Source organism: Branchiostoma belcheri, unplaced genomic scaffold, assembly GCF_001625305.1.
Source record: "Branchiostoma belcheri isolate BF01 breed outbred unplaced genomic scaffold, Haploidv18h27 scaffold1, whole genome shotgun sequence".
In the NCBI taxonomy this organism is placed as follows: Eukaryota; Metazoa; Chordata; class Leptocardii; order Amphioxiformes; family Branchiostomatidae; genus Branchiostoma; species Branchiostoma belcheri.
Genome location: NW_017802379.1, coordinates 6232991 through 6304918, shown reverse-complemented (window position 1 = coordinate 6304918; position 71928 = coordinate 6232991). Strand labels below are relative to the sequence as shown.

General features: G+C 40.9%; 4 protein-coding genes across 6 annotated transcripts; 3 read left to right on the top strand and 1 right to left on the bottom strand.

Moving 5' to 3' along the window:
• Positions 1–838: 838 nt before the first annotated feature.
• LOC109464496 lies at positions 839–14754 on the top strand. 3 transcript variants are annotated; one of them, XM_019761512.1, is made up of 6 exons: positions 839–866; positions 1146–1207; positions 8125–8263; positions 10816–11036; positions 11681–11729; positions 14239–14754. In XM_019761512.1, the coding sequence occupies exons 4-6, from the start codon at positions 10877–10879 to the stop codon at positions 14330–14332; spliced, it is 303 nt and encodes a 100-aa protein (XP_019617071.1). In that variant the 5' UTR covers positions 839–866; positions 1146–1207; positions 8125–8263; positions 10816–10876; the 3' UTR covers positions 14333–14754. The 3 variants fall into 3 exon arrangements, with proteins under 3 accessions (XP_019617071.1, XP_019617065.1, XP_019617077.1); XM_019761506.1 differs by lacking the exon at positions 839–866 and having other exon boundaries at positions 1104–1207; XM_019761518.1 differs by lacking the exons at positions 839–866; positions 1146–1207 and adding an exon at positions 5922–6002.
• A 1819-nt stretch (positions 14755–16573) lies between these two features.
• Positions 16574–41320, top strand: LOC109464519. Its single transcript, XM_019761529.1, has 30 exons — positions 16574–17604; positions 19024–19195; positions 20226–20311; positions 21740–21857; positions 22385–22458; positions 23973–24090; positions 25547–25597; positions 25732–25833; positions 26401–26554; positions 27516–27622; positions 28100–28243; positions 28699–28814; positions 29425–29584; positions 29727–29835; positions 29966–30026; positions 30165–30236; positions 30427–30606; positions 31078–31204; positions 33293–33422; positions 35420–35561; positions 35988–36169; positions 36633–36771; positions 37192–37295; positions 37575–37650; positions 37892–38020; positions 38503–38586; positions 38914–39031; positions 39176–39234; positions 39495–39631; positions 39974–41320. Exons 1-30 carry the CDS (start codon positions 16648–16650, stop codon positions 40002–40004), a joined length of 4239 nt encoding a protein of 1412 aa, XP_019617088.1. The 5' UTR covers positions 16574–16647; the 3' UTR covers positions 40005–41320.
• A 10913-nt stretch (positions 41321–52233) lies between these two features.
• LOC109468043 lies at positions 52234–53918 on the bottom strand. The gene is made up of 3 exons (XM_019766303.1): positions 53555–53918; positions 52878–53143; positions 52234–52274 (listed from the first exon to the last, which is right to left on the bottom strand). Exons 1-3 carry the CDS (start codon positions 53680–53682, stop codon positions 52234–52236), a joined length of 435 nt encoding a protein of 144 aa, XP_019621862.1. The 5' UTR covers positions 53683–53918.
• A 14781-nt stretch (positions 53919–68699) lies between these two features.
• LOC109464473 (pyroglutamylated RFamide peptide receptor-like) lies at positions 68700–70140 on the top strand. The gene is made up of 2 exons (XM_019761472.1): positions 68700–69303; positions 70091–70140. Exons 1-2 carry the CDS (start codon positions 68828–68830, stop codon positions 70107–70109), a joined length of 495 nt encoding a protein of 164 aa, XP_019617031.1. The 5' UTR covers positions 68700–68827; the 3' UTR covers positions 70110–70140.
• Positions 70141–71928: the final 1788 nt, after the last annotated feature.

Genomic DNA, 71928 nt, shown 5'->3' with positions numbered 1-71928 from the left:
GCGAACTTTAATCGGGATGCGTACTATATTCGGGAAATTACGGGTAATACCTGTAGGGGGAGGGCCATGGAAAAATTTTTGAGATGAGGGGGGAGGGCCAAGGAAAAAATTTTGAGATTGGGGGGGGGGGGGGAGGGCCATGGAAAAAATGTTTGACCGGACTTCCAACGCACCAGCCCTCCCCCCCGGTAAATATCGTACAGTCCCTAATGACATTTAATCAGGAAAATCGTCTGATTCAAATCCACAAACTGCAGGCCAACACCCTCTCATCCAAGGCCAGGCCCCCTAACACTATATCAAACAAGTGGGCTTCATGTATGCATTCCATGCCTCACAACAGGGGTTATCAACTCATGACTGACACCTCAGATGTAACCAGTGACATCCGTTACATAACATGTCTGACCTTCGGTTTGGAGCAGACAGTTTTTTAAACCCGATGTCAATAATAGAACACGTTTTATTGATCTTTATTGAAAAGGCATGAAGACTTCTGAAAGCCTTCCTGGCTATTTTCGAATTCCCCGCAAGGTATAACGTTAGTTCACACGATCCGTATAATGCAACACAGAACAACGTCTCATCGAAAAACCGTCTGCCTTTTTGCTAATCCTCGAGAAAGGATCGTGACAGAAAGCGACCTTGGGTTCCCGAACTGTCACCGTTCCCTTTTATAAATGATATAGTCAGGCGAGGTCCTACGGTTCCCGCCACCCCCTGACCCACTCTGGCGGGAACTCGCCGTGCATCTCTGGCATGTAAGGGCCTGGCGGGAAACATGCCCAGGCCGTACCATTTACAGTCGAGTAGGGGGTAAATTTTGCTTCATTTTCCTGTTGGCTACTTGCAGTGCCTCCTTGTCGGTGAGTTTGAAGCCTTTTTGTAATAAACAGTCTAAGTATATTTTACGTCAAATGCCACAGGCAATCTCTTAAGCTTGATTTTAGTCTAATTTCAAACAACGATGTAATTCATAAAGACTTATTGAAATCAATTTCAAAAGACCGTTTCCTTTAAGCTTGATTTGAAACCTCTCTCTAGTTGAGTTAAACTTCGACTAGTACCCTTCAGGCTGTTACTTCCTATGGAGATTTGCCCTCCCCTGCACCTGTAGAATGGACTGTTCCTCCGTGTGCCATCAGTTTCAGGTTGGTCGTTCAGCCCGAGGCCCTCCCGAATTCGCGGCCACGTAGGTTCATCTTTGGTGAGTCATATTCATCATGTATACGTACAATTTTGAGTCGTAGTTTTCAGTCAGAAATTACGGTTGGTCTCCTTGAATTTGATGCAATATTACTTGGTAAGCAGAGATAACTGCTTTGATATTGAACAAATGTTTAGTTTCAAGTTATCATGTGTATGACCCATATGTTGCGTCATTCTCTCGGATATATCTGTCTATTGTAACGTTTTGTGCAGTGTAGGATAGCATGGTTGCACGCTACAAAAAAAGTTAATCACTACGGTAATTTTTAGGGCATTCCAATGAACTAAAACTTTATGAACGTCAGGGCATGGGTGTTGGTGTTAAACCATTTATTAAAACATTTATTTGTGAATGGTATTATGCATGACAAAGTGCCTCAGAACAACCATCCGATGTCCCCATAGCTACATCGTACAACCAGTACGGGTATGCTAGCAAGTCCCCGTCATACCACCTTATACCATACCGTCGGTCCCGCCACCTTGTACCATAGTAGACGGTCATTGTAATGTTAGCCTCTACCAGGCTTCGGAAGCGGCTGGAAAGAGTAGAAATTGGCCAAATAGGCAGATAACATGCCAGGAGAGTTGGCCAGCAAAGCTGCCTTCCGAGGAGGCATGTATCTGTCCATTTGGGTATAATTTCTACTCTTTCCAGCCGCTTCTGAGGTCTGGCAGAGCCTAGGTAAGGGCCTGATTACAGTCCAATAGAATACAGTAAAACAGGGATATCTCTGGATGGTCATGATCACAGTCAAACTCGGTTGCTTTCACCGTGTCATGTAACAAACACAATGTTACAAGTTCAAAGACAGCACCAGGCGTCCCTTTGTATCAAATATAAAGTTACAAGAGTTCTTGGCATTGCCGTAAAATAAGAACATATCGGAATCATGTTTTCGGGGCAAAGGTATGCATGATGTACAGTGCCAAATATTTGCGGCGAAGTCCAGATATTGTTTTTCGGTCCCGTACATGTATATACCGTTTTTAATACCGCTTGGAACGATAACAGTTGACGTGGAAGCGGACCTCCAAGTCTCGGCAGACAGGTGCCCGGGCGCGCTGCCAGAGTCACGGGCATGAAAATTGTCTAATCCTTGTAAGACTTATGGATCCCATGTGTGGCGAACACGTGTGAACATCCGGTGGGAACACGTTAACGCTTTCGCTGCGCTCACCACATGTGGTGGCAATGATGAGGTTCAAGAGCACAGAAATTCCCATGTCTGACGGTGGTCTGCTGGCTGAGGGAGAGTCGGTTGTGTAAACCTTGTGACTGCGGTAGAATCACAAAACGTGCGAGTTCGTCGGCGTTGGCACAGTGGTAGGTGACATAGTATTATCCTACACGGAGGACCATTCAAATTCGAGCGTCCTGACTGACTGACCGTTTGCGCGAAACGTTACGTTGTAATATACTCTACTGGTGGCAGTGATAGCCTCTACCAGGCTTCGGGGAAGCGGCTAGTATAAAAGACTAGAAATTGGCCAAACAGACAGATAACATGCCAGGTACGTCTTCGAGAGAGTACAGTTCAGAAGCGCAAACTGACCAAACGGACCAACTCCCTTGGCATGTCATATATGCATCTGTTTAGCCAATTTCTATTCTTTTTTCTGGCCGCGTTTCTGAAGCCTGGTAGAGGCTATACTGTGAATCAAGAGACTTTTTAAACTGGTTAAAATGGATATGAGCATAAACTGACTAGAGCCGATCGACTGTCCGCAAAGGCAACAGATAGTCTGCTGGACATTGTGACTGATCATGATCACCATTCTTGCTGCTGAGTGCGTCAGACTGAGCGTTTTGCGTCAGCAACACTCATATATACCACTGTCGTTACTTCTCTGGCATATACAGGTCGTCCTTAATTAAATGATCTCGGTGAAATATTATCAGCTTGTCTGTTAGTAATGACATGAGGTCGTCTTCTCGTAGCCCAAAAGGATTTTAATATGGCACGGTTTCAAAACGCACCTGACTTCAGGTTAAAGTGGAATTTATATGAGACATATTGGCATAACTAGGTTGTAAGCCGTAGAGATCTTGTAGCAGGTTGTCTGATACATTGGGGATAATTGGGTGAAAATGGCGGTGGGGGGCTCCTGTACTAATGTGAAGGAGATGGGCCTATACACCGTTACCTCGGAAAACGTGTGATGTCGTTTGAAATGATACTGTTCAACTTTACCGAACAAGATCAGAAGTAATCCGACGCCCTAGCTAGATGTAAAAATTATGTGGCGAATTATTTGGTGATCTCCAATCAGATCTTTCGGTGGCTGCAAGCACAGTATCAAATTGGCCAGGCAGTTACCAAGTTGGCCCAGGACTCTCTCTAGATGGCCAGTTCTAACCGTAACGCTTTTGCCTTCAGACATCTGCTTGGAGATTAGAATATGAGACCCTTTCCGTTACATGCATGTTTTACCACATTAGATTACGTTTTAGTCATGAAAATGAAAGATTTGTATGAATGTGCTTGTGTGATTGAATACAAATATACCCATCTTTGTATGGGCAGCTGTAAAATGCTGTAAACCATATGCTGACCAAACTATTATCAATATAGCCACGTGATACCTGCTTGATATTACAACTTTTTACAAGGACAGGAGATGCTACAATTTTAGACATTGACCCACTGCTGTCCACCTTTTCCTGTCGTTCGTTCTTCATTGCTGACCCACTTTTCCTGCTCCCCGACAAATATTTATGTCTCCTCTTGACCCACTTCTCTCACCCTGACATGTTTACGAGCGGGAAGTGTTCTTTCTAATCAAAGGTCAAGTTGACAGGTCGTCTAAAATATGGCGCCCGTTGCCAGGGTAACCAAACGTTCCGACCAACCACGTCACCTGGGCAGTCCACAGTCGGAGGTCCGTCTGGGAAGGGAGACTTTCCAACAAAAGCGGAGGGTAGCCTCCTTCGCAGACTTCTTATGCGGCGGCCTTAATTTTTTTTTCGGGGAGCGACGCGAGTTATGCCGCGGAGAGAAGGTTTTGCTGCCGAGGGACTTTGCCGGGGAGAGACGGTTGCCGTGCAGCAAAACCTTCCATCCGCGGCATAACTCGCGTCGCTCCCCGAAAAAAATTAACGCCGCCGCATCTTGAATGAGGCTAAGCTGCGGGTATCCAACTAGCAGAAAATCAGAAATTTGCCAAGTCAGTCTGAGACGTATAGATAGACGTAACGTTATTTTTAGAACGAAAATCTTTCACGAAATATAGATAGAAAGTTCATTGCAAGTTCTTGCCTGGAGGCTGATTGCATGTACAATTTATATAAACATAAAAATAGAAAAAGACGAACAATGGATACCAATATAGCATCTACTATTGTGTAGATTTTGATTCTGAAGACTAAATTATTTGGTTCGACTTCTTTTTTCGAGACAGTGGAAAACGAATGATATATTAAGACCTTAGAAAAGGGTATGTGAATTGCCCAGGAAATTCGAATTATTATCTCACTTCTGTTCCTACTTTCTTACGATGTCCCCGGTCGATATCAAAGACAAGTGAAAATCAAGTTCAGGGTTCCCAGAAAATGTAGATCAGAGCCATCTGTGACTAATCTGAAGCACAGACTCGCCTTTCTTCCTTACATACAGATTTGTCGGCACGTCGTCTGAGTGGTTTACGGTTTCTCTGAGTTATTTTTGTACTCCGTGACTGACAATGTCCTGCCCGTGACATTGAGACCTGTGATGTCATGACAGACACCGTGCCAAGTACTCACACCGCGGGGCATCACGGGAAGGGTGCGGGGGGTTCTACCTACATGAGATGGCATCAGAAGCAATCTATTCATAACTTTATCATACTTATCAAATTGAAAGTTTATTGCAAATCCATGCCCGAGGGCTAATTGAAAAATTAAGAGCATTAAGAAAATAATAAAGAGCTAGTAAAATGATAATAAACGATGTTTTTTATTGAAGAAAAGAAAATAACAAGAGGTGAACCATCCAACTTGACAACATAAACGATGTTACCAATGCTACTTTTGATATGTTATTCTTGGGTTTGATTTCTTTTCTGTGACTTGAAAAGTGACTTAAATATTTTGTTTTTGAACCAATGACGTCGACGTTTAATTTTTTGTTTTCCTTGTGTAGCAAGTCCCAGGCCAACTAGGACATAGCGCTTGAAAAGCGAATGATTATCATTCGGAGGAAGACATTGCTCTCGTGAGACGATCCCCTATTTCTGCAGGATGTCCATTTTAGGCCGGTCGTTAATTGGTATATCCTCTACCTGCGTCGTTGTAAATGTCAGAGGAGTAACAAGTGCTGTAGAGGTCAGATCTTCACAAGTCTCCCAATGGGCAAAACTGCGTCATGGGACAACATGGGGGGTAGTCGTCGCCATGACAACCGTAACATTACCGTCTGCGCATTCTCCCGCCGCCTTCACCTGTGTCGTACATTGCATTTGTAGCTGGTTGTTGCCAAAACTTGCCGCGGGACAGAACAGAGGGCCGGGCCGCGGGGACACAGGCGCAGCGAGCGGTCAGCGTTTCGTGCCTCCGTTAGAGAGGCTGGCACCGGGTGCGTGCCGGTCTTGTGGAAAACCGCGAGGTCCTGACAGAAGCATTCTGTTATGCCACATTAGAAGAAGACCTCGGGAGCTTTCTTTAAAAAAGGACTCAGCGACGCGTTTGAGTAGCAGAAGACACAGAAGTACTAAATGGTACCAGTACCAGTGGTACCAGTGCGTCGTAAAGGGAGGATATTCTTCTGTCCCGACTGACTTGGCAAGACGTTCGCTTTCCTTGTTCAGAAAGGGTATGTATGTATAGCGACCATCGACTACGTACTTTGTCTTGTTGCATGTCTAACTTTCAGAAGTCTAAAGATCGTAGTTGTGTTGGCAATGTGAGCTACAGGCGCGTCAGTGTTGGCATGGGAAAGATGGCTGGAGAGGCCTTTTTTATGCCTTGTTTATAGTTATGGAGACGGCAACGTTTTGGAGACACAACAGAGTCACGTAAGCGGTTTTGGCAAAAGTACAGTGGGGTTGCGGGAAGGTCGCCTCTTTACTGTTTAAACTAATCTTTAAAAGTCTCCCTTGAGACAGCAGTTCGTCGTTTTGTAGATCTAGAATCGTGGAAAAGATTCTTTCTTTTAGTGTGGATAGATAGAATATGTTTCATACTCGACACATATATATAGCTATAGCACTGTACAGATTATGTTGCGCTCTGTGTTTGTGCTACCACACCATAGTTACACATACTCCCCAAGCAGCGCCAGGTTTGGGTCTTGGGTTGTTTTTTGCGTGTTTTAGGCTTTTTTATCGGGGTTTCTTTTTTGCACTGGATTTTATTTTCGCCCAAACCTCTGCTTGAAGAGTAATACACGGGATATGAGTTGTATGTGTGCGCTGGAATTTTCCATACTCTAGGCCATATCCAAGAATAGATTCGCTCTTCAAGTCATCACCTTCAACTTGCAACTCCCTCGGTTGGCACTTCCTGGTCCATCGTGAGAATCAGTCCGTATTTCGCGGAAGGCCCTTGGTTTGATTGACATCTCTGGCAGACGGCACGTTCACCACTCCCGTCCTTGTGGGCGGGCGCGACTCGGGCTTGTTCCGCCGGGAATTGTAGAGGGGCATGTGTCCTTGGTCTAATCGCCGTCGCGCCAACATGCAAGACGATATCTACGTACTCAAGGAATAATTTTGTCAGTGCCATAAATTTTCAACCACAAGATGTGCGGAACAATACTATCATTATATATGTATCACGAAAGTATTTTTTGTGTCTTTAGACAGGGTTTGCCAGTTCTATCTAGCTCCCGGTTACAGTCTAGAAGTATTTAGTCTTCAGGCTTTAAAAATATGGGAAGGCGTAATTATTCCCATTTTCTCTAGGTTTTCTCAAAACAGCAGTACCACCAATTTCCTCGAAAGTAGATCTACCCTGTTTCTTGAAAATGATTTTTTAAATTCGGAATATGGATTGACCACTGGATACGGAGGGGTGGATCAGATATGTGCCGAATGTAGCGTGACGAATGTCGCGCTAGATTTGACCTACAAGAAACCTGTCCAGAACAATCGGTGCGGCAGTGTGCCATCGGACTGCGTCACTCGTAACCTTTCTCATCACGAAAGTATTCAGTTCAAGGCTTTTGATCACTTCAAATGTCAAGATGTTCAATAGACCTCTCTCAAATTACACGTGTGACTAGTGGTTAACAATCCCGCTTCTGGATCAGAAGGTCCTGGTTTTGAATCTCGGTAAAGATTATGTCCGTCTGAATCGTTCTGAACCCCTAGTTCAACACTGCTGCGTACCTGATGAAAGAATCACGTTTAGAGAACGCGGTAAGAACCTTTGAGACCGGCCCTGAAGAAGTGGGTCATCTCTCATGTCCGTCACTCGTCGCACGACAAAGGGCGCGCGCCGTCGGCTGTCGTACTTCAAACCCAACATGTGTCAATCTTAATTAGCAGTACCCCTATTCTTTGGGTAAATGTAAATTGACTACACGAATAACGGTAGGACATTACATTTGTTAGGGGTGCTCTATATAGGGCAAAGGAAAAATATACAACACAGTTAAACATAGGCGTCACTAACAACTACAATTTCACATACCTAGCCAACCTCGCCCTGTGTTTCTTTGGTCTGCTTGTGTTTGTTTTGATCTACGTGAGGTACCGGCGCTAGCACGGATCAGTAATAGGCCGCCTGGAGACCGCTGGTATGGGGTCTTCAATGTCATGTATTTCCTTGTAGGATATTCTAGCCGTGTGGCCTCGAACGGCTTGTAAGTGTAGCGTTATCCTCCCACGAAATGACAAGACTTTGCCAATGGTATATACAATGGTACGTTTGTTCTTGAGTGTGGCTGGTGTTGGCGCTATCTTTAACCACGACGTCTACTGTTTTTACTCCAGATTGAAGACATTCCGGTGGTCGTGAGTTTGAAGTAAGACAGGTGTGCCCGCGCCTAAGGTAAACACAGGTGCGCCGGACCGACAGAGAACCCGCAGACCACAGACCAGGGCCAAGTGTGCGTGGCACGGAGAGACACAGGTGAGAGCCCTAGTACTTCGGTTGGTGTGATCTTCTTAAAGTTAGGCTAATTTTGTACTTATTGTCTTGATCATGACGCCTTCTACTGGTACTTTCCAAGTAGAGGTTGTGGGGGAATGATCCTTACCTTTTTATATATGGCCGTTTTTTTTCTTGTCGCTACTCCCACCACCGTCGGTGGCTGCCGACCTTCTCTGGCTAATGGATACTGCCTGGCCAATTTGATACTGTCTTTTTACCAACGAAAGGGATCTGCTTGGAGATTAATCTACTGAGAGGTTCAGCACTTGAAACCGTCTCTGTATTAAAGCTAGCCATGGTCTATTACCACAGAGCGTCTTTATATTGTCCAGACCCCGAGTCTTGAATAGTAGAACGGTGTGGCCAGTTTTATGCCAAAAGTGTTTCTCTTTTGGTACAATGTCTAAGTTTGACAGCCCAGTTTTTAGAAAGAATTTGGAGGAACGTAATCTTTCCAAGGGTCCGTCGTTTGTTGAGTTTGAGTTTATCCTGTCTACGCGCTTAAAACTAAATCAAACAACATTTATATCGTCTATTTAAGGAGTCATTGTACTTGACGTTCCAAAGTGCCGGATGTGGCATTCCTACCACCCTGGCAACGCTACCCAGGCATACAAATGCTGCCGTTACACCTACAATGGTCTGCGTACAATAAATACCTGCAGCGACCAAACAGAAACTACAAGATTGTAACAACAACGTTTTACGCGTGCGCATTTCTGCTCCTATGTATGTTTCGAATCATGTGTTATTTTGGTTATGAAACTATGTTCTTTTTACCACCTTGGTATGAAAAATTCAGCTTCTACCATGAAATTGTCACGTATTTTTTCTACTCGGTTGCTGAAGTGCTTCCTCTTAGCCCTTTCTGTTCAAGGTAGCACAGAACATCTGGGTCACCAACACAGATCTCAAAAAATCAACAAACACTACATGTTTTTGTACGTCACCGAAGGAGTGTCCAATATCGCCCTACTATCAGCCCCACTGCTCCGCGCCTTGTCTTCTACTTTCACTGAACCGCACTTACGTGACTTGACGACAGCAAGAAAGATTTAAGACATAGGTACTGTTGAAAGGCCGATGTTTTGACTGAGAGAAATAGGTCGACTGCACACACCTGACCTTTGCAAATTATATACGGCATTTTGTGGTCACAACGTACAACGTACGTTCAAGTTTTTCGGGACATCGGTTCAGCTGACCGGTTATCCTTGAGTCAAGTGTTCGTCTTTCTCCAAGCCTCTTACTGTTATCTATTTTCTCACGGTTCGGTTGTAAGGTAATCCTCAGACCCCGACATTTATCACAAATATAACAGTAGACCTCTGAGGGGTTTAGAGACAACCCAATTATTCGGCACGATGATAAAGCTGAGACCTAAAAAATCACAGTCAAGAGCAATATTTAACAGCAGTATTTTCCTTTAGCTACTCGTTTATCCAATGGTTCTATGACTGCATGCACGAAATCCTATCTTTAAGCGTAACATAAATTTGCGTAAAGGTACACACAGGTGAAAAAACGGAATCTTTACACGTGTTTTAAAGTAAGGTGTGTGTAAAGGATGGGGTACAGTGTATTCACAGTAGCGCGTCCTGCAAGCATGCACATGCAGACAACAAAATGTTCTCCCAGCCCATACGAGGTGTTCCAGGTTTAGATCTACATCCTCTACACATGTGTGGAAGAAGAAAAACAAATAAACATGGCAGCAGTGAAAGGATTCGTTTTTTACGGTGCTTGTTTTCCTTGGCCAGTCCGGGGCCTTTTCCTACCGACGCGTAACGAAGGCACACCATGGTCAGGAAAGCTTTTAGTAGCTGTGGTCGATTTCTACATCCAGTTCTTTTAACTCTATTTTGCTTTTCTTTTTTTTTTACAAGATTACACAGAATACTTAGGTAAAGAAACTGTCTTTTTGATATATGCGGTGATACAGAGCAAAACGTGGGTGACTACGTCTTTTACGGCCAGTGTGTTCCATCTCTACTTGACAAGGAACTGAAACAAATCGGCTTTTAATAGACCCCGAATGTTATGACTGGTCGTGCACTACTTTGAAGATCACGCACAGTTGACAGCTAATATAGGGAAAGAGGTCTCAATGTGGGTCAACTTGTGACCCTTGTCTCTCTATCATTGGCACGGAATATGCAGGTGCGAAGGATTGGCGCGTGTTTTATTTTCTGGGATGCAACAGATGCCAGCGTAATCCAGTGCAATTTCGGGGCGGCAAAAGTCGATTTTCTAATTCAATTTTCTGGCCATTCTTTTAATGTAAAGTTGAATCCCGCATAGCACACTGATATCTGTGAGGCAAAAATGCAATACTGAAATACGAAAATGTGCTACGAAATAGCAGTAAAGGGCAATATCAGACAGATTTCCTCATCCAGAATACCTTTTGTGTTGCCACCTTGAGATCACTTTGGATGCCTTTAAATTTCATTTCTCAAAATGTCAGAATTGTACATTGTGTATGTGTCGACCTAAGTTGTTTTCCATGTCTTTTTTATTGCTGAGGGCAGAACCGACGGCTTGACAACACACACACAAGACGAAGAAGCCAAGAATCTTTCAGAGACAAAGATGGCGTCCTTCGGGCTAGTTCTCGCCCTCCTCCTGGTGGTCGTGACGTCATCATTCTCCGCACCTGTTCCCGCCAAATCTGAGGACAAGAAAGGGACCGGCATCTCTGCAGAGGTGGAAAAGATGAGAGAGATCCAGTACGCGCCTACAGTGAACGAAGGTGGGTTCATCATAATTCATGGAGATGCACTCAGTTGTAAAGTGCTATATCACTACTTTGAAACTTTGAAACTTTATTAGAATAACCATTAGCGGTGGACCCTAGGGTCCACCGCTAGTCTTCCTGGTATTCATACATGTACATACAGACGATACATTATACAAACATAGTGGACAACTGGTCAAGTCACAAACATATCTAAAACAATAACATATTTACATTATACATAATTTAAAAAAACTGACAATCCTGTCGAACAGTGCTCGTGTCAAACCCTCCTTAAAGACTCTCTGGGATTGTGTGGATTGCATAACAATTGGAAGGTTATTCCACACACTAACAGCCCTGTACATGAAACACTTCTTCCGTGCGTTAGTTCTACTCACCGCAAGCAGAGGCCTACTAACTTTTAGCGTGTTTTAGGCGTTTTTATAGGGCTTTCTTTTTTGCACTGGTATCTTTTTGTTACGCCAGCCCATGAGCCCAGTCTTCGAGCGGCAAGTGGATACTGCCTGGCCAATTCTTGCAGTCACCGAAATATTTACTTGAAGATTACTATACCACTGGAATTGATGAGTTTTGTACCTCACGATCATTTCCGCATTACTAGTATCCAGTCTAATGTAGTGTTGTTCTTTTTTCAGATGAGTGCTACGAGGATCCAAAAGGAAATATACACTTCCAAGGCATAAAGTAGGTATAATTAGGCCCTCTATCTAGATCTAGCTAATTTGTTTTTATTTCCGATTTGAAATAAAGTTATATGTGATTCCATCAAACTACGCCAAGCCGATATCTTTCAGTCCACTTTATCCGATACATAAATCCATGTCAGATAACGACAAACGTCAGAGACAACCTCGGTTTAAGGACAACAGCCTCCCACCTCGGCTCAAGAGCCTAGGGCGATGCCATATCTTTCAAAACTTGATAAAGGGGTGTTGTTTTTCTGTCGGGCGGTGTGCGATATTTGCGTTAGTAGTAGTAGTAGACTGGTTTGATAGTTCTAAGCAAAGGATATACATGGCTCCTGGCAGCCGTGGAGGGCTGAATTGCGAGCCTATTTACAGAGGTATCAGTCTATAAAATGATTACACATTAACAGTTGTCATCATTAAGCATGCAATGTTAGAATTCGCTTATTTAACATTAAAAATTATAGAATAACTATTGCAATCGAAGGTAATATACAAAACAATACTACATATGTAACAAGGACTGTCTGGCATCAATTAAAAATTGCTAAACGTTTGAGTTAGGGATTCGATTATAAATTTGACTAATTTACTAGTTAAGTAGTTACTTGTAGAAGTCAGTGGTGCCTGCGGTAGGTCCTTTTAGTTTCTGCCCCTGTGTAATTTGTAGGCTCCTTTTTTTCCTCACAATATATCGTTCGCACCCGAGATGTATTTCAGACGTTTAGACTGTTGTTGACTCTGGCTTCCCGCCACTATACCGTGTAGACTGCCATCTATCATGTCCATAATAACGTTAATGCTCCAAGCGAGACGACCTCTCAGAACCGTCGGGGGAGAGTAGGGGGAGACGCGGGCCAGGAAATTCCTGCCTTCGGCGAGATTCCCACCATTTAAGTTGTCAATCAAGCGTTATATATACACCCATACACCCCCGCGTGTTATGTGTTAGTCCCGCCGTTCAAGTTTACACCGTGTGAACGTGGCCTTGAGTCGTTACAGTTACGGTTCTCAATGCGCGGGCATCATGGCATAGGTAGAAAAAAATTGTTCTGATTTTTGTAGTACAAAAGTAAGTAAAACAATTAACCTTTTTATCATGTCCTCTCCATATGTAGTAAATGTAGTTATAGTACATTTACTAGAAATCAAGAAAAGGTTTATCAATTCGTGTATCCAAATGTCAATGTTTGTTCGAAGCATCATCGAATCACCTATTTTCATGAAGTCAGTCCTTAGTTGTTCATAAACTGTTGATCTGGAGCTGGAAGTAGCCGCAAACACTATAACTATAAGAAAAGTGCACAGTTCTTGTTGGTTCAAAGCCCATGAGCTTTCACAATCACCTTCACGTCAACCTAATTCTAAAACGCTTTACGTCCAAACTATTCATCTAACACTGCTTCCTAAGCCGCATTCTATGTTGTCTCAGAACAAGCTACATGAAAACTGCACATGGAAAGAGTTAGCCATAATTCCCCTGCAGTGATTTGGCTTCAGTGTCGGCAGATCAAGCCTGGGGGTTGTCAGCGCTCCAAGTCCGTCAGGTAGCCTGGTATCCAGTCTTATCGTGGTTGGGGCATAGTAGTTAGGGCAGGCTGTGTCTTCCCTCGCCTAGTACAACAGGCCGTCCGGTAGGATTGTTAAAGCCTCTACCAGGCTCTCGGGAGCGGCAAACTGTTCTCTCCACTAGACCAACTCCCTTGGCATGCTCTTCTCTCGATTTGGCCGATTTCTACTCTTTTCAGCCGCTCCCGAAGCCTGATAGAGGCTAGGAGTGTTACGCTAATAGAGATGGCAGTTGATTTGCCCCACCAGTCTTAAAGTTTAATATCGTGGTGGGGCTAATCAATCTCCCATTGTAAAATACCTACGGGAAACCTAGCTAAGGAAGCCGGGAAAGACGTCCCGCAACCCCGAGGAAAACCCGCCCCAACCACGATAAGACTGGATACGAGGCTATCGCCAGGAGTTGGGCGGTGTTTGTTCAGTATGTTCGCCAGACGGAGGAAGGTCGTCCGTGGGGTGATGTTCTCACAAGACAGACAAACAAGCTCCACACTTTGCGGAGAACCGCCGCGTGAAATTATCAAGTTTCACTCGGTCGTCAGTCGGATTGTTGGCGAATATTTTGGCGCATCTTGTACATGTCACGCATGTGGGGCAGAGGCAGCCCAAAGGTGTCACTGATTTTGACCTCGCGTATATTTCGTGGTACGGTGCTTGTTTGGGAAGAAATAAACCGAAGCCGCAACGAATGGATTCTCATGATTTTTTGGGTGGGTCCTGGCCACTGTATCTTGGTGTAAAAAGTTTTTTCTCGTCCCCAGGCGACTTCCTTAGGAATTGCAGTTGTCTCTAACTTAATTTTGTCATGAGTCATGATATTTGTGTTTGCTGACACTTCAATTATAAATCTGACATGTCTTATGTATGGTGACTTCAATTATAGACTATTCTTCAATCAGGAGATAATGAAATATATGACCATCTCGTCTCGTTCCCAGGTGCTGGGACCCCAGCTGGGCCATGCTGAGTGACCCGCTCTGTGTGCGGACCTGGGAGGACGACAGGTGTTGTCCCACAGTGCTTTGCGCCTGAGAAAACTTCACGAACTTTGAGCAAGAAAATGGGCTAACATTTAGCAACGTGTCGTGAACGCAGGACTAACTTCAAGAACGCGAGACTGGCGTGAGAAGGCGTTGTTTCTCCCGTGGTCTTCAGAATGTTGTAGCAAAATAAAAGAAAGAGAAATGAAACGAAGCTTACTATACTTCGAACAGAAGGTCATATCTAGGGAAGAAGACGTTAATGTACAACAGTCGTAAAACTGAACTCTACTTTTGGCGTCGATACCCGAGTAAAAAAAAGCATGTCATTTATGTTTTTTTAATGTCACTGGAAATGGAAATTAGTTAAAAAAAACTTCATAACTCGGTATGACATAGCATTACTGAACATGGTATGTAACGTTACACTTTCTTTATGTTTTAATGCGAAGCCTACATGTAACGTTAACGTTATGTGCTTTGAAAATGTTTTACTAATAATGTACAATCTGCAAATCAACAAAATGTTGTGTTTCTGATTGATTGATTGATTTATTGACTAATAAACTTCCAAGAAGTTCAAATCTTTCACAATTCATTCTTAATACATGTATAGGTGGGTATAAATATGTGTGCGTGCGTGCGTATGAAGCTTGTGTTGAACTTCATGTTTGCACGTGAGTGCTTGTGCACGTGTATGTGTTTAGTGCATGTTTTACGTTTGTGTGTGCGTGTAATGTTATGTGTATGTCTGCATGATGTGTGTAACTGTTATGGGTATTTGACTCGTTACATGTGTGTCTAGTCACAAATAGCAACCCCACCATGCAGACAATGGCGGTACTGCACCCTAACTCAAACATGACCATGCCATAACTGATAACGTTTTATATATACATATCTATATATACACGAGTAAAATTTTATTAAACTTGAAGTTTTTCCTGTCTATCTTCCTTGCGTCATCTGAGTAGAATGACGTCTTGTCGAATTAAGCACAAAAAGGTTTAAATGCTCTTCTGAAAAACAAAACAAGGTTGGCAATTAAAAAAAGTTTGCCATGACGAGGATTTTTAGTTAACTTTCAAGTGGTATCTATACTGATATATCTATATCTTATATCAAAGCAACTTCGATCATATATTTGGTAAAAAAGAGAGAGAAAGAAGGTGGCCGCCCCTTTGAAAGATGGAACATCCCACTGACCCGGTGACCCGGATGTGATGTGTAAATACAGTCAACACATCAGGCCAGGTAAGTCACCTGCTGTCGGGCGGTATGTACAGGAATGTCGCCCATTCTACCGTCTAAAAGACATCCGCAGACGCGACAAACAACCAGAAGAGGTAGGTAGACCACTCAGAACTTCTTGAAAGCGTTCGAGCCGGCGTTTCAGTCCGAAAATGACGAAACTCTTTAACAGGTGGCCGAGGTAAAACGAATCCAACTTTTGGGAAAAAAGTTTTGGCTTATTTGCATATAACGGTACTAGACCAAAGTCTTGCAAGTTGTCCCCGTCATTTCAAGGTGTTTGTAAATATGGGTGGAGCTGGGATAAGACGTAGGAATGCTCTTTATAGGACGTTAACTAAAGATTTTGTACAAGGGTTACCCAAGTCACTTGTAGGTCTAACTTGAGTGTTGGACGTTGTTTTTGGAATGTGAAACCTTTTGCGGATGCAGTTAATGGCAACTAAGACTTTTCATTGTTATCAGGAATTTGTGGACATAAAAGAGAAATGTAAACGTGTTTTGCAACTAAAATAAGCCGGTTTGTTTAGGACCACCAACGGGTAATGCTACTGTTTCTCTCTCAATGTCTTCTTTGTAACCACCGGAACTACAGGCAAATTTTCTTCCTGTCGGATTTCTTTTAACATCAATGTTGGAATTTTATTCTTTTATTAGTAAGGGGGCCCACATGCCCTTTTCTGTAGAACGTAATCGGCCATTTTAATTCTACGTAGAGCATAGACGGACCGCTCTATTAAATACGACGTAGAGCGTAACTGCCGCATTTTGCATAGAGCATACTTGCCATGTTAATTCTACGTAATGCGTTGTAGCCACTTGAAGTTTATCATAAAGCGTAATTGAGAGGTTTTCTGAATTCAGCATAATTCGTAGCCAGCATAATTTAGCATTTAGCATAGAGCATTGACCCTCCCATGCAGGCCCCCTTAGTAACGTTATAACTTTGAATGGTCAAGAGAATGTATGATTATCAATCAATAAGCAGACACATCATTTTTTTCCATAGGTGCAAGTGATGATGATAGTCTGAAGAGCCCATCCTCACATCAAGGCTTCCAGAACTCAAGTCTTCCTAGTTTTTGTTTTCCACAATGAGTCGTCCAACACACAGTCATGTCCAAGTGGCCAGGGTTTAACAAGAAACGAGCCCCCAGTCCCAAGCGGCATGCCGCCCCACCCCCACCTAGGGGGGCAAACAGCCCCGTCAGCAAGCCCCCACCCCCGAGTAAGTTCGGGGGGAATTCTCAGTCAGGCAGAACTCCTACAAGTACACCAGTCATTGCTAAGGAGAGCCCGAAATCTATTCTCAAGAAGAAGAAGGCCCCGCCGCCTCCTCCAAGACGAGAGAGCCCAAGAACTGCAGGAAGAAAAGACTCAGTGTCAGGGAGTGATGCGTATAACTCAGATTTAGATGATCTTCCCCCTCCCCCCGACATACCTCCTCCCCCTGTACCAACCTCCCCCCTTCCTGATGACACTGATAGGTCCTCCCTTGACAAAAGTGGAACGGACCAATCTACAAGCCATACGGATGCCACTGATGGACCATACCAATCAGTGGAGGGGGGTGATGACGCCAGCTCGCGGTTAAGCCCCGCCGTATCCCCGAGCGTTCTCACCAAACAGAGACAGTCTCCGAATTCCATGTTTGTTCTACCGTCGCAACAAGCCATGACAGGACAAAAGCCATCCTCGCTTCTCACAGCGTACTCGCTTCCAACTCTCTCTCCCAGAAAGGACCTGAGTTTGATCAAACCGGGACAAGCTACAAAAGGCTCCTCACAGGGACCCATAACCACAGCCAGTGGGTCGTCCTATAACAGGAAAAAATTCCAGCCTATTTCCCTACCAGAGCCAGGCACGCAGGCAGCAGATAATAATTCCCCAGGACAACAAGCCTCACCAACACAAAGTTCTCCAGTATCTAACAAAAGTATGATACCAAGACTTGTAAATTCTCAGAAGGAAACTAACAGTGCAAGATCTTCCAATGATTCAACGTCTTCCAGCAAAGATAATGCAGGAGCAAACCATGACACAAGTGCCCCCAAAATTCACATAGAGCATGAGGTAAGTATTTTGTATGGAGTCCAAAGTTAACTGACTGATCAATTGAAATATTTTAGTTTGGCCTTGAAGGTTGCCTCTAACTGAGATAATGCTTAACTACAAACTTCTAAAAGGTCTATCGTGTCTGTAAGCTCGGAATTGAAGTTTTGGGCCACTTTAATATATGCATAGACCTAAGTTCTTGTGTGGTAGGTTTTTTTACATGATCAATATCTACCTTTCCAATGGGACTGATGGCCTCACAGCTATCTTTACGGCCTGCAATGCATACTTTTATTGAGGAAAGCAGTTTCAGAAACACCATTGAAAGTATTTAGTCTGGATTTAAATCTGAACCTTGTGGTCTAGAGTAAGGGTTGCTCACCTTTAGACTATTACCACAGTACATTTCACAGATATTGATCAGTTACAAACTCACATAATACCTCCAGCCATTGATCTGTTGGTGTGGATTGTGTTATTGTGTTGTGGAATCCTCAGAGCAGCACTCATACTCCCGGAGATCAAAATATTTGGGTAACATTGTAAAAACATTCTCAAACAGCAACCAATGGCTACAAATATGACAAATGCAATTTTACTTGTTTTAATATGCACAGGACAGGATTAAGATTTTATTGTTGTCCTTCAAGAAGTCAATGCAGTTGAGTGATATTTGAAACTGGCCATATGCTACATGTTTTGTTGTATACCAATAAAAAAGTTAGTGACTTGTTTTACAACCTGCCCAGAGAGCATTCCCTGAGAGGACAAATAATTACACTCTAGTTATAGCTGGCCATTGTTTGTAATGGCAATTGAAATCACACAATTCACTGCACAGGTTAATTATCCCTGGGTTAATAGTAGGCTAGGACCTGTTGCACTCACACAGTCTATCATTAAAAGACTGGCCTATGCATGAGGGATGGTATTGCCCTAAGGTCTTCTCTTTGTACCTGCATGTAGATTCCTTCTGGCATTTTGGTATGTTGTGTCATGGTGAGTTTTAAGTAAATGATCTATCTGTGCATTCTTAAACTGTAGCCCAGTATTGTGAAAAATCTGTTGGTCATACTGTTATTATTTTTGTTGTTTGTAAACTTTTGTGTCCTTGTCTCCCTGATTTGTGTCCTTGGCTCCCCAGCATTTGTTGCTGTCTTACTCTTAGGTTTATCTTCATAGTTTCACTTTTTAGCAGCCATCAAAAGTTGAAACTTAAAAGGCCTGAACATGTTACTTTCAGATTTTGGAACTGCAAACTTTGAAGACATTTCTAACAATCTACCATAGGGTCAACTTAAAATGATACCTACTATTTGATATTCAACTTAGTAGCAGACAATTTCATTCATTGTACTATTGCCATATTGCCATACAAATTGTGTATGGTACTCTTGTTAACAGATAAAATCTCTAGTTTTATGTGATTTTGTGCAGGAATCGTCAGAAGCAGCCATGATGTCTGGTTGGCAGCAGAAGTCAGTAGAAGACTGGACAAACGAGGACATCGTGGAATGGCTGCAGGCTACTGACCAGCAGGACTTTGTGGAAATCTTCGAGGGCTGCATAGAGGGCGAATATCTGATCCAGATCACTGAACAGGATCTTGGTTAGAGTTCTTGTGGGATTGTTGTATGATCGCAAACTGAGACCATTCTTAGGGCAGTCCTGCATCTGCAAATTTTAGCTGTCTTGTTGTTTAGCTGTCCTAGATCCTTGTCCGTAGTTGGTTCTGTCACAGCCTGCCCAAAGATTCTACATTCACTAAATCAGACACATTCAGTGTGTCAAATGATCTCAGTTTGCAATCATACAACAATCACACAACGTACCCTGCCTATGACAAATATGACTACATTGTAAGTCTTAGCTTTAACCTTAGAGGTACATGTACTAACTTCCTTTTGGTACAACAGTTGTGTTGCAGGCCTAGGTCTGGGTCAGCAGCTAGAGGCTTAATCCCTTTATTTCCCATTCAACAGGTTCCCAAAGTAATTGGGTAGATGCAATTTTCCCTTAGACAGAAATGCATACAAAGGATTTAACTAAAAAAGGGCTTCGTGAAGGAATTGAACTTGAAGCATGGATGGTACACAGAGAGAACAATACTGGTAAAGTCGAAACAACAAATCCATACTTAGGACAACATGCTTTCAATCATACCGAGTACCAGTACGCATGGTTAGGTCACAACCTGTTCAAAAGTGATAATTGGAAGGATAATTACTCAGGATTAGAGTCAATCTCTGCTTATTATAATTTATCTGATAAACATTCTCTCAGAAACCCCCGGTGCCAGGTTACTTTTAGCACGTTAGACAAGTTGATCCAGGTGATTTTCACAGCAGTACAATGTAGGTAAACAAAGATGGTACAGAAGTACACGACCAGGTAAAAGTCATTCATTATAACAAATGATATAGAATTTACTTACATTTGACATTCGAGTTGTTTTTACTTTAAAGTTTTAGCTTTCTGAGCGTAATGAACCTTGGTTGCAATGGAGTATACTTGTCTGATTATGTTGATTTTGAATCACAAGAATTTTACGAAACTTGAAATATATTCAAATCTTTTTCTTAGCCACACATACCAACTTAAATGTCTCTAATACTTATAATTGCATTCTTCACCTACAGTTGACCTTGAGATTGAAGATGGTGGGCAGAGACAACATTTTCTACGACTTCTAGAAGCTGAGAGGAACAGGCCAGATAGGCCACAGGTAGTGTTTTGTCCTTTGACCTCAATGGTCCACTAGCAATTGCTTAATAAATGATACTTAAAGTCATTTACCATTTCAGCCAATATACTATTGGTTTGGTTGGTTGGTTGAAATATGGTAAGGATGATTTGGATGTATCACACTGTCTTGAAAAGAGCAACAAATTTATGTTGGCAAGGAAAAAAATCATTAATTTTTTTTTTATAACTCCAGTTAACCTCTTGATGTCAACATTACTACCAAAACATTGTGTATCCTTACAATTGTAGTTAATGAATTATCATTCTTCCACGTGGTATAAAAAATGTATGTGAACATAAAAGCTGCATGTGTTGCAAGGTCATAATAAAAAAGACTGGATGGCAACCTTAGCTCACGCTGTGTAATAGATACACTAATTCTGCCCTGAACTGCAGAGGTCTGTATTATTGTTGCTTACGGCTAAGTAAAGACCATGTGTAAACAGAGCCGTGCAGGCTTAGAGTGCAGCTTTCATGTGATGTTTGCGCAAATCTCCCTGAGAAAGTGGATTATTTTTCAATGGGGCGAAATGGTGCAGCTTTTGTGGTACCTGCTTGGAGGCTGTACTTGGGGTTTACAGAATTTAAAATCTTAGGGCATGTCACATATTTTGCCAAAGTTTGAAACAGTCTTCTTTCATTTACCCAAAATGTCCACTTGAAACACTGTAAAGGTTGAGCTAAAATTTAAAAGAATTTCCTTGGTGCCAAGGCACTTAATAGAAAAAAAATGTAATTTTCAGATGCTCGTAAGACCACATTCATACTCCAAGTATTGTACAGTGTTGAATTTAATGGTGGAAAAGCTCACTGACAGATGTCCCTTGTTTTTGTCGTAAGGGACACCATGATTGTTTGGAAATGAATCTATTTCCTAAAGTATCGCCGGTGTTTTGTATGGTACAGACTCACCTCTTTTAACCCTTGTCTTTTATTCCAGGGTGTTATGCAATACTTCCATTTATCCATTACTTATCCTCCTTACCAAGGTTTTAATGGTGTGATTTTCCTATCTCACTTAAGTCTCCGCCTGCGTATGTGAGATCGAGAGGGCTACAATGCGTACGCACTTGACAGCATCTGATTTCAAAGACCAATCACTGCTTGTATACCAGACCCGTCTGTATAGGCCAGCATTTGTACTACATTTTGTAGTAAGCACTTTCTACGGAAAAAACAGTCTGCTCATCAACTAGCATGTTTACATGAAATTGTATGTCTTGCAGTTTTTGGGGGTGACAAATTAGTACCAATTTGTATGAATCAGGCTATAATCATATATTATTACGTTATTACATGTCATGATGTGATAATCACATAACAGTAACAGTGGGGTACAAGCGCCACTAACTGTGGTGCATTGAACCCCACTGTTACATAACAAATGATTGTTATTTGTTTCTCACAGGAGCAACAGAAAACTGAGATGCAGACTCGGAGCAACAAAATTGACACCTCAGCTTCTGAAGAGGAAGGATCAGATGTTCTGCCGAGAGACAGCCCGCCACAGTCGCCATTGAAATCAGGTACCACTAAAACAAACTGTACTCACGATATTTGTATGTTTTAGTCTCTATATGGTAGATTGCTTGCAATTACAAGAAGCTACCGTGCTCAACTGCTATTAGCTTGACCACAAGTCTTTGTTTTCACTTTTAATTTACATTTCTGTTATATGTTCAAAAAATTTTGTGAGCATATGAAATAACTGATGGTAATAACTCTCAGACAGGTGTCATTAATAACTAAATATATCAACCCAATGTATGTGGCTACTTTCATTTATTTATTTTACCAGATGATTACACTCAGGTCTTTTGAAATACATAAAACTGACACCTAGACATTGTAAACTCATGACGGAAAATAAGGTAAGGATATGGCCAAACAGTCATCAAGTAGTTGAACTTAAAATCGCAGTAGCATCATTCACAGTTAATAATAATTGCAGGGTTTTTATTTTGATGTTTATTTGTTGACGTGTTGTGTCGTGTTGTGTTGTGTTCTGCTGTAATGCATGACGATGTTGCATGCTGCCACGTGTCCACCCTAGGCTTGCCCCACCCCCCTCGTGAACCCAACACTGCCATTGTGGAACCACAACAGTTACTGCAAAATGGCAAACATGTAAGTTGTGTTTGGGTTTTCCTTTAATGCCCACGGTCATGATAATGATCATTCTGGCATACTCATTTTCATCTGAGTGAAGCGAAGGAAATTTGTGTAAAGTGCCTTTCCCAAGGGCACAAAGTCGGTGACATGGCAGGATTTAAATTGAACCTGGGACCTCTTGGTTCTGATCCGAATGCTCTGCTGTTATGCCACGGTACAACCTCATGTGTGTAATACTGGAGAATAACTTCATTGGTGTTACACAAAAGAAAAATAATGGTCTCTATTTTAATGGGTATCATTTTCTTGTACAGTAAATTTTGTTAACCTTCTGCCTGCTACCTAACCCCATGAATAGAAATTTGGTGCCAAACAGCTAAGCTTAGCAGTGAAATGGTTAAGTTATGAAAGATATAAAGCATAGAGTCCACTTCTTAATGTTACCCCACCAGACAAAACATGACGCAGATAAAAATCCTTGGGTTTGTGATGTGATTTACACTTTCAAGTGCTTGCAAGAAAAAAGAACTTAATGCTCTATCAAGTAACTGCACACTTATGCAAACCCTTCCTAAATGTCACTGTTAACAGCAAAAATTGTTGTCTTTGTGGTACATTATGCAATTGAATACGAACTGGCCACAAGAGGAACAGTTCAACTTGTCTTATCCTTTGCTTTGTACTATCATATAATATAGAAATAGGGATAATATGATATTATTATTCAATACTGTGCATTTATGTAATCATCCACATAAATGTTGCAGCTACCAGTAAGAATGACATTTATACTATAGGTAGAAATGCTCATCCTTTGAACTATAAATGCAGAGATGACATGACTAAAGTTGTCTAACCTTCTATCTGCTTCCTTAAAACCTATAAGTTATATAACAAATAGTTTAATGGAGAATTTGAGCTACCGGTACTTCCGTTTGCTAAAGGTTAAGTATCAATTACTGTGCGTTTATGTAATACTAACATAGGATAAAGCTCAGATTCCTAACTCTTAAGGGATGGTATAACACATTGGAATTATATAACTTGGAAGAATTTTTCTAATGTGATTTTAGTGAACGACAAATGAGCTCTAAGGTGGCCAAAAACCCTGGCTAATTATTCTTTCTATTTGGCTAAATTTTGCTGTTTTTGAATGTATAGTGTTAGTCTGGTGTGACAAGCACGTCGGCAGAACGTACTGCACCTGGACTAAACCGGTAAATTTAAATATATTGTGCATCATATATTATATTATAAGCACTTCAGCAGAACGTCTCATTTAAGGCCGTATTCGCACACGCATATAAGGTTAACATCCTGTGTGTTGTTTCCAAATGTTATGTCGGAAAAGATATTGTCTGCAACAGGCAAAATTCCGATACAACGTTGACCAAATATCCAACAAAAACTGGTTTTTCGCATGGGCACAGTACGTTCTGCTGACATGTCGTGGAGATTGTAATTTGAACAACTGTTTCAGGTACTGTTTGTCACACTAACTAATTGCTATGAATGACTGTTATGACTAGGTTGATGCTGAGGTAAGCACCATGTGGAGACAGAAGGATCCTGTAGACTGGGGCGAGGCCGACGTCTGCGGATGGCTGCAGTCTACAAAACTGGACAAGTTCATTCATGTCTTCAGGGGTGAGCAAGTGTCTTTTTTTCCACATAAATGTATCAACAATTTGTTGTTAGGTAATGTAAGGTAAAGGAAAGGAGAGGTATAAAAAGTGATAACTTATTTGTCATTTTAAACCTCTGTACACTTGAAGAAGCCCACAGGGCAAAACTGGTTGTGACAGGCTGATTGAAAGTTCTAAACAGGAACTATGCGGCTCCAGGTATCTTACTGAGGGATGGCTGCAGTGTGATAGGTGTCGGTTAGCTTGAGGAATGAATCCACTTTACACTATAGGGATAAAATATGATTAGATATTTGTCAGTTAACATTCTCCCTATGAGTATGACTCAATGCCATTATCAATTCAAATTAGGTAACCAAGGCTGTCAGAAAGGTGAAAATTTATTGTTCTACCAATATTTTCCACTTCCCAAATATCATAGAGCTTCAGACCTTGTTTGGACAGTTTGGCAGTATGTCTGTAAAACAGCAAAATGATTATGATGTATTCTGATAGCAATTTTGTGGAATAGGTCAATATAATTTGTCATCGTGATCAATAATACACAGGAAATGGTCATAAAACAGACAGTGCACTTAGCTTAGAAATAAATCAATACACAAAGTCATCCAGTCGTGACAAATCTTTCAGGAAGACCAGCACGTCTGTACCAGCTGTTCTCTTATCAGTTAGGAAATTGCTTGGTAGTACAATGATGTAAGACTGGACATTACTTCTCTACTAAGGTTTAGATCAGCACTCTGGACATACAGGTGTTTTTGGTGTCTTTGAAGTCCCTTTCTTAAAGTGGACGCTTTAAATGTGTCTAGGAGATATATTTTTGTCACAAGGTATACAACATTGCCATCAAACTTTCAAGGACTGCGTTCAAGTTGTGTAAGAAAGATGCATACGGTGTGTGTTGCCATTGTTTTCAGTAGAAATTTCTCTCAAAATGTGTAAAATATCGCTTCAGACGGTTCAAAATTCCAATTGGAATGGAAGTCTTCGTGCCTGCAGTGCTTGTTGTAGTTTCATAAAAATGTCATAAAAGATCAAGTCAAAAATGGCTTTTTATTGCATCGCTTATAAATAATTAAACATCAAACATAAATTCTATCTCTGTCAGTAGGAATTTTCATTTCCTAAAGACCAGCTACGATACAGGAACCTGACATGCAAGAGCCAGGAGGTAAAACCTTGAAGTGTATTTTCTGTTTTTCACTCAGCCTTCTGAATAATTAGAATGTCATCACCTAGTTGTGTGTGTTTACATGCATCATTCCTCTTAGAATATGTGATCTACATCCTGAGCTTCTTGTTCAAGCTAAGAAGCAACCTTCTTAGCACAAAATTTGGTTATATATTGGTTAGGCAGTGAGAGAGATTTCGACATCTTAGAAGAAAGTGGGAACATCATGACAAGTGTTGATTTATTTGATAGGGTGGCTGTTTGATTTGATTATTTTTGGTTACAGCTAAACACATCACAGGACAGCAGCTACTTCAGCTGGACCCACAACTACTCGGTAAGTCAGTGTTCTGATTTTGATCTAGAATTCGATTTCACTTTTTGCTGTTTTACTAGATATGTTCAACTCATCCTTTTTATCACAAACAACTTTATCTCAACTAAATCCCCTATTTTCCACGCCCCCCCCAGACTCCATGACAATCCATGACCCTGATGACCGTGAGCGTATCCTGTCCCACGTGTATGACCTGCTCCATCCCGAGGCTGCTGATGTCGACCCAAGTGCAATAGGTGATTGTGACGGTCACAAAATGTTCCTCTTTGTCTGCGCTGAAACCTAAAAAACCTATAGTATGAAGTAGGAAGATTGCTTGATTGATTTGTAGCAAAGTTGATGCTACATGGAGATTAACCCAAGTGCTGTACATGCATGGTGTCTGCACTTTCAACCATCATAATGATTGAACCTTAATGCTTTGTCCATTAGTACATAATAGTTTGTGACAAGGACCCGTAAAATTACCAGTAATAGTTTGTGACAAGGAGCCATAAAATGACTACCTCTTGTCAATCAATCGATATATTGCCTTTGCAGTAACATTTTTATGACAGCAAATTTGCTGTTATGCTATTGCTTATTTTATCATAAGAGGGAATTCCTACTCATTCAAACCATGTCTTTGCTTCAGATTATAATCCTTGGAATTGGTAATTTTTTGTCTTACCTTCCTCTTAATTCTCAACATATGACGTAATTCTTTTTTTACATAATTAATTAATAATACATATTATAATGCTGTTAAACTAATTAGTAAATTCTTTACCAAAAATTTTTATTTTCTTTGTTGTGAAAACTAGACCACCTTGACAACACGTATGACCGAGACAAGCTGGCAGCAGCTATGGAGGCCCTGAGGAGAACGTCCAGTAATGCGTATGGGATAGAACTCCCCCCTCACCCCACACGCACCAGTAACAACAGTCCTGCTACTCCCAACAAGATGAAGAAGGGGTATGTATACGCTTCTCTTTCACAACTGACATTCTGATGAATAATATTATATATTATTATTATGTTGATAATGTTTCGTGGAAAGTACCTTAAGTTTAGTTTCTGTTCCAAGGTGGGTCATTTGCATATTATTCTTGTTCAACACTCGTAGATACCATGCCCAATGTATAAAACAGGATTATGTTACTTCATCATTGCTTACTACAGATGTAAAGTGTCACTCCTTAGGTGTGAAAGATGGATTTGTCACAGTTTAATTATCATCCTTCCGCAAGCTACCGGCTCTGCTGTATAATCTAGGGACAAAGCAGTCATTTTCTATTATTGTGTAGTTTAGGAAATATGAATTCAATATCAATCTGTCTTATTTTTATTTTGAAATGAAAAAAATTGAATTTACTTGTGTATATTCTGGAGGTTTGCACAATAAAGTATTATATTCTGTTGAAAGTTCCCCCCCCCCCAAGTTCTGAGAATGGTTTGTTCCAAGAAACAGGTGGTTGGTTTTCAGCTGGAATGCATCAGGAAAGTCACACCAACAGTTATTTTAAATTTGGCTTCCGATACATTCTGTAGTATGTTAGCAAAATTATAAGACAGGAGAATGCAGGCTATGTGAGTATGATTGTTGCCTTTTCAAGATCTCTTTCCTGTGTAATTTTTTTCTACGTTGTTACCCTGCCTGAATTCAAAGCCCTTGTTTTCTGTGTTTTTCACATAGATGTTTTTATAGTCACAACATGTTATGTTTACTTGTGAACATTGTTGTGTCTACTGGTGCTTCAGCATTCAGCACTGGTAACTACCATCAGTTAGCTGGTCTCTGTCAATAAACTTTAAAATACAGTAATGTATACAATTTTCATACTATCAAGACTGCAAGAAGAAGCTGTAGCTATATGTTTTTCTACGGCACATTCCCTGTTCACATTGCCTGTTCTATCTATGTGTCTAATCTTAGGTTCTCCAGACTGAAAGAAGTGGTGTCTCCCAAGTCTCTGTTCAGCAAGAGAGATGGCAGACCTGACGGAAACTCTGTACAAGTCTGGAACGATGTCTTGGAGCCTGGTAAGACTTGATCCTATACAATTTCAGGGTAGCAAAACAAAAAAAAAAATTCTGGATGAGGGAATTTGTCCGATATTGATATTTACTGCCATATCTTAGCACATTTTCTTCATCATTTTAAACCTGAAGCGTTTGAAATAACCCCAAAAACAGCTGCATAAGGCATCTCTTTATTTTTTGGGCACTGCCCATAAATAGCTAGAACCAGCCTATGATACAAAACAAGCAACCGTTTTCTGTCATTGACATTGCATATTTGCCTCAAAGATATCAGACTATGCTTTGAGGTAGGATAATCATTGATTAAACTCACTACATTAAAAGAAAATTGACTTTGAAAACCCAGTTTTGTCTTTGAAATATATTTCTGCTTAGAACGTAACATAGTCTTGTAGATATCTGAGTACAATATTACATCCTATAGGAAAACTGTTATAACTGCTATCCAGCATGAGTTGGTCTCCCCTGTGTTTTCAGGCACCTTCTATTGCAGTACGTACCAGGTGCTGGAGGGCACCACAGCAGCTGAGCTGGTCCAACAGTGTATGGAGTCCCTGGACCTGGCAGAGGACCCCAGACTGTACTGTATCATGCAGGTGGCCATGCAATCTGGAACAGAAGGTGACAAATTAACATCAGAAATAGCTTTTATGCGTTAGGCCACACTGACTTAATTTTATGGATGACATCCTCTGACATCCTCTGACATCCCAAACTAGTAACAAAGAAAAATCTGGCCAGAAAAAAAATGCTGCTAAACCACGGGAATACAAAGCTGGTATTGTGAATTTGCAGTAGTACATATAGCGACTTTTACGACAAACCCGCACATGCTGGCCTTTTGCAGCATTTATGAGTCGGCACTGTACTGTGTTCTTGAGCTCCATGGACCATCCTCTGTAGTTACCGCCGGCTCCCTAATGTTGCTAGCTACCATGGTCTACAGAGGATGGCACCCAGGCTACCAAAAGTCAAATCTCTGACAACGCACATGTAAATATGACCAATTTTACCAGATTTGGCAACATGTATTTGAATGAAATCAGAGTTCTTTAATTCATTTTGGTCCTGTATAGGTCGTGAGCGCAGACTAGTCAGGACAGAGTGGCCACTAGCCGTACAGAGGACATGGCCCAGCTTCACCAGTCACCGCTTCGAGCTGCGCAGATGGGACTCTGGTCAGTCTATCAAGGTAAGGCACTGTACTGTACCCTACATCTGTGTTTGACATCACACGACTGATAAACTGTTCCTTGTGGTTAGGTTGTTGACTCAGAAACCGACTTTAAAACACCTACACGTATTTCTTCACCCAAAGTACTGTAATTCACTTTATGTTCACGGTAGCAAAATTTCACGGTCTGAAAAAAATGGACATGTTCATGTAACTATATGTTCACGGTGGTGACAAGTGCAGGAACAAGAAAATCCAGGAATTATTTGTTAACTGTAATGATAAGTTCACTTTACACAAGAGACAGTGAAAACAGTGAACTTATCAGTACAGTGAACAAATCAGGAATTACAGTATGTGAAAATGAGTACCTACATGTACAAAATTTGGTTGGTTAAGATTGTCCTCTGGATTGCGACGTAAAGTCAGAGGCCCCGTGTTTGAGGAGAGCCACACCTCATTTTGATGATCTTCATCTATTGAAAAGAGTAGGGGTCCTTCCTGGTGTGAGTGGTTCAAATCTTACAGTCCAGTCTAACACAGCTTGTACAGACTGTCAAAAACTTGTGTATTACTCCTAATGGCAGTTTACAAGACAAAACAACATCACTAATTCCTTATTTCACAGGTTATCTGCAGAATAACTGGCCACAAGTCCCGTGGCAAGAGCTTCAAGGTATCCCAGAATTCCGTATACCTGGACGTGATGCGTCTCACGCTGCGGAAGTTTGGACTGAAGAACGTGGACCTGGACTTGTTCTGTATGATGGAAATAGACAAGGAAGGAGGTAAGAAAATATCACAAGCTGCAGTTAATTTGCTCATTATTCATTAGTTTAGCCAGGATTGCACAGAGCTAGATGCAAAATATCTAGATTTAGAGTCATACCAGCAACCAAACTATTGCATGATGTGTTTTTTCTGCTTCAGGAATCCGTGACTTAGCAGAGACTGACTGTCCAGGCCAGATCAGCTGTACCTGTTTTGTTGTGTGTGACAAGGACAGCAGAGAGGAACAGATGGATGGACCTATAGCTAGGTACAGTTCTGTTGCTTTCTTCTTATTCCATCACCAGATAGTGAAGTACTGTTTTTTCTGGTCTCTCCGATCTATCTGTCTATGTGTGTGGCTCTAATGAACATGTAAACACTCTTTCTTATATTTTCAGCGTCATCAGAAGGAACTCATCTCTACTCTCACAGACATCAACTGTTTCCAACACATCAGCAGTGAGTCAGAGATTTTATCTTAGTTTATCAGACTTCATTATGTAAAGTGAAGTTCAAAGTGAAATTTCTATTAAATTTTTGGTGGGAGAGAGTGGATGGTGAGCTGATTTTGAGAGTTTCCATGTTCGTGTGTTCCAGGGAAGCATCACTTCTTCAGGGTCTGACTCTAAGGCAGTCGATATGGAGAAACTCAATAAGGTAGAAGCAGAGGTAAGCTTTGGGGTTTTTTAAAAGTATTTTTCTTAGTTTTCAAGCCCACCATGTACTACATGTATAGCTTAATATATGGTCTCAAAAAATCCACAATAAACTAGTGATAGTGTGTGTGTCAGATGTGACCTTCCCCAAAACGTACTAGAAAAAGATCTCATGGTTACATCACTCATTGATTCATCCACAGATGGCCAGCATAGAGCAGGCTCTGACCACGCCTCCAGGGTCAGAGGTTGACAAGCAGGCCGTGACCTTGGCCGACCTTCAGAGACAGGTAGCGGAACTTAAGGAGCAGCTGGAGAAGAAGGAAGCCACCATCACCGCCTTACAGGAGACCAGTCAACAGCTGCAGGAGAGGGACAGACAGGTGGGTGTTTATAGACCATAAAAAGGTCAGACACAGGAAATTGGGTCCCAAACACTGGAAGGGAGGCAGCAGGAAGTTTGCAGTTGGCTGTGGCAGGGTGCCAGTGGGGAAGTCCATAGTAAGCAAGAAGTTCACAAAATCTCTCAGACAGGTTGGTGTTTACAGACAACAAAAGGTCAGTCACAGGAAATGGGGTCCCAGAAGCTGGCAGAGAGCAAGCAGAAGTTTGAAGTTGGCTGTTGGCAATGGAGTTCACAAAATCTCCAAATATTTCACAGAGGTTTGAAATCTCCAATTTCATGTTGTATTATTGGTTTAACTGATATGCAGCCAAGGCTGCCCAACTAACCAACGTCAATCTTGAATATTCTGAAGCTGTGGCTCTCCTTAAATACTACCACGCCCAATGGAGAAACATCATGAATTAGAATTTGTTGAGTTGTTTGAATCCACAATGTTGTGTCCTTGCAGTGTGCCAGCCTACAGAAGACCCTGTCAGAGCTACAGGATGGCTACAGGCAACAGGAGGCCAACTTAGTACAGCAGTTAGAAGCAGACAGACACAGAAGACACAGCACTGTAGAGGCAAAGATACAAGGTATGCTGGAAGAAAACCTAACATGTATTCTCTTATACATGTAAATTCACTTTTCTGACCTGTTCTCTATTTGTTGTAACTTTGAAATACAGTCAAACCTGTACTAGCGGTCACCTTTGTATAGTGGTCACTCGGCCATAGCGGTCAGTTTTTGCCGGTCCCTTGAATTTTTCCCATTGACGTAAGCATTAAGAATCGTGTCTATAGCGGTCACTGTTCAACGCGGTCAGCGGTCACCCCATTCCGGTCCCGCCGGCATGTCAACACCGCCGATAGCGGTCGCGGCTGGCCGTAACCCGCTAAGCACCACGGCCGTAACACCACCCCACCTCGGGCTACGACCGTTATGAGCCTTGTGATAATTTTCCGATCGCTACATTACTAAAATGTGAACTGAAAATTAGACTCCATATGTGTATGAAATAAAGGAAAACTGACTTTTGACACGAAGTTTCTGCGGTCGCGGGTGTCTTTGATATCTGCGTTTTCCCCAACACCAGTGCCGTGCGTGCCGCATGGGGCTTTCAATGGACTCGGCCGCTCGGCGAAGATTACGGCAAATTATCTTTACAAAAAAACTTAAGAATATCCATATTTGGTTTCTCGATTCCTTGAAATGCGTAGATATGTGCATAGCTTCCGTTTTTCATGGGCATAATTAAAGAAATTTGGCTCGAAAATGCGTTTCGTATTTTTCCAAGATGGCGCATGTTAGCTGCAGAGGGAGGTCAATTGGGGTCATCGGAAGACTCCACTGTTATGGAGGTAGATACACCGAGTTTTATTTAACTTCATTAGCGTCAAATGACGTAATTACATTATAAAACATTTGAAATACATTACTACAATTAATGTTAGATGTAAATTTAACACTGTAGTGGATATTTTAGAAAAGATATAAGTCTGAAAGGAGAAAATTTTCTGTTGACTACCACATTGGCATAATGGTAGAGGCAGACAACCCACGCGGGGAGAAACCCAAGCCGTAAACAAAGGAGAGTTTTCGCTAAGTTTTCATGTTCAAAAACGACCAAAAACGGAAAGTAACTGGCAACTGACGAACAATTATTTTGCTGTTAACTAAATAGACAGCATCTTGGTACAAAATAACTTATTTACGTGGTTGGAATTCGCTGTGGCGTATGTCGGTCGCGCGAAGCAAGTGTTCACCAAAGAACAAAAACATGGCGATGTCGTTCTCTTCCACTTTTCGACTAACAACAACAACAACTAGTAATGTGGCGATTGCGGAGAAACGATGGCGAAAGCGGAAAGACGGACGCCAAACTTATTCCAAAAGGTGGAAGTGATTCGACTGGCAGAGAGAGTGAGAAGAAATCGTCGAAAGCTGAGCTTAGATTAAATGATTTTGCAGTCGATAGAAATTTGTTTGGAGTTGAAAGTTTGTTGCTTGATTTGCTTTCTTTTCTTTAGCCACATGTAGTACTAGTATGTACACAAGAACAGTAAATGACAACCAGTGATTTTGTATGTTTTAAATTATGTGAATGGTTTCATTGTCCCAGAATAGATTAACTGAATATGTTGAGTGTATGTATCTTTGATGTCAAGTTAATGTTTCCATGCAATATTTCTGTATTTCTTTTTTTTTCAAGCAAGTACAAAATAAAGTACAACTAAAGCAAAAGAACAACAAATTATTGAACTAACACATGTACATATAAAAGGGGTTTACCTTTGCAAATGTATGTATTCATATGTTTCAGAATAAAGACATCACTGTTGGTACTCAAAGCATGTGTCCCTTTTTTTGGGGGGGGGGTCAACTAACCGGCTGTTTCTCTATAGTGGTCACCTGGCCATAGTGGTCAAATTTGGCCAGTCCCTTGAGTGACCACTATAGGCAGGTTTGACTGTATTGAAGTGAAAACTGAAATCCAGATAATAGTCATAGACTTAAAGTGTAGTTCTTACTTGTGATATTTTAGCTGTGCATTGTTATCACACTTTTGAAGTTGCCAGTAGCATATGACAGTATACATTTTCAACATCCATTTGTACAATGTAAAATTTAGATGGGTAGATGCAATTTGTTAGAATGGCAAGTCTGTTCCTTCCTTGTCCCAGGTGACTATGCTGGAGTGCTGGAGTCTCTACAGTCACAGTTAGACCAGATTAACCAAGAAATCAGCACCAAGGAGAGCGCCATTCAACAACTACAGCAGGAACAGGCCAGACTGGAACCTAGCAGTAATACGTAAGATTTATGTTTCATTGTTTAAAGCTAAGGCAAGGTGCAGGCTGTATTGTCCACAGATAGGATGGCTAGGTTAGTTGAGAAATCAGCACCAAGGAGAGCGCCATTCAACAATTACAGCAGGAACAGGCCAAGCTGGAACCTAGCAGTAACATGTAAGATTCATGTTTCATTGTTTAAATCTAAGGCAAGGTACAGACTGTATTGTACACAGATAGGATGGCTAGGTTGAAAAATCAACACCAAGGAGAGCACCAACATAAAGAGGCCAGGCTTGAACATAGCAGTAACACGTAAGATGTATATCTCATTGTTTAAATCTAAGGCAAGGTACAGACTGTATTGTAAACAGATAGAATGACTAGGATAGTTGAGAAGTCAGCACCAAGGACAGACTCAGCAGGAAGATGCCACACTGGAGCCTCTTCCTGCATAAGAAGTAATGTTTACTTTTAGGTTGCGCACAAAGATGCTGTGGACAATAGATCAGCACCAAGGACAGCTCCAATCAAAAGTTAGAAACATAGAACATAGGAGCATAGAAATAATGTTTACCTTTGGCTAGCCAGAAGTTGAGCTAATGCAAGGCACACAGGCTGAGGGTACACAAATACTGTACAGTGTTCGAAATACCCGTCTGCAGTCTGCAATTTGCAGATAGATTTTCAAGATTGCAGAAGAGAAAATCTTACAATCTGCAATTTTGCAGAAGGAAAAAATAGGCTCCGGATTCAATAGTTTTCAATTAGCAAAGCAGTGGCGCTGTGAATAGATCGAAAACCTGCGTCGCACGAACCTGCCGGCGTTTTCCAGCAGACTGTAATGGTCCCATATAAGGGAATTTTGGGTCAAAGTTAAACGATTTTGACAAGGCGAGGAAAGGCGACGATAACCAAATATGGGCACTCGCCATTTTCCGATGTTAGATTTTGTCTCCCGGGAGGACCCGACAACTGCCTCGGCAATTTTCGCTGAGCATTTCCCAGCAGGCAACACGGCAAAGGAAACATGGCTCCTCCGAAAAACCACACTCGCCTCAGCGTTAATTTGCCGAAATTTCTATGTTTTTCCTTGGTATTTTGCACGATTCAAGCAAAGAAAACAAGTTGATCACATGAACAAAAGGGAAATACAGCACTGGGAACCTAATGGTCCGTTTTGTCGGGCGGTAATTTCTCATTTCGAGTGAAAATTTACGTGCATCACATTGTGACGATATGGTGTAAAATCAGTGATTTTCGGCTCGATCCGAACCAAGCACGGCCCGTAGACTTGTCCTTTATGATTTCTAGATGACTATCGGTACCAAAATACGGGAAAATATTGTTGCAAAATGAGAGAGACGGAGACTAAGGTAAACTTCTTTTATTTGAAGGCTGGATTTTTATATTCCTGGCAGGCTTCTTTTTTCAGTGTAGTGATCATCAGTTATAATTTCAGTAACATTTACAAATATAGATTTTTGTGCCGGTCAAAAAAACCGGTCCACCGACGTTTCGGTTTTTTTGGACCGGACCGATAAAATTTTACGGTCCGAACATATTTAAAAGAGTGATATTTTGAAGAATTTCAGTAATGCTACAGATTTACAAAGCTATACCGTTATATATATATATGATGTAAAAATAGGCATTATTGGTTTCAGAATGTTGTAATATGGGGGCTGTGTATTTGCAGAAAGTATTTCCAAATTGCAGGACGAAATTTTGACTCTTCTGCAATATTGCAGAGCACTGAAAAAAAGTATTTCGACCACTGCTGTAAGATTAGTGTCCCATTTAAAGAAGAGATCAGCACCAAGGACAGGTCCATATAACTATTACTGCAGCAACAGGCTGCTAGGAAAAGCTGTCACTTATTGTTTTTTTTCTTCACTTCCAAGTAGATGATATAGCACATTGTGACAGTGTTTAAGTGCTGGTTAATTTGTTGATTTGTAGCCTTTAGACATATGTCTAAGTGGGTTTAATGGAAAGGTTATATTGTTGTTCCCACAGTACCATAGATGCGAGCATCCAGCATGCAGAGCTGGAGTACAAACTTGCCATGGAGGAGACCACACTACTGAGTCTGCAGCAGAGACAGGCTGATCTACTGGAGGAGGTGGAGGAGGCAAAACTGGAAGCACAGAGGAAAAAGGTAGCTTCTTGAAGAGATTGTATACTCCTAAACTATAAACAAAAAACTTGAAACCCTAAACTTTAAACAAAAAACAAAATACTCTAAATAAACTAATCAGTTTTGGATGCACTGTCTGAGGGAAAAAACAGATTCTTGAGTTTAAGGATGCACAGTATACTCTTCTAAAACTTTAAGAATTACAGAGGAAAAATAGGGTCTTTGAAAGCTTATGAATTATTATTCAAATTTGAAAAGACTTATGGGACAAACACTGTGCTAAACATTGTAAACCATGCAATGTTTGTATTCCCGTCTGCAATACAATACTGGCTACCAGGTACATGATATTGTCATACTATCGTTGCACCAAAATTCCATCTGGAACATGCCTCTTTTAATAAAACTCTGCATGTCTAAATGCATATGTGATTTTATCTTCTTCAGGAAAAATCTGAACACAAAGTGTCCCTGTATCCCCTGGTGCCCCCTGACATGATGACTGCCATTATGACCTTGACCCTGACCCCTGGACCGGGAGGTTACGGCTTCACAGCTTCTCCTGACAAGAACAAGATGCTGAAAGTCCTGTCTGTGGGGAAGGACTGTGGGTTAACAGAAGGGGACAGGTCAGTTCTTACCAAGCTTTGCTCACGTTATCCTTCTTCTTGTTATTTGGCTTAAAGGGACATTATGTAACATTTTTGCATCAACAATTGAAATATTTTATTTGAAAAAATATCTGTGTGCTTGTAATTGACTACTTCCACTTTTCGACATATTTGTGCAATTATCTCATACTTCTGACATTAATGGTTGGTGCTAAAACAGCCCACACAAGGCGCACTCAGTTTGTTGTGCCACCGCAAACTACCAGAACGTAAACAAACATGGCTGACAGCTGTGTTTCAAGCTTTTAAACACACTCGTGTGGTGTCATATTTTGACACCTACACTTCCTGAATGGCACTTATGTACAATGGAGTAGGGTCCATTCAACTTTGCAAAAAAAATGACAAAAATTTATTTTCTGCACTGTCCTAATGTTTGATATTGATTGACGAGCAAAGTTCTGTGTTTTTGTTTGTGCAGGCTGCTTGAGATCAATGGTGAAGACATCAGGAGTGTGGACCAGTCTAAGCTGGGGTCCCTCCTGGGTACCAAACAGCCTGCTGAGGTCGTCATACTCAGGAAAGTACCGGAGAACACCAAACAGGAGGAAGTGGACAGGGTAAGGGTGTAACTTCTCAGATGTACCATGCCATGGTCTGCTGGACAGCAATCCTGTTCTAAAACCATGTAATAATTTGCTGGGAACCCTGTCTCTGCTTTAAACTATGATTTACATGCATAACTAGTAATTGTCAGGATCGGAGTTACAGTAACTCGTTATTACAGTAACTTGTATCATAGCTTGACACTTTGTCTATGTGAGAAAGAGAATATGACTGAAAGCCTTTCTAATAACATGCAACTTCAGTGTGCAAAAATTGAAGACACTATTCAAATATACAGTCCTCTGGGTTAGAAGAAGAATTGTAAAGTTAATGTGATCCACAGAACAACATTTAATATTTCTTGAGCATCACACACTAGCACCAAAGAGGAAACTTTTCATGAAAAAACAAAAATGTTTCTTTTGTTGGTTCAGGTTGAGGGAGAACTGTCTCGGATGAAGGAAGACGTCACCATGGTGATGGCAGAGTTACAGGAGCAGCAGGAGGAAAACACCAGGCTGAGACAGGAAGTGGACAGGTAGGTCTCACTCCAATGTTTCAGCTAGTCGAAAGGGCTGAGCAATCATGAATTCAAAGTTTGTTGCCACATAATAATGTTAGTTTTTTCATATGATATTATATTTTTTGCTTACAAATATGATTATATAACAGTCACTAGTACTGCTTTTTATGAAACTTCATTATGTCACCATGTGCTTTGTTGTATCATTTAATGTTACAGTAATAATAATTTGTGGCTTGCATTGATAATCTTTTTAACTATTGGAGTCTAACATCTGAGTACTGATTGTTATAGATTGAAGGACAGAGAGCAGGAGGTTTTGTTGGAAAAGCAGAACTCAGAGGAAACAGTTGAAACTCTGAAAAAGAAGGTACGTTCACAGAAGAGAATTTTCTCTCTTGTGATTGAGATAGCATCAGTAGAGTAGAGAAGAGCAGTAGAGTAGAGCAGATAGCTGCTGGCAGCATATTGTCTAAGATGCTGTTATAGTACCAACAAAACATAGGTTTCGTCAAGAACAGTTTTAATATACATTGCACAAGTCTATCTATATCCTGGGTAACAAGTTAAAATGCAGGATTTGATGTTAATCTGTATTGATGTTCGTATAGCTGGAGGTATCAGAGAGGACGTGGAAGGATCTACGTGATAAGATTGAGGAGTTACAGCACAAGGAGATCCCCCTCCCCACACCTGTCCCCACCCCCATCACTAATGGACTGGACCATGTGTCTGATCAGGTGTGCTGTATCAGTTTTACTGACCATTTTATACTGCTTTTATTTCTTGTTGGCACATCAGCTGAATGTTTTCTTGACAGTTGGCTCTTGAAGTCTGCTACGTGTTGTGAGTGAAGTACAAAAATGTATATTATGTCTATAACGGTGAGGTACAAAATAATATACATTGTCAAGTACATGTACATAAGCCTTACCAACTGCCCTGCCCAATGGGTCCTGGACCTTTTGGTCCAGTGGTTGTGCACTAGGATGTGGACTGATATGCTGCATCTGGCACAGGTTTGATCCCTCAGTCTGAGAGCCAGAGTCTTGCCCTCTCTTTCTCTCTTTCTCTGGTGTTACAATAATACAATAGAGGAAAAAAAACAAGGATTGGAGACATTTGTAGAACTATAAATTGAATGTACATGTACATCATTTCTTGTTGTTTACAGCCTTGAAGCTTTCCCCTGTAATGATTGTAAGTTTTGTTGTTGTGACAGTTACAGGAAGTGAAGAGGCTGAAGAGAGACCTGGCCCAGCAGGAGAACCAGGTCAGCAGGCTGGAGGGGGAACTCAGGGCCAGGGTCAGTATTCTCTGTAACTCATCCAGAGCTTCTTGAGTTATGCTGTAATCAAAAACAGAAACAGATAAAAAGTTGACAGTTTTCTTATACTGCACAATGATCAACCCTGTCCACATTATAATTAGTCCATGGGCTAGACAAGATTTTGTTACCAAGTCAAGGGACAAAACGCAAATGCCTTCATGTGATAGTCCTTCTCAAAAGCTTTCCAAATATGTAGGATAACCGTGTTGAGTGCATGACCTTGCTATTTGACATTGAACTTTCATATTCTAAAAAAAACACAAGAAGAAAAACATGTCTTCCTTGCTTCCTTGACTCCCACAGGAAGCGACCATGTTGGCCCTGCAGAAAGAGAGAGACGACGCCTTGGAGGAGTTACAGATGCTTGAGGAGGAAGACGAGGAGGACAGAAGACCTGGTCTTAGGAGGAAGACAAAGAAAGGTACAAAGATTTAACATGTTGATTTTTTTTTAACAAAAAGATTAAAGATAGAAATGCATTCTGTGAGTACGGTAATATGTTAGAAGGTGAAACATGGAGTTTTGAGACAATTTCACCAATTTCACTACTCTATATTTTATACAGGCCATAGAAGAAAAGAGGATGAGCCACCGATTTGGGAGACTCTAAAAGATGCTAACAAGGTACAGTGCTTGTCTGTTTACAGAAACTGTGAAATCTGTAAAATAGAAACCACATAAACCAACAGTTTAACCTGTAACATCCATAAAATGCTACTTGAAACATCTGACAGTTTTCAAAATCTGTCGCAAGTTGCTTGAGTAACAATTTCCCTAATGTGTATCTCATTACCAGGATTTCTAACCTTCGTCGATGTCAAGAGTTTTGTCCTAGAAATGTTAAAAAGTTAGATTTCATTGCCTGTCATGACTTTGCTGTACAGGACACCATCCTTGCTGCGCTGAAGGAGAATGTACGAGAGAGTTCGGAGCAGAAGTCTTACCTGGACCAGCTGCTGAACGTGGTGATAGAACAGGCTCCACAGCTGCTGCAGTACATGGGGGATGATATGGACGCAGGGTCAGTACCTAAGGCCAGGGCTTCAACTATTAAACAAACTTAAACTTTGAATTACATGTGGCATCATGTGGCATCGTGTGGCATAATGGTCAGAGCATTCGGTTCGGAACCAAGAGGTCCCGGGTGCAATCCCCTTACATACCTGATGTTGTGCCCTTGGGAAAAGCACTTTACACAACTTTCCTCACTGTACAATCGGCTAATCGTTGATACTGTGTCCAAACACTGATGAGGACACAGACAGATTTGGTACCACAGTAAAATGAAGTTACTGTACAATATATTGCATGTAGAAGCCAATTAATCATAATTGTTCTAAATTATATTCTGTTCCTTCTGCAGTGACTTCTCAGGGAATGAAGAGTTCTGTTGACCAGTGCTGAGGAGGATTCAGAAAGGGTAGTACTACACAAATGCTTCCTGGGAGAATTACAGATCTCTACAACTTCTTAAGGTTTAAGCCTTTAAGTTGCTGGATCAGTCTGACTTTTCTGTCTTCTTCAGAGGAATCGGAACTTCCTACAAACAAATTTTGCTTATCAAGCCACAGTATGTTTATGTATGTTTTTTATTTGGAAATTCAGAGTTGTAAGCTTTATAAGACAGATATGGCATTACATACACTGCCATATTGTATGGTTCTAGTGTCTTTTGTACATGTAAGTTAGGAATTCAAAAGTGCCATGTACAAAATAGCTATTGTAATGCAGAATGTAATTAATTTGGTTCTGTTTAGTATTTTCTTTTTCAATGTCAACCTTCTTAAAAACATAATGTTTGTAAGATAAACTCATCAGGTTTGCAGTTAATGAATGTTTTTAAGGAACAAACTTTTTAAGGTTTTATATCCACGATAGGGAAATAGTTCTAGTCTATAATTGCAGATAGATCTATAGTGAAATAGTCGGTTTTTCAACAGTGGTCTGTCAGTATTTTACTTAAGGAGCCATGCATGACTTTTGAAACCATGACATTCTGATGTCCAGTATAACATGACAGTATGTATAAGATGTGTAGATATCAATTTACTTCCAAGTAGTACTGCTAGGGAAGCAATTTTTCTCTTGGCAGTGTTTTCTAAATTAGTTGATTTAAAGTGCCTTATTACATGAGTCTATGGTATATCACCAGCATTATATTCAATCTGGTAAGACTGCATTTGAATCTTTATTTCAGTAACAAATTTATGCTGCAATAGGCTTGTATATTGTAACAATGAGGTCTCAAATTAAAAGGTAAAGTATAATGTATACTTTAGTTTAGTAATTCATAACTTCCTGATGATCATACACCTTTTATTTGATCAGTTAGCGTGTCTTTGTATAGTGATTAGTGACTGTGCATATTTCACAATTGTTTTCATAAAGGTATGAAATGTACAATAATATGATATAAGCTTGTAACAAAAGATATTTCTGGGAGGCTGGGTTCCTCCAGTTTAGAATTATGCTTCTACACATGAATTTTATCCACAGTATAAAAAGATTGATATTGTTTGATTTGAGTTTATGTGTAAGGGAACAGATATTTATATGAGAAATTGTTTGTATCACACCTACATATAGAGATGTTTTGCCAGTTGTATTTGCTACATGTGTAGGTCATATCATTACAACAAAATTCCTGTAACTTTTCCTGACGTAGCCATTACAGGATCCGTAAGTTTGCAATAATATTTGATATTTTACATACGTAGTACTACATATTTTACATGGAATGTTTCTGTACAACTTGAATTGTGCAGTAGGATACAAAGTGATGCTTTGTCTCCTTGATGTAATATGAATTTCTGTAATGACATGTGAGTTATGGTAAATCTATGGAAATAAATCAAAATTTCCCAATATTACTTCTCTGTCACATAATTACATGTATTATTGTATTTTGATTATTTCATAATAAGATCAGCAGTCTATTGTGCATCCTGCCTATCTCAAGCAATGGCTTAGCCGTGTATTACTACAAGGATTTTACTTTGTATGTAAACCGTACGTTTTTCAAAGGTTATTGGTTAGTGAAATGGCAAAAGTATTGTTAAAAAGGAAGCTCCATTTTTAGCCGCTAGTGCAAGTCGCTCTAGGAATAATTGTCTCAAACTGAACAGATGCAAGACTGAAACGGTTCTTTCCTGATAAATTTGTGATATCTAGATAGTCGGGAAGAGCCTCAAAATCAAGAACAAGACCATGAGTAAAAACCAGGCTCTAAAAACCCCATAAGAGCCCATCTCGTATCCCAAGTGTTCCTTAGCAAGATATGGATGATGACATATTTATGAATGATAATTATACTATGAATGAGCCAAAAGACAACAACAAAAGTTTTCCAACGAAGGTGGCGTATACTGTGGCGATCCGAAAGCTAAAGTTATTATCTTTATTTCCTCCTGACATCTGCTTGGTTTTCATTCATATGGTAATGTCTCAGACAGCGAAAACTTCACTTCTGCAAGCGATCAGCTGATCGCAAAATCACGTTTTGACGTGTAACTCGGGAATGAAGAAAATTCGGGCGAATGCATTATGCAGTAATATGATAGACACCGTAAGGAGTATACCCTGAAAACTTGGGCACCAAAAAATGTGATAAGTTGCATTTTTTCCGCCGCCCGGCTGTAGGCACCTGTTGTGTGTTTTGCGCGGTGAGAATTGTACCGTAAACCGCGCAAAACTCCTACCGAGACATAGTTAAGTCAGGCAGCAGAGAGATACTAGTCTAAAGGGACCACAGAGCCTCGAAGAGAGCTCTCCATATCTACGATAGGATTCGGGATACGTTGCGAACACGTTACCAAAGTGAAGTGCTGTACATGGATCAAAAGCGGCCCCTAGCAGTCCATGGCAGAATTGCAGCAATACATTGGCTCAGTTGCTCTATTACTGCAGTGATGTTTTATCGCCGTTGTGGTGCGCTTTTGATCCATGGCGCTTTTGATCCATTTTAACGTGTCAGAAATATAGATGCAGAGTTTCCTTCTGAATAGAAAGGTAAGTGATAAGGCTGCCGTTTGATTATTCTTTAATCCACATTGATTTAAATAGAGAAATTCAGTGCACTAAATTAAGGAAAATAACAAGGAAAGATTGTAGCTTTCTGAAAGAAATTGATGGAAGGGGAGGGCGCCAGGAAAGGCGTTAGCATTAGCTACACAGAGGGCGAAAAAACACAAAATTTACCTAATAGTTGAGCGATTCAAAATTTAATGCTTGCATTAGAAGGGATATTGTAAGGTACGTCAAACTAAGAAACACTCGAGACAATATTTTGTTCAAAGCATAACAACAAATTGCAATTCGGGACTGTGTAAAGTAAAGGTGTATTGTCTTAAAACCTGTTAAAACCAACTTTAATACTGTCATCTATTGAAATAAAACATTAAATTAATACTTTAGGTCGAATGATATATTTGTAAGGCAAATAACGATATAATGATAATGGTGTTGGTCTATTACGTTATAAAGCTTTAAGCAAAGAAATGAAAAATGTGATGATTCAATAACAAATGAAGATCACACCTGTGTCAAACTAAGTTGATTTCAATATTTAAGTGAGAATATCATATGCAAATTCTGGTGTTCTCTTGTCAGGTGCTAAGACCACGCTTCGGGAAGATGGCCGCGGAGTTTGCATGGCAGGGAAAGAGCTCCGGTAAAATTCGTCTTGGAAGACGCGTTACGCACGTTTTCGGTGGTGAGTCGCACTTAACATTGTCCTTTATATAGTGGTTACTATTTAAACCGAACGTATTGTAATGAAGTGAAGCTAAAACACAGAATGGTGTCAAGTATTTGTGGCGCCCGGGTTCCCTGGGTTTAAACCTGCACTTAATAAAACGGCCGTTAAGGGGCGCTTTTTCAAAGCCGCTTTTTTCAAAGCCTTTTACTGTTTTAGTTCAGTTTATTCACCTTTTACTGCCTTATTTTATCAATATGAGCCTTGCTTAAATGTTGTTTAACTGATGTTTGAAATGCATTTCATGTGTTGTGACGGTACCTGTTAAGAAATTATTGTATTTCAGGTCTGATTCAATTTGCCATTGGCTAATGTCTAGTATCATGGTGTTTCTTCTGTCAACTTGTCATATTGATTGTTTTGATGTGCTATATTATTATGTGATATGTATTATGTCTAATTTTCTATGGTCATGATATTCTATGTGTACCTTTTCTTGAATGTTCTATTAAACAAAGCTTAGCGCAACTCAAACCCCAACCCAAATCGAGTTTTCAGATGACTTTTGCAATGTATGATGCTCTGTGAGTAGTTATATTTAGCCTGTGATCTTTCTTTACACCTTAGGCTTGACATTGTGGGACTTGTCAGCTATCCTGTGTTCCTGTCCACATTCTTGGAGGACCCGCCTGTGTTTCTGAGGAACCTGTCACCTTCATCCACGAGACAAGAGAACATGACGGACTTGACTGTGAGTCTACTTTCATTTATGAACTCTTTCAAAAATAGGGTCTGCATGCCGCGATGCGTAATCAGCTGTTTTAGTTTTGCACAACGGGATGCCGGGTCGTTCTATTCACCATTACATGTAATGTGTGTAATAAAACATCCAGCCTGTACAATTAAGTGAAGCGTAATACGGGGTCGTCGCTCTGCAGAATTTCGCACCTAATTGCTACTGTTTGCATAATTTAAAGTCGAACAACTCTGATTTAATGTCAAGTGTAAATCGTGGTCACTGCCTTACAAAAGTTAGTGTGCTAAGCGTGATTGGGACCTTCCATGCCGACCCTTAAAAATGACAATGAAAGATCTTGGGATTAAGGGCATGTTTGCGATCCTCTGAATTTTTTGTTCTAAATGCCATTGTTGAAACTCAGCTAGGCCTGGCCCTCCCTCAGCGTCTATTTGTTGTCATTTCTGAAAGAGTTCACATTCCTAACTAATACCTAGCTTAAGGTTGTGACTAATATTTTATTGCAAATATGATGGAGAACACAGTACATTTTCCTATTGAGGAGAGCACTTTTGATAATTGTTTCATTCTGTATAGCAATGGGATATGTTTTCAACAGCATTTGTGATCAAACTGTTTTCCCTGATATCTTCTTCATTATGATCCACATCCACCCTTTTAAAAAACATTTCTATTACGACAATTGTCCTTCATGTGACTATATAAGAAAAAAATCTATATAGTGACACTAAACAATCGATAAAGCAACAATTACCAATGTTAAGGCAAATAAAAGCATTCAAAATGGAAAATTACGATAAAATGAAGAGACATTTCATAATGATCATGAATTCTAGCTGTAATGTTTACTGGTGAAGATAACATGCACAGTCAAGATTTAGCATTTGTATCTGACAAAGTTTTCTGATTTTTCAATGTCACAATGACAGTGCAAATGCATTTGTAACTTTCAAGGAAGGTCCAGAATATAGTCTGTTCAAAACAACCACAAAACTTTAATTTGATTCCCTCTTTTTAAAGTCCTTTAAGTCTGAAAAAAAATTATCCTGAAGAAATGACAATCTACATGATGTAGCAAGCAATTACTAATTTAAAAACAAAAAAAAATAAAACATTCAAAGATGAATAATGCAATTTTAAGCACTCAACACAGTCAAACATGGTTAAAAATTAGATGAAACAAAGACATTTTTGTGATGATCATGATCAAATGAACAATTCTTTGATGAATCATAATATCCACTCTGACTCGGAGTGATCTAAATCTCTAAAATATGTATTATACTATAAACATGTGATTTTACATGCTATTATATTTCCACTGCAACATGCTTGCAATTATGAATTTGCAAAAGGCATACAATAAACATACAAATCTAGACCCTGATTTACCTAGAATTGTATGTGTTTGTCTCTGGTTGTCAAATAACAAGCAGGATTATTCATATTAACAAAATATACAACACATTATAGGTGTTCCACAAACTCTTTTGAAGCAATGAAGGAGTCGATTTCTGGGGAAATACTTTTGGTCTCATAATGACTGTTGGAAATATGTCCTATTTCTTTACAGAAAATAGAAAAGGCAATGTTGTGCTTTCTTTCTGTAGAGTGAAATGTACTACAGGTAAGCTGTGTGTGATGTTTGAAAGGGAATCAGCAAAACAAAACTCTTTTTGCAAGGATTAATAATTACTTATAATGTAGCTGCTTTCTACATTTTTGTAACTTTTAATGTAGCAAAGTTACAGAAAGTTTAGGTAGTATAACTAAACAGTACTTAAAGTGATAGGTTGATAAAAGTCCAGTGACCAGCAGGTATGGTCTTGACAGTGGGTCAGGATCTCTTTTCCTGGTCCCGGTGGTCTCTGCAACAGATAGAACATTTAATACGAGGATCACATACTTTAAAGTGACTTTCTGAGTTAAAAGTAGTGTGCTAAAAATCCTGACCACCACAAACAAGTACAAACAGGTGTCTCCTGAATTTCTGCAAAGTTCCGTGTTGTACACGCTTTTAAAGTAGTCCATTTTTGGCAAATTTTCGGGCAAAAAATTGCAGGTAAAATGATACATAACTGTAGATAGAAAGTTGAGTGAGAGGTTTTATATGAAGTTGACATGTTACGTAAAAAAGCTTCCTAATTGAAATGTAGCCTGTGTTTAAGGTACAGAAGTTCAGGCAGTCAGTAGACAGTTTTCAGTGTTAAAGTGTGAAAATTTGGGAATCAAAGTAGTCTAAAAGAAGAGCTTTTGTTTTTGCTGATTCCTTGTGAAGTCTTTTCCCGCAAAAAAAACCAACTAATTGGCACTCTCACCTGGTTAATTAATTGGATTAAGTTTTCCCGCCAAAAAACTTAGTATATAGAGCACTCTAACCTTGAACTTGTGCCCCCCTCCCCACTCTTCCTGCCCACCTCCCACACTTCTTCCATAACTCAGAGTATGTTAGTTACACTGTTCTCTGGACTTCTTCGCACATGTAGTCACCACACTCACTTGGTTCATCGAGTGCAGTTTTTCCACCACCTAGACTTAGGAATAATCTCTGGGTCTCCTGGTCAGTCAATTGCACTGGTATACTGATGTGTCGAAGCATCAATGTCTCCGAAAAGACATCCCCCGGGGAGTACACTTAGTGCATTGACCGACCAGGAGAGCGAGAGATTATTCTAAAGTCTAAGTGGTGGAAAAACTGCACTCGATGAACCAAGTGTTTGTGTAGCAGAGTGTGGTGACTACATGTGCGAAGAAGTCCAGAGAACAGTGTAACTAACATACTCTGAGTTATGGAAGAAGTGTGGGGAGGTGGGCAGGAAGAGTGGGGAGGGGGGCACAAGTTCAAGATTAGAGTGCTCATATACTAAGTTTTTTGGCGGGAAAACTTAATCCAATTAATTAACCAGGTGCAGGTGCCAATCAGTTTTTTTGGGGGCGGGAAAATGGACTTAACTAGGAATCACTATGGGATTAATGTGGCCTGCTAAGTTCTTTGACCAGACAATTTAAGTGCAAACAAAGGGCAAACAAATCAACAATTTTCAAGAGCTATGAAATAAATGTGACCGGCTAAGATACTTTTTGGGCAATTTGGCTAAACTATATGAAAACTTCTTCCTTGACACTAAAAAAAATGAATTCAGCATAACAACGTGGCATTGAAAGGGCCGACTAAGATACAAAGTTTTTTGGCACGAGAATTTAGAAGTGGACGGGTCAAAAGCAACAATTTTGGGGTAATTTGGCATTCCACTATACGATACAAAGAGGATAACAACGTGGAGTTAATTCAAAGCTTTTTGGTGGGAGAATTTAACTGTGTATAGGTCCAAAGCGACAATTTTGGGGCAAATTCAACAGTTTACTAAAATTTTGTCAGTGATGCTAATTTACATGAATTCAGGAAAAATAGGTGGAATTGAAGTGGCCGACTAAGATACTTTTGTTATAGAGGTCCAAAGTCACAATTTTGGGGCAATTTGGCATTCAACTAATAATAATATACGATACAAAGAATTTTTCAGTGTCCTTAATGTCATCGAATTAAAGATGACAAACGTCAAATGGCTCCTCACCTAAAAAGAGCTTGCCGACCCTCAGAGTAGAGTGAACTGAGCAAAAGAGAGTGCATTGTGTGTGCATATGGAGTGTTGTCATGTGTTAGTAAGGAAACATACTCACACCTCCCCATCTTCTTTTACACACTCAGGTTGAGATCTGTCAACAAAAGTCTGGTGACTGTCCTTCCTCCTGCTGCAGTCCAGTCTCCGGATCATCCACAATGTCATCTTGAAAACAGAAAAACAAAAGTCAGCAATTGGCCCTCCTAAGAAAATGTTTACAATGATCACACCAATTTTATCACAGATTTTTGCAGAAAATCAATAAAGCACAGCACTCTGGGGAAAATTTTTAAATTTAAGTCCGCCTGGCATCCTTTCATACTCCAAATACATTGTGGTATGGTAGGAGCCACAACCTTCAAAATACTGGGCTGGTTTATAACTCAAACAATGAATTTTCATCTTTAAATCAAATCACTGCATGGATAAATAGAAAAGTTGTGACAGTAACAACAAGGAAGACAAGGGCTTTCTTTATGTGCCAAAATGTGAGCATATTTTTTTGGAAATCATTAAAAAAATCAAGCAGGCAAACCTGAGAACCAAGAAAGACCATTAAATTGGTGTGGTCTAAGATTCACTGTAAATTACGATTTTTCAGTCCTTTCGTATTCAGGGTTTTCACGGTCACTTCTGTGCCACAAACTTATCATAACCGTGAACAAATAATTTTCCAACTCTCTTTTTCCTACACCTGCCACCTCCACAAAGTGATTTACAGTAATTTGTGTATCACCAACTGCAGGAAATATTGCCTGCAGCAAAAATTACTTAAGTTACATAACTGATGTACTTATAGCTAAATCTGATTACATTTTACAAAAAAGAGTATGTAACCGACCACAAAAAATGTTTATATTCAATACAGACAAAACTGTCACTGATGGCACTATGTAGGTTATCTTCGTAACATGTCAACCTTTCAAATGTATGTTTGGAAATACAAACTTACCAGTTCAATGTCTTGGTGGTCTTCTGTGCTGTGCCTCAAATTTTCTGTGTCTTCAAGTCAACTGGTTTGCTAAGCCCTCATTTGGTCTGCATTGGACAGGAGTCGTCGGTCATCACTGGTTTCTCTCAGTCAGCACAGGAACGTCAGGACACACCTACATTTAATAAGGAAAGGAAATAATTAGTGGGATGCAAAATTTGTCCACTCAACACTGACCATTAAATGATAGATAAGAAACTTGAACAACTGAACTATCCCTTTGCTTGTCATTGATAAATAAAAAAATCCAGGCTATGTGTTATTTCTTTAAAGTCACAGTGACTGTAATTCTGACATATTAGCAACAGAAAAAAGTTACCAAGTACTACCACTATATACAGACATAACAAGTTACACACTTTCCTCAAATGCTCCAAGCAAGTGGAATTTGCAAAATGTAGAATTAAGATTTTTCTCACCTGATCTTCTTCTTGAGCCTTCTGGGGTTGCCTGGTCTGGTATGGTCCAATCCAGTCTTGTCAGATTCAGACAGGAATCATCACTACTGCATCAGTCAGCAGCCACCTAACGAATAGTATAGAGACATTAGAAATAACACAATTGGGTAAAATACCCAAAAAATGCAACTTGGAAAATGCAGGATTCAGATTTTTTCCCACCTGTTATTCTTCTTGGGTCTTCAAATTGCTTGGTCTTTGGCCCAGTCTTGTCAGGTTCAGACAGGAATCATCACTACTGCATCAGTCAGCAGCCACCTAACTATGTAGAGATACCAAGTTACACACTTGTCTCAAATAATCAAGTAAATGGTACGCAAAATGCAGAGTTCCAATTTTCCTCACCTGGCCTGATACTCCTTTATCCGATCACCTGGTGCCTCTGCCATCACAAGTCTGATCTCATCTGGACAGGAACACTTGCAGAGCTGGCAAACCCTCAGCACACAGCTAACTACAGAATCACATGAAAACAAGGTCAAGTTACAAGGTGTTATCAGCCCTGTCATACACAGACAATAAAAAAGCTTAACAACTACTATTAGACCAGAAACTTTTGATGCCATTCTTGAAGAGCTTAAAAGTCATGTTTTAAACATACATGTACAGCTAGCACACAATCACCTAACTGTATAAAGAATAATCAATTTAGGGTATTGATGAGAAAAATTGTACCCAGGAGGAGACTTGTAATATAACAACTTTTAAGACTTGATTAGTTGCTATGCATTTGTAGACACTCAAGGGTACTCTGTACAGTTGGTTTGGTTTAACACAATGTCATGTATGTGAATATATGTATTACACTAACTTTACACATGTAACGTTAGAGGGTTTTTTTTTGGCTTCATACAGTTGAGAGTGTTCGATGTTTATTAGTTGCTTCTACGAATAAACAAAAAACAAATCAGATGCATGTAACAACATTACAGAATTCCTACCCAATACCTAAAATTATTGAAGGTAAAAAAACAGACTTTAGGACAAAAGATGAGGATTTTGGGGTTGACACAAACCTGAATGTTTCAAGTAACGTTACATGTTTTTTTAATCAGGAAGAAAGGATGGCAAATCCAAGAAACAAGTTTAAGTGGTGTTTCTTTGTCATCCCAGCCAAATGAAGAGAAATGTTGCATGCATATCGATAGGCAAAATTTCGTTTTCCATGAGGGAAATTCCCACAAATATTCTACCCATGTTTCCTTTCTGTTTCACAGATATGAGGCAAAATTATTAGACCAGGTATACAAAAACAAACGTCAATTTTTTTTCTCTTGAAAATTTAACTCAAGAGTAGCAATACCTAACTGTGATATTCTGGGAGAAGACGTGAAGAGTGAATATCACAGTGAGATATATTGAAACAACAACGACCCAGAACTACACAAAGCATTCTCAAAATCACACAAATTTACCACGAATATACCGAAACGTGTATGTTGTTATCAGTTTGCGGGAAATAAATTCTACGGCACGGCTTGTTGCCTTACCTTGTGAAAACTCTGCCCTCCCCACGACCACGCCGTCATCCTTCGGGCGCCATTTTCTCGTCTTCTCCAAAATCCACCACGTCAGGAAATCCGCAATTTCTTCGCCCTAAAATCCAGAAAACGACACAACTCCGCCGTAGAAACATCCCCGAAGATTTCTTCTACAAGTTAGAATGAATGTTTTTCGAACTGGAAGCCGAAAATTTACCAAAAAGTTGACAAATAATTCCTGGTCTTCCCCGCGTGGCTCCAACAGACGCAAACTTGAGTGGACTGTACCACTGTGACACAGCTGTGTACAACACTCGCGGCTGGTCTAATTTACCCTGATAAACCACAACTACATTACCGCCAAAAATCAATCCCCACAGAAAAATAATGTCTCTCTGCTCAAAATTTCGGACTAGTTTGTGTCAAAATAACACACAGGCAGTGTCAGCAGCAATACGTATATTCAATTTGGTCAAAGTATAGTAGCCGGAATCTGCTAATTCAATCAGCTTCGGCACCACATGTTTCTATGCAAACGGTACCTGTCCTTGGTGCTGAACGCCATCCTCATAGTAAAACACACAGTATGTAACGTTATGGTGAAAATCACACGCGCGCGCTCGCTTTTTGAGCTTACTAAAGCTGACCAAACCTCGTTGAAAAATGGTCATATAATTGAAAACATAATAATAATAATAATAACCTTTATTGTACAGTCATTTTAAGTACAGATTCACAGATGAAATAGGTAATAACCATAGTATTTCACACTATTCGCCTGACATCGTGCTTACTGTGGAGCAAGAGGGTCTCTTATATACTTATGCGGAATGTTGCAAGGATACGCCCAGGAATCTGGTACTGAGGATAATGAATCATTTACGGTCAAAGACCGGTCAGCATTGAATCTTGGTAACGTCCACATGGGCACATCGACACTCCACCTCTGTCTACTGTGGTATTGTCCAAAACTTTCCAAAACTTTTACTTACAGCACATTAAAAAGCTTTGTATAGGGCCCTGCGACTCCTGCCCATTCATCTGAGGGCCGGTCACGAGAGGCTGGAACTTGAAGCTTGCTCCTGACTTGGAAAGGGACATTTCTGGTCTACGTGGTCCAACTTTGTCCTAACTCGTTCCATCACCGATCCCTACGCCGCCATCTTGCTTTGTGACGTTTAAACTGTGATGACGTAGATGGTCACCAGAGGCGGGTCACCAGCGGCGGGTCACCAGCGGCGCAGTCACCAGAGGCGACGAAAGGATGGAGACTTCCCCAGATGTCAGAATCCGATCTGCACGAGTCAGTGGGGACCGCTAGCGATCCAGCTGGATGCGAGTTTTCCTGCAATGGTAGATTCAGCCGTTTGGCGACGCTTTTTTGATCGTGTGTAAAATGCACATTAAAGTAACCAGGAGTAGACATACACATTTTAGATTAGTTGTACTTTGTTACATGGGTATATAGCAAACATTCTAGCATAAATCCAATTCCATCTATTTTATTAGTTAGTCTCACCTTCAGGTTCCTGTTGTTAGTGGGTCGTACGGGATCACCAAATGGAAGTCAAGACTGGTTTCTGCCGGTACCAAGCTCCATGTGAGAGTGACTAGAGGGGCTCATGCCCTCTCCGCCGACAGGTACACAGGACAGGGCAGGTCTGTTGTAAGTGAGAGAAGGAAGACTTTCAAATATGTATCTGTTTGGAAAACCTTTCTTGTTGAACTATATATCACTTATTGTGGCAAGGAACAGAAATAAAGGACAACAGGTGAATCTCTACCTTATATTCAGACGAGTATATATAGAAATTTGTAAACTTTCAGTAATTTTCAGTACTATATAGGTATACCCATGTTCAGGCCACAGCAAGTGATTTTTATGGAAGACATCAGCGCGCGCATTAATTTTCGCCTGATTTTGAAAAAAAACAACACGAAATTATGTTGCCTTCTGACAGTGGTCACCATGCCGAAAATGTGCAAAGATGTCTGTTCCCATGCCGGAAGGTGGATGGCAGATGACTAGGAAGAGTGGAAACAAGAAAAGGCTCTGATTTAATGTTTTGTTTCTTACTTTGATGCAGTGATATGTGATGCCGGCTGTGTATATGTATTGTTCCCACTGAATCAAAACCATTTGTACAAAGATTGAGTCAAAATTCGAGAATGTAAGAACCTTGTTTTTTCGGGCCGCCTTGTTTTTTTTTCGCCCGCTCGCATTAGATTTGGAATCTGCAGAGGATGTCATCCATAAAATTTACTTGCTGTGGCCTTAGTCAAACGTTTAACGCTTACAGTTGTGATCCATCCAAGGAGAGGACAGCACGTGACCAACCCTCTCAGATGTCTCAGCGTCCTGGTGACGTCGGTCTGTCCGGCTGGACGTAACGTCATCACCAGAGGGTCGACGTCACCATCACGTCGTCCTGACGGCCGTGTGACGTACCACGTTCGGTCAAATATAACCACATCTTCGTCCTCCAAGTCTCTCTGGTCTACCTTGTTGAACTCTTGCGTTTTTTCTCTCCTGAGAACATAAGTATTTTAGACTTCCAAATATCTTTTTTCTGTTTTTCAACTTTACAACAATGTTGTTTCTCACCGTTATCTCATCGCGATGTTTTGTACTCATAGCTTTAACCGAACGGTTTTTACACTCGGCTAAAGCGTGAATTACTATCTAATCTGCTTATTCTATTTTGCTGTTTACACAAAGACATCACATGAATGTCGACTCGACTCCAATCCAATCCTAGACGTTATAATATACGTTACAACGAGTCTCTACGTAATGTCCTTGGTTACAACGATCGGCCTTACTATTTGTTTACATACACTAAAATATATGAGTGTTTGTAAATTCAACCTGTTATACCAGTAACGCCCCTATACCTACCAGGGACAATTTACAAGAATGTAGATACGGGGGAAGACTTACTTCGAATTCGTATTTTCCTCAGTCTCCTCGTCATTGACAAGTTCCTCTGTGTCCAGTCGACTGTAGAAGTGGAAAAACTTTGCCAAACCGTCCTGCAGAGATTTGGTCAAAGCTTCACTCCCGGGCATTTTGGCTGTGCAGTGTAATATGCACACTCAGCGACAAGGAAGGAATTGTACGACGGTTGTAAACCACGATACACCTGCAGAGTGTCTATTATACTCCTCCATGCTCACCCAGACTAACCACACAACGCTCAGAATACCAGAAAATCTGTTCCCTTCATTCAAAAAATGAATATAACTAACGCACTATCCGGTAAACTAGGTACAGAGTCTGAAGTAGCACAACTTCTGATTGTTTGTCGGCCATGTTGGTTTTGCGGTATGTGTATAGTTTGTGGATGTTCCAGTCTATAGGACGCCCTCGAGGCATGGAGTGTGCGACGAATGGTGATAAGGGAGCGGAAAAGAACAACAGACTGTGTCTTCACAGATGTTTAGACTTGTTGAAGTGTTCACGAATGTGAAGGTCTAGCGTAATGGCCGTTTGTAATGTGCAAGTCTATAGGGCTCGGAAACCGCACTTTTTGAACAGCCATGTCTCTATTTTACGATTAGGTACTAGTAGTATTTCATGGTGCTACAGCACACGAGAAGTTCTGTGTTATTTTGCAAACTTGATCACGTTTTGGTACAAAACTATACAAACAAGCAAGTTATCGGCTCGCGCTCCCTCGAGAAAAACATTCTGTCAACAGCAGTTCTAGATGGATCCATAGCTATTAGAGCTTGAAGTATCGAAATTAGGAAGCCATTTAGCTCTCCTGGCCTAACCACTCAGGCGGAAAGGAGACGCTCGACCTCTTTGAGAACGCAAGTTGACTGAAAATTGCCGCTTCCACGTTCGCAAATGGTTGTTTTCGCCCGCAGCGAGAGTCATCATCACGCCGTGGAAACTTGTTTTGATCGTCCGTCTGGTGCTATGGTAACCAAAGACAAGGACGGGAATGTCAAGATGATGTTGTTATGATCTATCTTTTCCCCGTAACCAGGTAGTAAACATGAAGAGGACAGAAGACTTCATCGATCAAAGAGTACATGTAAATGCATTAGAATCTAACACTATAATTGCATTCATGGAGTACGTGCAATATAATCACGCATCCATGGCAACCTCTGTGAAAGTACACAGCAAAGGATATGGCGGCACTTTTTTATCGTCGCCGGCAGGTTAAGATTAACAAGTTTATCAGGAGTCTACCTTTGTGTGTCTGTGTCTGCGCGCGCGCGTGGGGGGGGGGGGGCGGGCGTTACGGTACACACACACACACACACACACACACACACACAGCACTCACACACAAGTACACACCTTGAACCTTGAACGTGGACATCAGCGATGTCGTCACGGAGAACACACACAAGCACACGCAAAGACAGACAGACAGACAGACAGACAGACACACACACACACGGAGAGAAACACACAGAAACATGTACTAGTATATAGAAACACACACAGAAACACATGCACAGATACACAAACACACAGAGAGACAAACACACAATACAGTAACACACACACATAGACAGAAACACACAGACAGAAACACACACACACAGACAAACACACACACACACACACTCAGTAAAATGCCAAACGTCCTCAAAACTTTCTTGCAGGGAAGACATGATGAGAATACAAACCTAGTCCTTTGGAACAAAAACAAACCCTGCCGTGAACAATTGTCCAATTATTCACAGAGCCACCTTCACCTTTCCCAGCCTGGGGTCAAGTGGAAAATCTTCACCCCATTAGAACCCAACATTGTACTACTAGTATTTTCTCCGAAAGGCGTCTAGACAGAGTTAGTACAAACTGCCAAAACAATCCTTCAAGAACTCTTCATGATGTGCTTTAGAATGCTGCATGTTGTAAACCTGATTTTTGATACGATGTAACTTTTCTGAATATGTATTTTGAATCAGACAAAAAAGTTCAAAAATAAGAAGTTGTAGTACACTAAAAACTTATTCCCATTTGCCACTGTTGTAACTTTATTGTATGATAGAAATCTCGAAACAGACAAAGATGGCGGCCGTGCATCTATCCTAATACATTCTGAGAGGCGGTACCGGTGAGGTCTCCCCTGCCTTGCCTGCACTGCGTACTGTATCTAATAATAGCGATCACGATTAACAACTTAGTGCTGCACATTAGGCCTGATATCTCATGAGTGTTTACCTCGTCGTCAATTAAAGCTTTAAAAGTGCAGAACGTAACGACTGAAGATGAACTTTGGCTGACAGACACTAGATTATATAACGACACTTTCTAGAATCCTCCGAGTCTTCTCCGTCGTAAAAGCCTGAGTAAATCGAAGAGAATTTCCGCGCCAGATATCGGCATTTACCCGGGCGCACGCCGCACTGCAGTGGTATATAACAGACTATAGAGGTTTAACAGCTCCTGCCTGGCAGTCTTTGGTAATGTTGTCGTCTTAACTTTGCTTTCCACAGCTCTTTTTAATGCCTGGCGGCAGGTTGTCGCTTAAGGGCATGAATTAGTGAAGATCACTACGCACTTACGAAGATTAAATACTACTGTGAATCGCCGTGTTTGATGGCTCCTTTGAGAATAATGGTGACTGATGTGTGTTCGTTTTTCTTGCCAGAAGCTACCGCAAATCTAGCTTACATAACGATGGTTTCTGTTAGGCCACACAAAGTAATTTGTATAGATGACGTCCGCGCGTGCACAGATTTTGGCATGTTCCCAGGAAAAAAAACAAGAAATTCCGCTTCCTGTAACTCTGCGGCAGTGCCGTAAATCGCAAGACTGGAAGATGTGATGAAAGGAAAGAGACAGGACAGGGCGAAGGGCGAAAACTGTTGTTTTACTGATTTATTGCTGTTTTCATGACGAATAAAAGACTTGTTGGTTGTTACAATGTGTTCTCGCATTCAATTTGTGTCCTAACATTCGTCGCCTATTAGTATATTTCAAATCTAGGCATCTTGTTTTTTTTCGGCCCTCTTGTTTCTTTTCGCGCTCTCGCATTAGATTTAGGGTCTCCAGAGGACGTCATCCATACAAATTACTTGGTGTGGCCTTCTAAGAGAAAAAGGTTTAGTACTCTCAAAAGGTCTCAACATTACCACCGCCTACGGTAAACGTGAAACGTAGTGGTTACATAAGGGTAGGAAAGTGGTCGTCTTTTAGACGTATACAGCTTTTGAAATCCCTCATGCCAGTCACTGAGTCTACTCTAGACTTCGAAGTATTCTTAGGTCTCAACGTTGGGCTCTTGACACACACTGAGACAACGCTGACAAGGGATTTATACCTTCTACAATCTACACATACATACATACATGATTACAAAGTATACCAGCTAATTGTAAATTGAGTGTTTGTGGATGACACTTCGTTTATGGCTATGATAGAGTGTGACACGCAAAGCTCTAGACGCAAATCTCCACTCTAGACTTTGAAGCATTCTTAAGTCTCAACGTTGGCCACTTGACACACACTGTGAGAACGATGACAAGGGGTTGATACCTTCTACACATACATAAATGATCACAAAGTATCCCAGCTAATTGTAAATTGAGTGTTTGTGGATGACACTTCGTTTATAGCTACATGTATGATGGAGTGTGACACGCAAAGCTCTAGACGCAAAGCTCCACTCTACACTTCGAAGTAGGTCTGAAGTCTCAACGTTGGCCACTTGACACACACTGTGAGAACGCTGACAAGGGGTTTATACCTTCTACACATACATAAATGATCACAAAGTATTGCAGCTAATTGTAAATTGAGTGTTTATGGATGGCACTTCGTTTATGGCCATGATGGAGTGTGACACGCAAAGCTTTAGACGTAAAGCTCCACTCTAGACTTCGAAGTACTAGTAGGTCTTAAGTCTCAACGTTGGCCACTTGACACACACTGTGACAAGGCTGACAAGGAGTTTATACCTTCTACACGTACATACATGATTATAAAGTATTGTAGCTAATTGTAAATTGAGTGTTTATGGATGACACTTCGTTTGTATGGCTATGATGGTGTGTGACACGCAAAGCTCTAGACGCAAAGCTCCACTCGAGACTTTCAAGTAGGTCTTAAGTCTCAACGTTGGCCACTTCACACACACTGTGAGAACGCTGACAAGGGGTTTATACCTTCTACACATACATACATGATTACGAAGTATTGCAGCTAATTGTAAATTAAGTGTTTATGGATGGCACTTCGTTTATGGCTATGATGGAGTGTGACACGCAAAGCTTTAATGTCATGTCTCTGTTGGTACAACAATAATATGAGAAAATAGAAGTTGTACATGTTCTAGTAGAAAATGCCATCTCTGAGCTGAGGTGTAGCTAGCTGCGTCCGTTTCATTTCTTGGTAATATACCACAGATGTGATTTAGAACGATTGGAATGATGTATTCTATAATACTTAGCAATGGATGCGTCATAAAGAACTTTGTAATTTCCTCCCTATAAATGCATTGTGCAACTGTATCAAGATAGATTTTCATCAATGTATAATGCGGGGTAGAACGCCACCCATGCGATCAGTTGAAACCAGACGGAAATTAAACACTTAAATTTATTGCTGTCTGTGCCACTGTGTGAAGTGGATGGGAGATGGCATTTCTCAAATTGACGTGGGAAGGTAGCCTCTGCCAGGCTTCGGGGGGCGGCTGGAAGGAGTAGAAATTGGCAAAATAGAGAGAGAGAGAGATAACATGCCAGGGGAGTTGGTCCGCTATTGAGTACAGTTTGCCGCGCACTGTACTTTTTGGCGGACCAACTCTCCCGGCCTGTTATCTCTCGAGCTCCCTATTTGGCCAATTTCTACTCTTAAGCTTCCCAGCCTTCTCCCGAAGCCTGATAGAGGCTAGTGGGGAGGTGATAGTCTGGAACCCAGCCGTGAACATTACACCCAAGCCTATCTACCAAAGCAGAGACAGATAGGAGCGCAGGTCTACCGTTCGTGGCTGGATTTTAGGCTAGAAAACTGGTCAGTCTTTACTAATCCTGGCAAAAGGTTGCCCTACTTAGGTTGGCTGCATGACTTCCTCTGGGATTAACTGTAGGCTCTAAATAGAAACTGCACAGCTACCCCTTTACACTCCTGTAAGTGATGAATATACAAGGATTATATAAGACATAAAACAATATTTTCCATTCATCTTCAATAGAACACTGCTTATTATTTCAGATGCAGTCTTAATGTTGACCCGGATTTTATTAAGAAGCTTTAATAAAATAATAAATGGTTATTGGTCAAACATTACCCGTGCACTCACAGCCTTTTACAGCGCTAAATTGATGCAGGGTTTACAATCGGTTTGCAATCACATAAGCTTAAGCATCGATCAATAATCACAAACAATCATAACATATTTGCCCCACACACTTTTGTGGAACTGTCTCAAGGGTCTGTGCGGCTGCCATTCGGCGCCACAAGGTGACCTCAATACGACTTTCCCCAACCTAAGTTTGGTACCCATTCACACTTGGGTGGAGTGAGGAAATTCGTGTAAAGTGCCTTTCTCGTGTCCAGACATGTCCCGGGTACAACTCGGGATCGAACCCGGGTCTCACCGTTTCAGAGTCAAATGCTCTACCACTACGCCACCCGACGCCACACAAAAGCAAATAATACTTGTGCACGTTTGTAATCCCTCCCACCTGTTTCTATTCTTATTGTATCGCTCCTTTGCTATAGCTACATGTATTTGAAATCTCTCAGCTGTTGGCCCACAAATTCGGCCAACAACATGTGTAAAGCTATAAATAAGGGCGTCGTCTTGGCAATGAAACTTCGCACATTACAGGCAGAATAATGTGATTATACGCATTAAAGCTAACGCTGGTCAAAACATGTTCAATAGAATACAAATATTTTCTGTGTAGATATTTTATACGATGTTCTATCGGAGACGAAGAACTTGAAGGTAAACCATAAGATTTTTTATTTCCATTCTTTATCTTTCTGTATTTCCTACCGCGATCGTGTCACGAATAGATTTGCAGACTTTTTGTTATAACTGCTAACGTACATTACGACGCTACATACTCTTAAGTGGGACGACCAAACCCAAGAACACTTAATAATCATATATCACACGAAATCACATGCGTGCGTAACCATAAACTAGCATTCTTCAATAATATATCATGCAAAAGATGGAAATTGAAGGGGGTTGAGGATAGTAGGAATATTAGTGGTGTTGGGGCAGAGGATGATGGCGAAAGCATCTGCGTCAATGAACATACTGGATGGTCAGTGTAGAGAAAATTTTGAATGAACAACAAACTCTCCACCTGTAGATACACCATATTTGATTGATAAAGTCACTAACCTTGGGTTTGAATATTTCATATTTCATATTTCATATTTCATATTTCATATTTCATATTTCATATTTCATATTTCATATTTCATATTTCATATTTCATATTTCATATTTCATATTTCATATTTCATATTTCATATTTCATATTTCATATTCCTTTGTACCAGTTGCTGACTTCACAGGAACAAACACCAGTAAAATCAGATTGACCAGACACGAACTGAAATGAAAACGTTTATTACATTGGTTATGTAAAGGTTTATCATGGAGAAAACATCGACTGTGGATTCAGTACATGATGAAATTACCTTTCCCTGCAAATGTAGCCTTTATTATAGTCACCAGACAACTTTACCACTTCATAATGTCATAGAGAGTTAAAAGTGACACGAGAGTGGCGGCTCATGTACAAGGACTGCAGATTAGATGAACTAGCTGTGTAATACAGTACATCATACGACATAGTGACGTGTTTACAACGTTATAAATACATGTACTACGGCAGTGACAAGTGTTATTGGTGGTACAAGACTACAAGGAGTATGGTGGTGAAGTACACTAGAAAGTGGGGGTGTTCATAAAGTAATAAACACTACAAGAGCAGAAGAGTCCAAAACGCCCTGCGTGTCATTATGCAAATGAGCATCAGATCAGATATGCCACATATCCCTTCTGATATATCTACATTATTAACTATGTAAACATTATTTTTCTCAGTAATGGGGCTTGCTAGCAGTGTACTGTCGCGATAAAGGACAGCCAAATTCCATTATCAAGTTAGAATGCCAGCATAACGTTTGGGAAGTTGTTTTCTGGTTGATGGGGCTTGCTGGCGTTCATAACCAAAGCTAGTAGGTGCTCATTTCCACCTGAGTGAAGTTAGGAAAGTCGTGTAAAGTCCATTTCCCAAGGGCACAACATCGGGGAATGTTGGTGGATTTGAACTCCACACCTGTGGGTTCTAGGACAAACACCAAACCATTAAGCCCCATGCTCTTGAATCTAGTAACCTGCAGTAACTCTCGTCCCAATCATTATTCCAACGTAACCTGTGAAAAGCTCAGAGAGTGAGAGAGTAGAGTACTAGTATCGCACGCACGGTCACACGCGGTCGAACGTGAGTTGAAGTGCTTTCAGTGGCAGTCCTTCCAGTGCAGTCTGCTCCTCACGGCAATGGAAAACCGCAGACAGGGAATACTGCCTCATTTTTCTCAATCCGGGTGCTGTTGAGGAACGTGCGTGAAGGAAAATGATGAGATTAAAACGTTCCTTGTCATTTCTTCAGACTCCTCTAGACTGTGATCCTTAAATACCATGCTTCATTCACAATCATGTCGTAATTCCGTACATATTGCAGAGATAATCTTGTCAGTTCCCTAGTTGGTAAGTAGGTACGTTTTCGTGGAAATCTGTCATATTGTCTCATTAAATAAAGCTTATGTACAGAGCAGTCAACACATGCTCGCCATATAAGGCATGATGACGTAAGAGCAATTGGAAGCCTTTAAGTATGCACGTATAACCATTATCCGATGAACTCAGATTCATCGGGATTATAATTTATCGCATTTCTTACCAGAAAGTTCCCATTGAGGGCGTCAAGTTCAATCTAGTGATAATCTTTACAAGATTGTTCTCACGATTAATACAAAAATATCTCTGAATATCACTGTGAATGTCAAATTGTCAATGCCACATTTTATAAGATGAAAATACACTTAGCCACAGTGAAGATAGGATACATAAGATATTGACGTGGCAAAGCAGCGTTAACTATTTTATCTTATTTTCTAAGGCCTAGCATGTAACAATGTTGATGTCAGTTGGCGACGACATGAATGGAGTGAGAATACGTTTGAAAACCTTACTGAATCTTTGCTCTGTTTGATCAAGTGGTCTTTGAACTTATCAAAATTGCCCACCTATTGGCTTACTCATTCAAATACTAGTATTGTTGTATTGATTGCACTGTCATTGTTGCCGTACATTGTACAACAAGTTGAAGTGCATTCAGTTCATTCATTCAAAATCCGCTCAAAAACATCTGTAACGCTACTCTATTGCCTTGTCTAAACCACGCTCCAATACAAAAAGTGCTTGTGCACAAACCCGCGTGACTACTCATTTCTGAAACTTGCCGTTCTGTTGAACTGATATGCCATCTCTCTTTCCTCACTATAGTTTTCATCACTTCACATTCACCTTTACCTTAACCTTGTCCCATCAGTCCTTCACTAATGCATTAATTCAGTACGTATACGTCTTTTATTACTTTTTTTTCTTCAAAAGTGTCTAAGAGTCTTTCCGTAAACACGAATGTTGGGTTTGAACTCCTCAGACATGTCATATATGCTTAAACATGCAGAAATTTCGAAAACAGACCCTCCTGGCTGTTGATCCATTTTCCCTGTACATTACCTTGTACATTTTCCTCTGTTGACAAGCTTTGGGTTGACCCAAACGTTTTGAAGTCTGAACATGAAGTATGTCTGATTGGACAAACCACACATTTCCAGTGTCTGAAAGCCTGTCACTGCGTATTTAGTGTCATTCTGCCCCATTGCACAGGAAAACACCACTCTGGGGAGCATTTTGCGGGCTCTTTAGTCATTTCTGCGGGCTCCTAAGTCAATCGTTAGCATGCGAACACCCCAGCTGCTTCAAACGGTATTGTCCCCATATTATTCCTGTTCCCCACCGCACAAATTGAACGCTTTCGAACTAGATCGCCCGAATAATATTTCGGCGCACAGTTGAGGCTCCTATGATGCTGATTATGCTATAGTTCAACATGGTTCCTGAACCCCTCCCACACACACGGTTCTGCATGTATGCGCACCCGGGAACTCTTCCTGACTGATTGCCTGAGACTTTATTCCGACTCAGCAACGATACTAATCTTGATTGCACACATTTACAACAGTTTTTCTTCTCGGTTCGGGAAGGTCGGAAGACACTACTTTACATTTGAATAGATCTTATTAGACCATTACCTTATAATATGCGCACGTACCTTTATATGGAGTAACCTAAATGCTAATATAATTTCGTCTTGTACGGCGTTCTGGCGGTATAATAAGAGTTATTAAGACTCTCAACACGGGAAACTCAAATTATGGAGTTATTGGAATCTATTCACATTTGTATGTAATCAAACTATGCACATAAAAGTGTTGATGTGATTATAGTATACTATTACTCAGAATGACTAGCTCGTTTAGGCCATTAGTTATTTGCATGTTCAGGCCTTCACATTCTGTATCTGTAATAACGGAATAATTCAAACACCACTACATGTGCCCTAGGCCTAATGGTGTAGTGACAGCTTTTAAAAACTCTTTAACACGATAATTTATTTTTATTTTATTTATTGTTTATTTCAGGCTCAATGGCCCATAGCACAGACAGACAACATTACACAAACGCATCTAAAAAATAAAACATCTAAGTGGGTACAAGTGGATAAAAGACTGTCGAGCCCTTACGGCGGGCGGACCAGTCTACAGTAGTGGCTCCAGAATGGGCTCGAGCAGAAGGTCTCCGAGCGGAGCAGCAATTTGACAATTGCGTTTTCAGACGCTAACAGACGAGAAGCAAAAGAACACAACAACTTCCGACGCCTGGCGTCAAACGTGTCAACACGAGTCTGTACAAATAGGTCGCTGTTACTAGTGCTCCTAGGCTGAGACAGTAGGATTTTAAGACCATCGTGATAAGCAACTCGTAGCCTATGAATGTTTCCTGCTCTGTAGCAGGACCAGAGCTGAGCACAATACATTGCACTGCAATGTGCTATGAACAGAGTGCGCTTCACCGCATGAGAACAGTGACCAAATTTGCGGATAAGTGAATTAGCTTTTGTGTACATATGCCTGGTTTGTTTACGAATAGAGTCATCATCAGAGAGGTCGGGAGTGATTTGGAAGCCGAGGTAGGTGGCCGAAGAGACGTACGGTAAGGGTTTGCCGTACAACTTCACTACAGGTGGCACTCCGTTCAGAGCAATTCGATCACATGGAAAGTACATACAATTTGTTTTTTTGGTACAGAAAATCATGTCACTATCGGTACCAAAGGCCTCGCAGATATCAATCAGTCTCTGTACAGCTTTTGCTGAGGGGCAGATTAAACACAAGTCATCTGCGTAGAAGAGGTGGTTCACAGCAAAATTTCCAATAAAGCAGCCCGCATTAGCGGCGTTTAACTTAGCACTAAGGTCAGAGACATATACATTGAACAATAGAGGGGACAAAAGACTCCCCTGGGGGACACCGTTGCTGCAATTGAAGTGATCAGAGACGGAGGACCCCCAGCGCACCCTAAAGGTTAACATGCTAAACCAATATACAATAATGCGTACTAAGTATACAGGTACATTTCGGTCAATTAACTTTTTAAACAGTGTGTAATGGTTGACCCTGTCAAACGCTTTAGAAGCGTCCAGAAAACAGACGAAGACAGGCGAACCTCGGCGTCTGAAGTAGGAAATAATTTCCTTTAGGGCGAAAATGCACAAGTCTGTTCCATGATGTGTTTTAAAACCAAACTGATTTGCGGGTGTAGCCAAGTGCTTCTCTAGTCGGATGAGCAGGAGACATTCAAATAATTTGAAGATCGGACTGGAAATAGCAATGGGACGATAATTATTTCTGATAGAAGGGTTCAAGTTCTGCTTTTTGATTATTGGAATAAGGATGACCTTCAGTAGGACAGAGGGGACATGGCCATGCCTCAGCATGGACGAAAATAAAATAGCGAGTAAAGTGGTTAACCGAGGTCCCGCATGCTTCAGGTGCTCAGCTGACAGACCGTCCGAGTCACATGCCTTCCCATTTGGGAGCGAATTAATCGCTGCAGCTACTTCGGATACAGTAACAAACATTCCATTATCAAAAATCACATCTGAATTAATTGTGTCGTCTACAAATTTCTTACACTTGTGAGGAGCAACCGAATTCAGCAGGGAATCATAAACTCAAATCAGCCAAATTTCGTAGATAGAACCATCGGAACCTATTCACATTTTGTATGCCATGTGGAACTACAGGAGATTTGTGTGACAACTAATTCCCCCCGCCCGGGGCATTTCACATGATGGGGGTCTGTAACCCCTCTTCGGGATGAACTTGTGTAACACGAAGACAACCATGACTCAAGTTAAACCAGCTAAATCAGCTACGAGTATCTTCTCTATTCACACACTGTTGAAAAACATCCGGCCCTTCTGAATAACTCTGAATACAACTCAAAGAAAATGAGCCGATAGCTTTTGAAAACAACTTCCTTCTTATTTTGTCTCAGAAGAAGCTGTGTCAAACAGGATCATTTCCGATTGGAGATGCTATAGAAAATCAGTACCTAATGTGTTATTGTGTGCTGAATCTTGTTAAGACAGACCCGTATGCCAATTGGTACCTATACCTGATATTTACGTTGAGTAGAATCTTACCCGCGCACGTGTAATTTGGCACAATTTGCGAGCATGTAGATTCAAAATACTCCCACTTAAACTTTTGTTAAGTATGCGAAACATCGCCCAAAACAACAATTTTCTGTCGGGTTGAACGAACGGCCACTCAATTGGTTGGGGTTGTCTCTTCTTTAGCTGAGTTCATTGAACTACGGACTTAGTTTTAGCCTTACGAACTACTTTGTCGTGTTCGTCGTGATCTTCACATTAACATCTAGCACCCACAAGACGGCTAGGTCTGCGGTAGAAATGACAGGATAGAAATAAGCTTTTAGAGCAGAAAAAGGAGTACGCCCTCGTTCTTAAGTTGTCGGTCATAGGCCGGCGTTACTTTTCCTTAAATCGGCGTTGATTGTATCGGCTCTTCGGGCGAAGACCTCAACAGGTGGAGGGCAAAATCCTGTATTGTGGTCATGATGAAGACTTGCCGGGTTGTGTTTGGAAGTTTGTAAACTATGTGCACAAAGACATAACTTTCAGGACTACCTCTGGCCTACTCCGGAGATCGACCATGTATTAAATCTAACTTTTGTCTGACTTTTAGGACTACCTCTAGCCTACTTCTGAGATCGACCATGTATTAAATCTAACTTTTGTTCGAGTTTCTAACTTACACTGGACATACTGCTTACTACCCACGGACCCATTAAAAGTAACCTTTCGCTTGACATGTTAACCGTAAGCAAGTAACAAGAACAAATAACCGTCTATGTACCTGTTTTTTACATCTCCGTATCGCTATATATGGTTCATTGCGGTGGGCTTGTAACAGGGGTAACCTGGGACAATCAGAGAATTCTAGGAAATATTTGTTCAGGGTGGACAGATCTAGAAGCATCCACTCTATACCTGGAAATCCTGCTGAAGGTATGGGTGACTTGAGTTCATCAAACTTGTCCATTCCTAGCTTCCCTAGTAGGCTCTACGACCGCGGCTTTTTAACCATGTTTACCTTATATTGTTTTTGCTCAATTTCGTTTTCCTTTTCTTCCGTTCCAAACAAATAAGGTCGATGACCTGGACCAGACGTCTATCACCATGGATGGTGATTTGTGTTGTAGCAACACCCTGTGGTGTTGGGTTACATCATGTAGCAGAACAGAGTTGACGAGCTTTGGGTCTTGTGCCTTGCACGCGTTATAAAAGCCTTCCAAAAGCCCCAACCGTAGAGCCTGCTACCGAGGCTATCTATTTTCCATTCCATATGCCAATCAATAAACATCGGGCGTCCTGTGTCACGAGCAAATTGCTCTTTCTTCAGCATCCATCCTAAAACTAAAAGCCCTTTAAAACTGGGAAAACGGCTTTCTCTAAACACCTTCAGCCGAAAAAGGAGCAAAGTGACCCAACTACTCCCGGTGAAGCGTATTCCAGGGACGGATGGAATTCAAATGCTTGTCTCTCAGTGTTGGCTACTGTTCAGAAAGACATACATGCCTTTGGGGAATATTGCCGACAGCTAGTGTACGTACCCCAGGGATTCGTCTAGAACTTCTTAGCTTACACAACCTTCAATCGACCGGCAGTTCAGTTACCTTAAAAAGTTTCTAGTAAACTCCAACTTACATGGAATGTGACGTTTTAGCAGAGCAGACGTTTCTAGAACTCATGCATGACAGGATAATATTCAGTATTAGCCTTAGACCCATATTTTAAATAAAAAAATGTCAACACTTTTATTCAGAGATATTGCAAATACAGCTGCATATAGATACATCCTATGTCATTTAAGGTAGACTTTGTGTTGTTAACGTTTTTGAGGCATATCAGACAGAGACTGACACAATCAGATTCCCGTTTTTGACCGGGTTCCTACTAAGAATTGAGCAGTTTTGCTGAACCCACTCCTTACCATGATGTTCGGTCTGTGACTATAAGAACAGGTCTGACGTATCCAGACTTTGATGAATAAAAACCCGTCTGGAGTTGTAAAGCAAAAATAAGATTATTTCAGACCAGGTGATTGAGTGCGCTTGCAAGTTGAGAGAGTATATCCTGCTTCAAAAACTACTATGTTCTCCAGGCATAAATTTTACAAGCAGGCAATGTCAGGAAAAGGAGACTCTTAGCTCAATTGTATGATGAAATTATCACCTATGTAGTGCACCAATTATGTACCAGATACCCTTTATATAATACCCTTGCAGTGATAACTCATGATAACTTCATTGCCGACCTAGCGGCGCCAGGCAATGCTAAAATTTATTTAGACCAGGCTTTGCAGCTGCTCCTATGGCATTTGCATGTTGAAATGTCTTCAAAGACCACTGCGTTTAGTACATATGTAGTGTTACCAACAACACTGTACCAAATAGATATAATGTAATCTTTTACATAACGCCAGTGATAACTTCATTGCTTTGTGACTCCAGGCTGTAGGTTTTAAGTAAAGGTTTTGCAGATTCTGAAGTTCTTTGAGCGCGAACCGCCCATAAATCTAATAACGTGGGGTCGTATGGCGTAGAGTGCTGGACTCGGAACCAAGAGGTATACCGGGTTCGAGTCCTGACATGCCACCAATCTTGTTAAAACTTGGTGGTTCACTCACATTAGCATCACCAAGCATCAAAACCTGGCTGCTGAAACGCGGTAATATAATACGTGTATCTATTTCTCTAGAGATGAAAATATGGAATGCCTTGCGGCAGTCCTTTCTTCAATGCTCACGCTTTTATGTGACATTCAGTACGAAGGAAAAAGTAAAAGTAGCTGTGTATGTATATGTACTTGTACCTGTACTTGTTTTCATGATTTGAATAAACAGTGGAAAAAATGTCTTTTGTGCGTTGTGTTTGTTCAAAACATTTGTCCTTGAGATCTGTTTGCCTCAGTTGTGTCAAACGTAATGTGTGTAGGAATTGTGAACGTTGATCAAGTTACACACACTGTATATTTTCCTCTGGATTTCCAGTAGGGCATTCAAGATTGGAGATTAATCGTCCGTGTGGTGTCTGTGGGCGTCTAAATTGCTGTTTCTGACGGCAAAATGTCGATCAAACAACCTTCAAACGCTGTAAAGCATTCAGGCTAGATGCAGAGCCTACGTGGGCAAATGAACAACAACCGTACAGCTTTCATCACTACAACGTGGGCAGGTGCCGGTCAGAAACAAAGACAAACTGACGCTATCAGCCAAAAAAACTGAAGGCACCGCACACTTTGAGCCCGTCACGGCGAGAGAAGGCGTGATGTACTCCGGCTAGGTATACCGGGAGGCTGACGTGTACCCTGCGTCGTGGCGCCTGATTGGGCGGGCTATCGGCACATAATGCAGCGCGCCTGTGTATAAAAAGGTGCCTCTGCTTCCCGTACTCGCCGTTATGCCTGCAGACTACAGGGGCGGTCTTAGCGAGGCATCGAGATCGGTGAAACTAGTCTGCTGAGGTAGGTACTGCAGCCGATCCTGACAGAATCCGAGAAAATGACTTCGGTCCACTGTACTGACTCCCCCACGTCCGCCTACCCTCCTAGTGAGAACGACTTTGCAGAAAACTTGACGAACTTGAGCAGGGACGAGTCGACGACGAACCGCACAGATCTAGGCTTCATGGACGATGTAGGCTTCTGCGGCGCCGCATGTATCCTGACCATGTACGAGATCTCCCTGCCGGTCATCATCACGGGCGCCCTGACGTTCGTGGTCGGCATCATCGGGAACTCCCTGGTCATCTTCTCGGTCTGCCGAAACAAGTGCCTCCGCACCGGCATCAACTTCTACCTGGTGAGCCTGGCCATGGCGGACCTGGTGACGGCGGCGGTGTTCGCCCCGATGGAGACGGTAGAGTTCTTCCTGAAGGACTGGCAGCTCGGCCTGTTCGCCTGTAAGGGGGTGGCGTTCGTCCATCTCCTGACCAGAACCTGCTCCGCTCTCACCCTCACCGCCATCGCCGTGGAAAGGTGAGTGTAGCAAGCATTCCTTCCCACGAGAATAGATTTTTAGTGACGTTAGCTGGTTTGTTTTTTTGTATTTTTGTGACATGGTAGCTCATGGTAGCTCAAGAAGAATGTTTGTTTGTTTGTTTGGGGTGAGGAACTGGAAGAAATCACTGGATTTACTTCAAAGTAGCGGACTGTTAGCTGCATTGTTTGTTTGTTTGTTTGTTTGTTTGTTTGTTTTGGACATGATAACTCAAGAATAACTGGATTTACTTTAATCTAGCGGGTCGTTAGCTGCTTTGTTTGTTTGTTTGTTTTATTTGTTTGTTTTTGAACAGCATAACTCGAGAAGTCATGACTGGACTTCTGGACTTCACTAGCTTGCTGTTTGTATTCCCTTCATTTTCACCTTTGTTAAATGGGTAATACATATTACTAGGTTTACAGTGCTTGACATATAAAGCATTTAAGTATTATAGAAGGTAGCGATCGGTTTGGGGGTGTTTCTCACCGTTACTATTGGATCTACCGGTGTCTTTCTCTTCTTACCACGGATAGAAAGACACACACTGCACACAACGTTCTGAAATGTCAATATTACCGCCCAATTAATACATCCAACACCCGAGGAGACCCCAGTCCAATTAGGCTTCCTTAATGACCTGCTGTCACGGTTTGAGAACAATTACGGACGGTTGACTTCTAGTGTAATGTAGAATGAATCATCCCGGGGATACGTTTGCGAAAGTTAGACATACAGGAAATATGATAATGTGTTGATTAAATCTTTCTTTATTCTTTATTTCAGGCATGACTCGCCCATATGAAACATACAGGTAAAAATGCACAGAATAACAATGGTAAAAAATTTGTCTATAAGAAAAAAAAAGTACAGACGGGCCCAGATATTGCGGAAGAATCTGTTGCGGAATATTACATCAGATTTGGGAATAGATTGAATAATGTTGTTGTGTGCGCCATGTAGCAGCGTCAAATGTGGCAGTCTTAAATATCTGGATACATCTTAGAATTTCAGACGTTTCATGCACCATGCAGTGCTTTTCATCAGTGAAATGAATAGGAATTGTTTACGTACAGTTTTGTTATAGTACAATGTATATACGGAACAATAACGTGCCCTTCTATTAATGTTTTGAATAAACAAATGGTCTTTCAGGGGCTATTTTGACTTAATGTAACTTCACATTGTTAAATCTTCCAATATTCGACCGTTGAAAAATATAAGTTTTGTCATTGAACGCCCACCCTGAGTTCCCTCCAAAGAGCTTCAGACACATCTGCAATATAGAATGAATCTACAGGAGATGTTTTTGACAGAAAGTATAATATTATGTTGAATCTTACAATATTCCACCGTTGATATATATACATAAGTTTTGTCATTGGACACCCACCTTGAATTTATTCCAAAGACACATGCTGTTGACGTATGCAGATTATAAACCATTTCACTGTCGTCAAGCTGTTAGGCGGATTAGGTCTCATAATATGCAGCTGTGTCGTAGATTTGCCACAATACGATTTAAAGTATCCCCAAGCCCTTTTCTCGTAATAAAAAAATTCATCCGTTCTCTATTACCAATGCTCTATTGCTAATAAATATCAGTGAAAACGACACGGCAATGCAGCAAGATGGGCTAACATAAGCGTTCAACCTTTTATGGTATTCTACTTCCAAATAGATAAATACGACTGGTATTACATTGAGAAGGAATAGGACTTCGGGGAGCGATCAGAACGCTATCGGTTACGCTTGTGTGCCCCGCCGGGTTTCTTGGAAATACTCGCGCTGCAATAAAAAAATGCAGGCTGGTAGCAGATTTAACATTATTTCCGTAACAGCTATTGTTATGGAAATTAATAACGGCACCAAGCTTCACGATATATAGATATATTGAACGAGGTTACGGGTATTAGATCTCCATATTAGTTCTTTATACTCTCTGTGTGAAACTGATCACGAAGTAAAGTATCGAATGAAACACCATTTGCGCTTAAAGCCATTGGGAGGAAATTTAAAGTGAACAGCATTGTTACATTGAGAACATAGCTTTTGGCAGCTGCATTAATGTTATGTTTCAGTTTCATTTAGTACGCCAAACGAACCATGAGCTGCACGCGAAACCCAATAAGTTCAAGTGCAGGAAAAGTTCAATAAGTTCGATCATTAACGTATAAAACGACCCATGCTCTTTTGTGAAGTTGAACTGTGTATGCAGGAAATGTCAATGAAGAAGTACAACGTCGGTTACATCACGTCAGGTTGGGTATTCTGTGTGCGTCTGCGGTGCCCTTGCTGTGTGCACCTGTCGGTGCACGCGCGTCGCACATGGGTATACCAGACAGTACTGCATAAATATTCATTAAATCATGTCTCAAATCTATGTACAGTGACAATCCGTCGCGTCTTAAGGGCATTATGTAATGTTTTTGCAGCAAAAATTGAAATATTTTAATTGAAGAAATCTTCGTGTGATTGTAATTTACTTCCACATTTCTGCATACATATGCAATTATCTGACATTTTTACATTCATGGTTGGCGCACTCAGTTTGTGGTGCCACCACAAACGACCAGAATGTAAACAAACCTGACTAACAGCTGTGTTCCCGACGTCAAATACTC

Coding starts and splice junctions, on each gene's coding strand:
- LOC109464496 (XM_019761512.1), top strand. CDS start 10,877: ATGGCGTCCTTCGGGCTAGTTCTCGCCCTCCTCCTGGTGGTCGTGACG. Junction 11,037..11,680: donor CGCGCCTACAGTGAACGAAG/GTGGGTTCATCA, acceptor TTCTTTTTTCAG/ATGAGTGCTACGAGGATCCA. Junction 11,730..14,238: donor ATACACTTCCAAGGCATAAA/GTAGGTATAATT, acceptor TCTCGTTCCCAG/GTGCTGGGACCCCAGCTGGG.
- LOC109464519 (XM_019761529.1), top strand. CDS start 16,648: ATGTCCAAGTGGCCAGGGTTTAACAAGAAACGAGCCCCCAGTCCCAAG. Junction 25,834..26,400: donor TGTCGACCCAAGTGCAATAG/GTGATTGTGACG, acceptor TGTGAAAACTAG/ACCACCTTGACAACACGTAT. Junction 29,585..29,726: donor GGAAATAGACAAGGAAGGAG/GTAAGAAAATAT, acceptor TTTCTGCTTCAG/GAATCCGTGACTTAGCAGAG.
- LOC109468043 (XM_019766303.1), bottom strand. CDS start 53,682: ATGCCCGGGAGTGAAGCTTTGACCAAATCTCTGCAGGACGGTTTGGCA. Junction 53,144..53,554: donor GAGGAAAATACGAATTCGAA/GTAAGTCTTCCC, acceptor TTATGTTCTCAG/GAGAGAAAAAACGCAAGAGT. Junction 52,275..52,877: donor TTTGACTAAGGCCACAGCAA/GTAAATTTTATG, acceptor CACTTACAACAG/ACCTGCCCTGTCCTGTGTAC.
- LOC109464473 (XM_019761472.1), top strand. CDS start 68,828: ATGACTTCGGTCCACTGTACTGACTCCCCCACGTCCGCCTACCCTCCT.